The 72,089-nt window shown below is 40.3% G+C and overlaps 1 pseudogene across 1 annotated transcript; it reads left to right on the top strand.

Annotated features, from left to right (window-relative positions):
* The first annotated feature begins 41,897 nt into the window (after nt 1-41,897).
* LOC309964579 (putative monooxygenase p33MONOX) lies at nt 41,898-59,235 on the top strand (annotated as a pseudogene). Its single transcript has 2 exons — nt 41,898-41,971; nt 58,653-59,235. The product of its transcript is annotated as a putative monooxygenase p33MONOX (transcript).
* Nucleotides 59,236-72,089: the final 12,854 nt, after the last annotated feature.

Below are 72,089 nucleotides of genomic sequence, written 5' to 3'. Positions count from 1 at the left end.
ATCACATTCCAATGCCACCGCCCGCTTAAATATTTACAGGGTTGAATGGGAACCAATAAATGTGAAAAGGCTGTCAAGCTCGGCAGTGGTGTTAGTAATTCAGTAGTAACCTACTTGCTGAAGGCCAAAGCCGGAAAAGCCAATTCCTGTGCCAAATGTGAGTTCCAGCAAAGTTCACATTTCTATTCCAGTCCCAAGGCTTGCGTGTGGGGATGTGTTTGTGGGTGGGAGTTCGTCAATTGTTTATTTTTTTTAAGCCCTTTGTGAGGTCTCTTGCCAGTTGCTTTCCAGGTCTGTGCTTGGAATTTTCTGCTACACATTCTCAAGATTTTTAACCAAATCCAGACAGCACAGTCCCATTTTGTTTGGATTTGTTTTCCTTTAAGTAGTTCTCCAACCAGGCTTTGAAGTAAGCACCCAGGATGATAAATGGGAGAAACTCACACCTCTTGGAAGGGCTGTGATTCCACTCTGTCTGCCTGGAGTCTAAGCAAAGCAGCTCTAAATTGATTTACGGAGACAACTGGGGAAATGGGAAAGCATTTCCGTGGAGATGCGGCAAATTAAAGGCTAGAGTAACCAGCTCAGTCTTCTTTGGCTCTTTCTTCTGCCTAAGTACAATATTCTTTTACGGAACAGAAGCTCCTAGCTCTAGGGTGTCCTCCATGGGCCTTAGCTCATTGGAAAATATATTCTCAATTTGAACGGTGGGCACTCTTTAAAGACGTTCCTTTTTGGACATGTTGGCCAGCCATTTGCCTTCCCCGACTGAGGGGCAGGATGGCCTATTGTTTTCCTTCCCAGTTTGTTTTTGAGGAACAGCTGCTTCTCTGGGCATTTGGCTAAGTCTTCTCTAATCCTGAACAAAATCACCAGGAGCCAAGAGCTGGGTAAATTTTAAAAGTAGGTACCTTAAGGCCAAACAGATTGTGCCTCTTCTCCCACAGATGAGTGCTTTCTAAGCAAGATCAGAGAAAAGGTACTTGAACATATCTTGGATTGGTGGTGGTAGGTGGGGGAGTTTCTGAATGCCAGTGAAATGAAACCCATTGGTTTCCAATCCAAGTGAAATCTGAGGTCACAAATGAGTGAGAGCTACAAAGATTGTGTAATTTCCAAAAGCAATCATTGCTACCCAGGTAATTATTAACAGCAACCAAGGCTAGTAATTCTGTCCCTTTTCTCTATTACCTCCTGCTTACCTCACTATGGAGTTCCCTTTGTGTTTCCATGGAAGTGCAGACTGCTTAACATTACATATTCTTTAAAAGCAAGCTTGAGAAACTCATCCTTTGTGTATTGATCTTATTAACTATATTCTGTTGCACTACTTTGATGTCAGGTCAGATGGATCATTTCAAACCTTTGGACCAAGAATTTTATTTCCATGTTCTCGCTGAAATTTATCGTGAAAACATATAGTGGGTATGATTTAAGAGTCAGTCTGTATTCCTGGTGTTGACTTCAGATAGCCTTCTGCTCCAAGGTCATACCTGTCCCTTATCATCTTCTTAAACAAGTTAGTTCAGGTGAACATACCTAGACTAATGTCTGGTACATAGTAGGTATTTCAGTACATGTTTTTACCCCTTTCAGATCTGTAATATGTTCGTTCTTATTAGCAAATAAATGGCTGTTCAAGGGAATATCCAAGGCTAGATAATAGCAACAAACCAGGTCTGTTTGTTTGGCTTGTTTTTAGTAACAGCTAACTAACTTTCCTTACCATCAAGTTCTTGGACTAAGGTCCCAGAAAGGAATTGGTAAGAGAGAAGCAGCAGAAACCTCTTCTTTAGGACTATAACTTAGCTGTCATGACTCTTTTATGTGTGAGAGTGAACACATGGATTAGTGACCACACGGCCGGGGACTTCAGTAACAGGGATTGTGAGAGGGAGAGTTGCAGTCATTGAGCGCCTGGCCTCTGACCTGACACTGACTTGGCTTAAATCCCACCTCTGGCATTTGCAAGCTGTGAGGCCTTGTCTAATGGTTCTGTGCCTCAGTTCCCTCATCTATAAATGATGGCTAATAATGTACTGACCCCAAGAATTTTTACACAGATTGAATAAATTTATATATAAAGTGTGATTAAAATTTGTTGTATGGAACCTAAGTGTCCATCATCAGATGAATGGATAAAGAAAATGTGGCACATATATACAATGGAATATTACTCAGCCATAAAAAGAAACGAAATTGAGCTATTTGTAATGAGGTGGATGGACCTAGAGTCTGTCATACAGAGTGAAGTAAGTCAGAAAGAGAAAGACAAATACCGTATGCTAACACATATATATGGAATTTAAGAAAAAAAAAATGTCATGAAGAACCTAGGGGTAAGACAGGAATAAAGACACAGACCTACTAGAGAATGGACTTGAGGAAATGGGGAGGGGGAAGGGTAAGCTGTGACAAAGTGAGAGAGTGGCATGGACATATATACACTACCAAACGTAAAATAGATAGCTAGTGGGAAGCAGCTGCATAGCACAGGGAGATCAGCTCGGTGCTTTGTGACCACCTAGAGGGGTGGGATAGGGAGGGTGGGAGGGAGGGAGACGCAAGAGGGAAGAGATATGGGAACATATGTATATGTATAACTGATAGACTTTGTTATAAAGCAGAAACTAACACACCATTGTAAAGCAATTATACTCCAATAAAGATGTAAAAAAAATAAATTGTTGTATGGTAAGGATTGTGTATATTTTTTCTATTATTATCATTCAAAATTACCTTCATCTTTGCAGTAAATAGTCGAAGGAGATTTGATAGGTGATACAGAGAAGGAAAGAGTGAGGAAATACAAATGTGCTTACTTTTAGAGAGAGAAAGGAAAGACATTTTTAAAAGACATAAATAATAGTTGGAGAGAGTGTTGGGTGGTATTGACCAGAAAAATACCTTAAATTAGTAATAGTGAAGACGGGAAAGATGTATCAGGTTTAGGTGGTAGATACAGAATAAATTAATCAGGGATTTTAGGGGAGACATTGGGAGGAACAGGCAGGACTTGAGTGTAGGCTGTGTTTATTCTGGGGATCACTAGAGAGAGCTGAGTTTGGATCATGGTTGGAGTTCTACCATGGAGGCAGAGGCTGCTGAGACTGGGGAGAAGGACACGGACTGTTCTATCCCAGCTGCTGATGGGCAGGATGGGAGGTGATACTAGTGCAGAGGGGACCAGTGGCTTCTCAGGCTAATAATAATGTAATGAGAAAAGTGGACAGAAAATAAGTAAATGGCTTTAAGGGGTAGCCCAACACATGGGGGCTGCAATCTGAGCTGGAGTTTGGGAGGCAGTTGGAAAGCAGACAGAGGAAGACAGCGCAAGGGGAATGGACAGCGTTTTCCAAACAGGAGACTAAACTGAACCCACCCGTATGCTTGGAAACTTCTTTGCTACTGCAGTCGGATTCTGTGTGAACCTGTGTGGCCTCATTGCTTCATTTCTTACTTGATGACCTCTTCACCATGGAGAACACTCCAGGGCACGAAAAACCATAGCTCCTCTTGGTACTGCAGCTTTTGTCAATCTAGCTGGATTACTAGCAATTGGGAGAGCTGCCTTAGATTTTATATTGGGGGTGTGTGTGTGTATGTGTCTGTAATATAATTATACACACACACATATATATCCTTCCCACAATTCCTCATAAAGAAGGAAATAAATCAGCACAATTTACTAAATGCTTTTGTTCAAAAATAAATGGATTGTACACAAACACATCTATCTACAGTTCCCTCCCAATCTATGTAACTCCTTAAAAAAAGAAAAATAGTTTATTATTTGTATAAAAATGCGTTACTTATTTTAATGTGAAGATATTCATTTTTCATCTACTACTCTTGTATTTGGATATGTATATACAGATAATATATAAATGCACATATTCATATATTATGTCTGTACACACAGTATGTGGTCTCAAAAGTATATGAGTGTACATAATGGGTCAACTTCTGATCTCCAAGGGGACAAGTAAAAATTAAAAACTAGTGGGAAAGAGTCATGTGGAAAGTACTCTTTCCATATATTCTTATTTAAATGATGTCAAATGTAGTGGAGTCTATGATTTAACAATTTTTACCGGGATTTCCTAAATTTTAAAATAAAGATACAGGCACCATAAGAGGAGAAAGACCACATGCAGTCTCCACCTAGAGATGATCACTTTAATGCTTTAGTGTATACATTAGCCTTGTGCGAATTCCTTTATACACGCATGCAAAAACACAAGCAGACACACACTCGATAGATGATAGGTACACAGATAGATTAGATAATAGTTTTATAAAATTGCAATCACCCAAAGCAAGCTTTTTAACATTTTTAAATTAATGATAATATAAAGATCTTTTCATGCCAAAAAAATAGAAAAGATTATAATTACTAATGTTCATACAGTATTATGAATGTTTAGATTGATATTATTTTGATCCAAATCTATGCCTTTTAAATTAAAATCTGTTATCTTTTCATTAGAACAGTGTTTGTTTCCTTAAGTACACAAGTAGTATATAAAACGCACATTTATTGTGAGAATTACAAGCGGAAGCCCTCTTTTATCTCCCCTGATACCAAATTATCCCCCTTCTCCCTCCCTCTGCAGTCTCGCTGTCACTTTCAAAGAGATCTGCTGCTCACATGTGGGAGTGTATCCTCCCATGCCTTTTTCTAAACATCTATGTGTGCATGTGTGTGTGGATAGTTGGTGGTTTTTGTTATATTTATTCACTTTCAACAAATCAGTCACAGAATTTAAATACATCCTCCAAATTTAGAAACAGTACTTAGAGAAAATATTTCTACAGCTTTAGTTGAGGAGTAAAATAAATCATACACAGTTCGTAGTTTATTTATCTTGAATTATGCATAGGATTAGGTTAAATCTAGAAAATCAGTCACCTCAGATCCTTTTTGGTACTGGATGGATAAGGGTGAATGTAGCAAAAATTACAAGCAAAACATATTCAGGAAATCATTTAGGAGTCGATGTAGAACACCGTTCATTTAACCTCATGAGCTATCTCATAAGTTTCTCTATTATACATCTACATTTATATCCTGAGTAAATATCTTTCTAATCCAAGTCCTAGAATTAGATATTGTATGTATCAATCAATACCGTATCTATTACATTCTCGTTTTTCCTAAAAACTATATCCTAGTGAAAGGATTCGGAGTTATTTGATAATACAATAGAATCAAGCTAAAAATAACATTTTGATCTACAGAAATCTGATATTTCTAAGAAAGGGGATGGATTATATAGTTAAGATAAACAAGGATCTACTTAATATCATTTTGTACATTCCTTTCATAGTTTAGCATGGGCTAAAATCACAGCACTGGCTTAGATTTTCCAGCCTGTGGTACAGATCTACATTAGTAAAACTGTCATGTATACTTTAGAATTCGCTCATTACACTTGTGAACATTTTTAGGTGATCATAGAAATGTCTAAATAGCTAAAGCTGTACTAGCACAGTCTAGTACTGATCCCTTCCCACTCAGAAGATTCATTTAAAATAGAATCTTATGTAATGGGATTGTAAACTAGAATCTTAAGTACTATAATAAAATACAATCTTATATAGTGGGACTTTTTCTACTGCCTTGGAAATGGTGACTGGGGTCTGAAGCTGTAAATAAGAAGAATCAGGAACCCCACATTCCAAAACCTGGGGCTAGGTTCTCAACCAGAACTATTAAGAGATTAGCTCTGCTGTCGCTATCCACTAGCCAATTTTGATATCCATTTGCATCTATATGAGAAGACAAGAAGACAGGGTTGGGGGGTGAAAGAAACACTGGAGTTAGAAATCTTAGGCCTTGGAGTATTTTGTACTGGGTCAACCTAGCTAAGCTTGAGCTATGTTTCCCAGAATCCCCTTCTCAGTATGGTCTGGTTTGGGGTTGGCCACAAGAGAAATTCTTATGGGAATGGGAAGACAGAAGTGAAGCAGCAACTATCTTTACTTTCAGAAGATGAGACACTGTTACAGCTCAAGCATACTGTTGGAACCTGCTCGCTGATTTTCCAGGCATAAGGCAGAAGAGCCCAGCCCACAGCTCTTCTAGTTCTCATGAGATTCCCTCCTTCAGCTGAACTCTGGGGTCAGATGTGTGTTCTGCTCCATGACAAAGGGCGTCAGCTTCTACAGAATTCCCCATCTTTGAAGCTGGAGACTTGGAGGCAGTGAGAGACTGACCCAGATTCCAATTCATCCCTGTGGGTTGCAGCTCATCCTTGCTCTCCCCTACTTTACTTCCTTCTTTCCCTTCTGACTGCCTGACCTGCTGATGTTAGGCTCAGCACCAGATTCAGAAGGTACAGCTGTATATAAACCATATAAACATAAAGAAGGAGCACTCAAGAGAATGATTTAGAGATGGAAGTTTCCCCAGTGAAGGGAAGACCAGCATCTCTCCACCCCAATGCATGCTCGTTTGACTGGGACCCTGAAGACCCTCGTTGGTCCTGTCAGTGGGGTGGAGCAGAGGGTGGAGAGGGAGTAAGTGGGAGAGCTCAGTGCCATCCTCTGGAGTTCGGGGCCTGAGTGAATATGGAGTCTGGAGCCTGCCTCTTTCTCAGAAGTTTTTGATGACAGCAGGATGGCCCGCAGCACTTGAATGTGCTTGAGAAGAAATCAGGCACAAACTCCCACCCGCCTTACCTTTGAGGGTATATAAGAGGATTCCCCAGGGCTCCATGGCAGGAGGCAGAAGCCATGGGGCTACCAAGGTGGCTGCCAAGTGAAGGCTGTCCCATCTGGAGAGGGGATTGGAGGTACGGAACTGTGTCTACAAAAGTAGACACGACTATCCTTCAGCAATGGAGGGATGAAGTGAAGGTGACCATCACCTCCTAAAACCATGTAGAGACTATCCATGTGCAAAGGCCACCAGTGGCAGGCAAAACCAGGCCAAGCCAGAGTAAGACCACAGATGCCCCCGCTATAGATAGGCAGCCAGGAACCCCTGCCCTCTCCTGTTTCCCTTCCCAGAGGATCGAGAGACCCAGAAATGGGTGGGGCTGGGGGAGAGACAGTGTCCCAGAGTCTGACCCAGGAGACTCTGGAAAAGGAATTAAAGCAGAAGCCCACTTGCCCTCACTTCTGCAAGTCTCTTGAAATACAGATCAAGCCTGTGCTGCAGAGAAAAGGCGAGGAGATTTATAAAACTTTTGGGATTAGACTTTCAAACTGGGCTGAACTAATTCCTTTTAAAATAACTACATTTTGGGATATGCCCTAAGGGACTTCTAACAGAACAGTTGAGAACAATGATTAGTGAAAATAAAACCATGTCATGTTAGAATCCCCACTGACTTCAATAAGGTGGATACTTTATAGACACATAAATGGATTTATATACACATACAGATGTTTATGGGTTTATATACACATATATTCACACATGTATATACCCCTCATTTATATGAAGATAACTGAGTTGGAAAGCTTAAGAACCTAGATTAGTTTTAGCAAATATGTGGCACATGTGCCACCCACCTCATCCCAGCCCCTTGCCCAAGGCAGACATTACTAATTGATCACTGCCCTCTTTCACACTGAACCAGGGCTGAAGTACAGAGTCATTTTCAAACCAACATTCCAGGCAGCCACTTCCAAGAGATCAGAGTTGGCATACAAGATGAAAACTGTTTATCATTCCTGTTCAAGAGTCTAGAACACACATCAGGAGCAGGGAGTCTGGTTTTAAGCAGCATGAAAACTATGCCTTTTATTTTCTCAGATCCTATTTATTCTTACCGTGGTCTTAATTCTAGCAAGCCTTATCAGCTGTCATCTGGTTTGTCAGTCCACAACATGAAAGAGTAAGCTAATTAACAGTTGGGATTTTACTGGAGTAAACAGCACTAACAGTAGGAAGCCAGGATACTGACAAAAAAAGGTGACATAATAAGAATAATTTCCATTTACTTTATATTTTTAACTTTGTTCCAAGTGTCTCTCTCTCCTATATATATATAAAATATGCATGCTCTAAGGAAAGTATTACAATTTATTTCCATTTTATAGATGAGAAAAATTTAGGCTCACAGAAACTAAGTGACTTACACAAAAACACACAGCTGGGAGTCAATCAAGGTCTTTAAATCTCCAAAGCACATACTATTTTCTTGACACCACATAGACCCCTCCAAATTGCAGCTTAAATATTTCCAAGAGAATAGTAGGAGCAGGGAGTCCCCTAGACCTCAATGAGACCTAAAGGCATAAATTTTAGAATAGAATAATATATAATGTTTCTGATGACTACACTGTCATTAAGAAAACATTAAATTAATATGCTCTGTAAATGAGGAAGGTAGATAAATATAGAATTTTTAATTTTTGAAATTAAAATACTATAAGATATTAAAGAAAAGGGTCAATTATGTATATATATTGTATTACACTATGTATAGTATATCATGTAGTCCACTGTTAAGCCAGATAAATTGAGTGACTACTCCTCCTTGTAAGTGCATGTACATGGTATGACAGAATATAAGTATGAATTTCCCAAGAGATGCTATTAAAATGCTAGTTACCAGCTGACCTTATGCCTTCTACCCGCAATATTCAGGTCATTTTCTTATGGTCAATACCCTTAAGGTTTTCTGGGGTTTTTTTTTTTTTTTTGAAGCAGGGAATGAGATCCTGGAGTTCCTGATCATTTTGGACTGTTCATCTTTTTCCCATCTCTACTCCACCTTTAGCACCTGGTTCAATCGCTGGTCCTTGGTTTTATAGAATAATTTCACATTCTGCCAACAATGTAAAATTATTTTCTTTGACCCCACCCAATAGAACTTTTTTCTGGGAGAAGCCTCCTTTGATATACTCAAGAAATGCCCCCCTTCTCAATCCTTTAGGACCTTCCCTTTGGCTAGGCAACATGCTGGATGAGTTAATAAAAGAGGTTTTGGAATCCCAGAGACCTGAGTTCAAGTCTTTGATCAACAAGTTCATAAATTTGTGACCTTAGGCAGGATGCTTGACCTCATTTCCTCATCTGTAAAATAGGTACAGCATTAGTGTCTACATCTTGGGCTACTGAGATTAAATGAGCTAACATATGTTAAATCCTTAACATAGTATAAGGCACAGAGCAAGCCCTCAGAACGCGTTTGACTATTATCACTACTCCCTAAGCCCTTCTATTTTTAGGATTGCCAGGTGAACGATTGTCTTTGTCTCAGTTCTTGCCATGGATAATTTCTAGGGCCCAACAATTTGTGCAAAGGGAAGAGGGCCTTCTAATTTGACTTTGCCATCAATTGTGGGTGAAGGGAATAATGATTTATCTTTGAGGTGCTTATCAAATGCATGCAGCTTAAAATTAAAGAGACTGTTCCAGGCACTCTTCTCTCCATGAATTTTATTGTGACGTTCTAATGTTTGACTTTGGATATAGCCCAACTATTTCCATGACAATCAGTATCAAGAGGTGTAGTTTGGGAAACTATCAATATTTCATTGTGCTAACTAACAGACTGGAGCACTAGAGAAGAAAATCTTATTTAGTATCAGATCCTTGAAGTAAAGAGAAAAAAGTGGGGTTTTTTCCCAAAAAAATGATATCGTTTTCAAGTTTGCCTCTTTCAGCAATCTTCTCTTTATAACAACTCAGGTTCAATTACGTAATCCCAAAGGAAGAAAAGAAAACTCACTGTCTTCACAGCACATTGTTGAGCCTGCTTAATAAAAGCAGTGCCTGCTTTGTTTTGTTATAATCCCTCATTCTTTGGGATTTACTGAGACAAGATACTGTATTTTGAAATGAACACATATACAAAGTCAAGTTGATTTCCTTTGGGGATAAATCCCTTATTAAACTCCAGCTCAACAAATTTAAATATAATAATGGCTTTGACTAAATCTGTGTACAGTGAAATCCACTAATGGGGACCACCCCACAGTTCAATAAAACAAAACAAAACAAGAGAGTCTTTTAGGCAGGTGGTCTCATAACGCAAATTCATGATAGCTTGTGTTCAGTTATTAACTCAAGGATTCATGGTAAGATAGAATTAGCACTGTTTTCTTTCTTTTGTAAAGAATGTCACTTCTCTTTTCTCCCTCTCCCCATCGCATACTCTCTGCTGCCCAGTGGTGCACCCAGCTTCCCTGGAAAAGGCCAACCACCACAGTGGCCACGGGCCCAGCTGAGCCTGGGTCGGCAAAAGTGATTTTAGGCTAGCTGCAGGGAAATCTCCAGAGATAGGAGATTAAAGATTTGGGGAGCAAAGGCTGTTATGTATGAGCACAGTCCATGCTTTCTCACCATCCTTTGACTGCTTGGTAGAAAGACCTGGTTTTAAGGGATCTGTATCTATTTTGTACATATTCAGCATTAAATACATGAGAGAATATCAAGGCTTGGAAAATCTCCCTCAGAGCAAAGAAAAGAAAATCATCTCATAATCCTAGCTCTCCAGCCCAGCTACTACTTGCATATATGTATGCTTTCATTCCCAATTTTTAAAATATAAATAGACAAATACATATACACAGTCGTAATCACTGAGAATATACTGTTTTTCATCCTGCTCCTTTCATTAACTATCTCATGTTAATACAGTCTTCATAATCATCATTTCAGTGATGGTGTCATGGGTTGGCAAACTGCTTTTCACCAGTCCAATCTGGCCCATTGCTTGTTTTTGTAAATAAAGTTTTATTGGAACACAGCCATGTCTACCTATGTTTGTATTGCCCATGCCTATTACAAATGGCAAAACTGAGTAGTTGTGACAGAAACCCCATGGCCTGCAAATCCTAAAATATTTACCCTCTAGCCCTTTACATAAGAAGTTCACCAACTCCTGGCATACTTTCCATCAAGTTGAGATCTATAATTTACTTAACCATCCCTGTGTTTCTGAATATTTAGTCTGACTTCTCTTTTCTTGTTGCTGCTACCTCACTGGATATCAGGGTTCTTACATTTTTTTTCTTCCTTAAAAAAGGACTTCCTTAGCCTAAATTCTCTAAAGTAGGATTACTGCATCAAAAGGTATGAATATTTTGATAGTTCATAATCTCTAGTTCAATCCTCATGAAACAAAGCAATTTGTCTTATAACAGTGCATTTCTCTGACAGTAGGATGTTCACCACATGAACAGGTATGGATTTGGATTGACCTGTGGCTATATAGCTAATGGCTGGAATAGAGTCTTAGGGACATCATTCTGCCTGTTCTCACACACATAGTTTTCTAACGTGAGTATGTATTATATGTTCAATTGTTTGGCTAGTTGCCATGTATCATCTGCATTGACCATTCTCCATGCATTTTGGAGGGAATCCTCACTTAGAGATTTGCCACGCAAAATCATCTTACCACTTTGACAAGCATAAACTGAACACCAAAGAAGCAGGTGGGATGACTTCATAATCTGTGAGATCTAGAGCAAAAGGAACGTGGCAGGCCCCTTCTTCAGAAGTTATTGAGAATTTCAAGATGGCAACAGGCTAGCACTGAACCAAGCACAGCCCCCTTCTAAGTACACGGCCCTGTGTGAATGCACACGCATGAAGCCAGCCCTAGAGCTGGGCAGAGGGTGTGTGTGGAGGCCACAACTAATAAAAACCCTGCTAAGTAGAGGAGAGTCAGACCCTATGGTCAAGCCCTCCTGGAACCATCAGACATGGGTAGTGGGTAGGGATGGCAGAAAAATCTGGAAGAAGCATCTGGCCACTCTACATCTAGAAGAGGGAAGGCCAGGCACTTCTGTGGCTTCCTCAGATGCAATCACTCTGAATGCACCAACCTGGAGTCCCCATCACCTACCTGTCCCTTCTACAGTTAAGAGCATGAGCTCTCAGAGTCTGACTGCCTGAGTTCAAGTCCTAACTGACTGCCTGTGAGATCCTGGAGAAGGTACCGTCAGTTTCCTCATCTGAAAAATGGGTTTAATAAGGGTACCTGCCTTGTAGGGTTTGCTTTAATGGTAAGTGCAGGAAAGTTCCCTCTATTTTCATGTCTGATCATGCCCCTGGGTCATTTGTGGATTTTCCTGGTATTATACTATTATCTTTTCAAGGGGATACTAAACTGATCATTTTTACTAGGGGGGGAGAAAAAGTCGACAGACTGTGTAAGCCTTTTTGTAGAAGAAAATGCTAATTTTTTTCCTAACACAGAAGCAACATGTGTTGCACAGAGACGTGGTCCAACTGCCGGTGAGGCAGTGCTGACTTGTCAGTCTGTGTACACACAGAGTTGGGGGAGATACAGGATGATAGTGTTATTGGTCTAAATGTTACTCCTCTGGTGTCAAAGTCTTGTGGTACAAAGCAGAACGCCTGCCTGTGCACTGGAGAGCATGCTACAGAGCAATCCTTCCAGACTGTGTCAGCATTCACAAGTGTGTTCCACTAAACCGGGACTGAGGGTTGCCTCTACATGTTGAGAAGCAGAAGAATTCAACGAACGTTTTGGAAATGCTGGGTTAAACTCCTATAAACACTATTCTCACCTTTAATATGTTAAGGTGTAAAGAGGCTGTATTGTATGCCTTCCATGAAGTACATTTTTCTGGGAACATATCATGGGACCAGTGTTCCAAACTTTTGGGAGATTTTGGTGCTGGATCAAAGTAGGTGTCGCTTTACGAAGGTTCATTTCTTTGGACAAGTGACTATTAGCCGGAGACCTCATGAACAGGACATGTAATATAGAACAGCCAAATCCACGTAACAAGTCTTAAAGACTCAGTAGGAAAATACTTAGCAATCCCTTTTGTGAAGAGGTAGGCAGATCTCAAAGTTGGCAGGTGACATGGAGGGGAGGTGACTGTCCACCAAAACCAACCATTCCCTTCTGAGGTGCCTTTATTCAGAGTTACCCAGTGGGTCTATTTCTGATTTCTATGTGATTTACTGAAAAGAAGGCAGGGCCTTGACAGGCTGGGGACAGTTATCCTTATTCTTGGCAAAGCAGATTGGGGGAGAATGATTTAAGCAACACAGGAAAATTAATTGGCTGCATTGGCTCCTTTCCCTTCCTGCCTGCCCACTCCCATTGAGGGTTTCATCTACAGGGCAGTTCCCCTCTCCCCACGCAGGGCTGGGCTCGGGCTGCAGCTCCTGTGTGACTGCGGCTTGACACGGGGCCACCAAGCACAGCCAGCAGAGGGGAACAGGATTTGGGAAGGGTCAGCCAGTGCTCTCCCCACATGAATATGCAGCATCTCAGGAAGCAGGGTGCACAATCCCTGCCTACCCTCACCCCCATTCACTGAAGGGATCTAAGAGGACAGGATGTCTTGTTTACCAGGAACAAGGTGGACTTCACCATCGGAAACAAAGGGATGACATCCTAGCCTTTGGCTTGTTCTTCTGTGACCTAGGGGATGCAACTACCACCCTTCCATCTGGTTATTTTATTTTATGTTTATTTTTAAAATTTATTTATTTTTGGCTCCTTTGGGTCTTCGTTGCTGCACTCAGGCTTTCTCTAGCTGCGGCGAGCGGGGGCTACTCTTCACTGTGGTGCGCAGGCTTCTCATTGCGGTGGCTTCTCTTGTTTCGGAGCATGGGCTCTAGGCGCGCGGGTTTCCGTAGTTGTGGCTCATGGACTCTAGTGTGCAGGCTCAGTAGTTGTGGCGCACAGGCTTAGTTGCTCCGGGGCATGTGGGATCTTCCTGGACCAGGGATCAAACCCGTGTCCCCTGCATTGGCAGGCGGATTCTTAACCACTGCGCCACCAGGGAAGTCCCTGGTTATGTATTTTAAAAGTGAGGGTGGGACCATTAGATCAATGGATGGTCATCTCTGCTCTTGGATACCAAGATAATATTCATCTTACCATCTACTGGAGTCAGGTAATCCTTCTGAATTTAAAAAATGAATTCCAACTTATGCTCTCCACCTCCGTCCCCCACATCCTTTTACACATAACTTTCCTGCGATTCTGTTTTTCCCATGAAACATTTCTGTGTACAGAGGAGAAAGAGTCTCACATTTTACTATTAATTCTCTCTCTGGCATGTATATTTCCTTTTTTTTGCTTAAGCCCAAAGCAAGCTTCATCCTCTAGTTCAAAATCAGAGCCTTCAAACTGTAAAACACTGACATTGAAGAAACCCAAATGCAAAAGGTGACGGAGATGGAAACCATGGGAGAAGGAATCCATGTCTTCTGTCCGGTTCACCATCTTCCTCTGAGGTCCTGTGGCACTTCCTATGGGTTTCTACATCACGTTGTTTGACTTCTGAGATTTCTATCTTGCTCTTCGGTGAGATGGAGTAGACTCCTTGAGGAGGGAGATGGTGCCTGCTGTATACTGAGAAGCAGCCCAGAAAATGCTCTATAAGCTCCAGCCCAAGGTAAGTTTCCTCCCTATGACAACTACAGGACAGGTCTGGACGCAACCCGCCTGGGCCAAAGCCTGTCTCTCCTACTTACTAGCGCCATCCTAGCTATGCATGGGTAAGTCAGTTAATCCCTCCATTCTTTCAGTTTCCTCATCTATAAAATAGGGAGTTGTGAGTGTAGCATGGCTCTTGGCATACAGGAGCATTGTGTGGATATTAACTATCACTGATATAAGGTGGAATAACATTCACCGAGTGCCAGCCATGTTCATGCACACTTGCTTACAAAAATCTTTTTAAGTAGTAATTATCATCCTCATTTTTTAGCTAGAAAAATAGCCAATCAGAGAAATGTAGTTTTCTTGTCCCAGGTCACACAGTCAGTGATTAGCAGAGTTGGGATTCCAGCCCCCAAGACTACAGTCTCTGCTCCTCTCCATGCTGTCCACAGCTAGCACTCAGGCCATGAGGATCCTGAATTGGAGGACTTCCAGTCTGGCTCTTCTGCCCCCAGCCAAAATCGCCACAAGTAACCATAATAAGGAGGGACGAAACAGGCTCTTCCTAGATGTCACATTCCTAGCTGCGGGCACTGACTGCTCTTTGTGCCTCCTGGGTCTCTCTGATGAACATCCTCTGTGACTCTCGCTCAGGGAACTTTGGGGCAGTGGACAGGAGGTCAGCTCTGTAATTCCATAACTGCTTGCTCACTGACTGCTTTGGGAGAAGCTACAGTGACAGCTGGGATCCTTTCCATGATGAGTAATTGCCCATCATACAAATCTATTTAGACCACTTCCTCCTGGTGCACAACCACTAGTTGATTTAAGATGCAAACCTTTGTATAGCTTATTGCCAGAAGGATGAAATATAGAGCTTACCCAGACTTTTCTTTGCTGAAGCATTTATTGTAAATCATTAGTTTCTGTGAGTTGCTACCCATTTATCAAGCAATTCCTACCCAGCTCCAGGTGCTGAAAGAATTCTCTGTGCTTTTCTAGAAAATGTACCATTTGTCCAAGAATGTAATTATTGTATACTTAAAAAAAAAATCCCAAGCTCATATATTCACATGGAGAAGCTCAGGCCCAAGGATACCCAATTAGCTGGGAACAGTCAATGTGGTTTTCAATGCAGTAACCACAAGTCTTTGGGGATGTTTAGGAACATGGATAACAAACGCCTCATCTACCATTAAGGCTTGCAGCCAGAGAGGGGAGGGGAAGATGCTAACATTCAGAGCATCCCTCTGCTCCAAGCTTTATGCTAAACACTTTATATAACTCCTTTAATTCTTCCAGAAGCCCTAGTGGGTAGGTACTATCATCTTCATTTTATAGACAAGTAAACTGGGGATCATCATCTCACGCCATGAAGCAGTGGAACCACAATCTGTACCCCAAATAATGAACTTGTGCAAGTCTCTCTGCTGGATCACCACACACAGAGAAACTCCCAGCCCCAGCTAGCTGATTCCTGGCTTCTGCTGGTCTGAGTCTTCCGTGGGTGGCTCTCTAACAAATAGGATGGCTGAGGTTCCCCGTCAGCAGGGCTGCCATTGAATGTCAGGGGGGAAAGCTGCTGTGCATAGCAAGCATTTTCATCTCGCCACCAACGAAGATCAAGCACACGAAATCTGAATCCCCCCAGGGGTGGGGGAAGGAGTGAGGTTCCATTTCCCCCTGACCATTCTATCCGGAGCACGCAGCAATATGGGCAGACAATTAGTATGAACGGATTTGAGCAAAACACCAAATCTGATTGATGCTGAAAGCACACCAAGTGGGAGCACACAAAGGGATGGCGAAGAAGAGGGGTGGTCATATGTAGCAGGGCCTGCTTAAAAATTCTAATCCTCATAAGCTTCTGAGGAAGCTGCTCTTTTCACTGGGCAGGTTTTTAATATTTATTGCTGAGGGCAGTTTTAATCCTAATGAAAATAGCATGTCCTCAGGAAAAGAAGTGCTGTAGCTCTAACGAACAAATGTGGCTCTGACTTTAAATGTCTCACAAGGCTCACAGAGGGTAGAGTTTACCTGCAACTGAATCCCTGAAAGGCTTCAGGAAGTACTACTGACAGGAAAAAGTTGAGCTCAAAATGGGTATGTGCCGTCCAGCTCTGGCTGCGTTACCCCCAGAATGGAAGACCCAAGCTCCTTGTCAGAGGAACAGTCCATGTAGCTCACAGGTGAAGACAGATAGACTCAGAATTCTTCTGCCAGGGTTTGAATCTCCGCTCTGCCAACTCTAAGCCTCAGTCTCAGATAATGATGATTATAGATCTTATTGATTTCTTATGGAGATCAACTGACACAATGAATGTAAATCACTGAGCACAGACTCTGGTGTACAGTAAGTGCTAAATAGATGAGAGCTACGTTATCACTTTAATTTTTTATTATCGTTATAGCTTATCCCCAGTGTTACTGGCTTTTTTGCCCAGTAAATGTGGATGCCAGATTATGAAGAGCTAGCAACTAGGAGGTCCTGTTGGAAAGAGTCAGAGAAAATTAATGATCTTCTATTGATTAAATCAGGATTCAAATATGGCTTAAGTTGGGAAGAAAAATAAGAGCTTCACCTTTGCAGTGAGGAACAGTGGAAAATTAACTATTTATACAAATAGTATTTCCATTGGCAGATAAAATGTATTGCTTGAATCCAACCATGTCATCATGTGGGATCTAAGAGCTGAACCTGTGTGGAATTGTGACACCTAGAAGTTTGTATGCCAGTTTTCTAACCATTCAGTAAATTCTCTGACTTTCTCCACCAGTAATAGCGTATCACGGTTGAGAAAACCCTTCTCTCTTTGGATGAGTGTGCACAGCTCTTACTCTGTCCTCTTGTCTGCTCAGGTTCTCAAGTGGGGGAACTCAGCTTCCTCCCTCTAAGGGCTAGCTTAGGAGCTTTAGGAGCATCATGCCCTGAAAGATTATAGTGCCCACACTCCCATAAGAAAGTAAGAATGAAAACGGTATTGAATTGTTAAATAAACCCATCTTTCAAAATGACATAAACCTTAAATGTAGGATGCCATTATGGTGTATTCTTTCTAATTTCTCTATCCTTCTCTCTCTGTGCCCCTGCTTTGCTGATGTCCTAAACTCATGCATAGTCTGACTATTGAGAATCCAACACCAAAATTAGATTATAAAAATTTTAAAAAGAACTAGTAAAGATCCTCTTCTAGACTGAATTCTAGACATTTCTTTCAGTCTTCAGAAAAATACCTCTTTTGTGTTCTTATTCTCAAGAAACACGCCCAGCTAAAGGGCTCAGAATATTGTTTTCTTTTTGGATTTTCACACCGTCTTTTGCCTGTAATATTGGCCTTGTTTCCTAACCAGTTGTCTCCCTCTATTTTGCCTTCCTCCTCTCCACTCCTTTCCCCATGCTGTTGCCACAGAGTACTTTCTAAAATTCAAATGCAGGGACTTCCCTGGCAGTGCAGTGGTTAAGACGTTGCTTTCCAATGCAGGGGGTGCAGGTTCGATACCTGGTCGGGGAGCTAAGATCCCACATGCCTCGCAGTCAAAAAACCAAAACATAAAACAGAAGCAATATTGTAACAAATTCAATAAAGACTTTAAAAAAAATGGTCCACATCAAAAAATCTTAAAAAAAAAATTCAAATCCAATGATGTCACTTCCTAGTTTAATACCTTTCAATGGCTCCTCTTGTCTAGACCTGTGATTCTCAAACCAGGGAAGGGGTCCTTCTCAAACCAGGGAAGGGGTCCTTCTCAAGGTAAGGAGCCTCATGGTGAAAGCAAGAGCACATGATAAACATATTGGATCTTCTGTAATGCCATTGGTGATAAATATAAAACATTTCTATATTAAGAAACACGAATATATTATGGAGTAGAACACAATTTTTCTGGCTATTAAAGATGAAACATGGGGTTCCAGAGGAATTTCACACTTGGAGTTGTTGGCTCCTGACCCAGGACTTATTGAGATATGCAATCACTCTCTTAGGACTTTGAAGTGGAAAAACTGGTGAAGCACTGACCCACAGGATAAAAAAACTACTTGGTGCAAAGCTCTCTGAGATCTGGAGCCTGCTTTTCCTTTCCAGCTTCATAATTTTTTTTAAAACATCTTTATTGGAGTATAATTGCTTTACAATGTTGTGTTAGTTTCTGCTTTATAACAAGGTGAATCACCTATAGATAAACATACATCCCCATATCTTTACCCTCTTGCATCTCCCTCCCACCCTCTCTATCCCACCTCTCTAGGTGGACACAAAGCACAGAGCTGATTTCCCTGTGCTACGCGGCTGCTTCCCACTATCTATTTTACATTAGATAGTGTATATATGTCCATGCCACTCTCTCACTTTGTCCCAGCTTACCCTTCCCCCTCCCCGTATCCTCAAGTCCATTCTCTACATCTGTATCTTTATTCCTGTCCTGCCCCTAGGTTCTTCAGAAGTTTTTTTTTTTTTCTAGATTCCATATATATGTGTTAGCATATGGTATTTGTTTTTCTCTTTCTGACTTACCTCACTCTGTATGACAGTCTCTAGGTCCATCCACCTCACTACAAATAACTCAATTTCGTTTCTTTTTATGGTTGAGTAATATTCCATTGTATATATGTGCCACATCTTCTTTATCCATTCATCTGTAGATGGACATTTAGGTTGCTTCCATGTCCTGGCTATTGTAAATAGTGCTGCAATGAACATTGTGGTACGTGACTCTTTTATTTATTTATTTTTTAAAGTGAGTATTTATTTATTTATTTATTTTTGGCTGTGTTGGGTCTTCGTTTCTGTGCAAGGGCTTTCTTTAGTTGCGGAAAGTGGGGGCCACTCTTCATCACGGTGCGCGGGCCTCTCACTATCGCGGCCTCTCTTGTTGAGGAGCACAGGCTCCAGACGCGCAGGCTCAGTAGCTGTGGCTCATGGGCCTAGTTGATCCATGGCATGTGCGATCTTCCCAGACCAGGGCTCAAACCTGTGTCTTCTGCATTGGCAGGCAGATTCTCAACCACTGTGTCACCAGGGAAGCCCGACTCTTTTTGAATTATGATTTTCTCAAGGTATATGCCCAGTAGTGGTATTGCTGGGTCGTATGGTAGTTCTATTTTTAGCTTTTTAAAGTAACCTCCATACTGTTCTCCATAGTGGCTGTATCAATTTACATTCCCACCAACAGTGCAAGAGGGTTCCCTTTTCTCCACACCCTCTCCAGCATTTATTCTTTGTAGATTTTTTGATGATGGCCATTCTGAGTGGTGTGAGGTGATACCTCACTGTAGTTTTGGTTTGCATTTCTCTAATGATTAGTGATGTTGAGCTTCCTTCATGTGTTTGTTGGCAATCTGTATAAGTTCTTCGGAGAAATGTCTATTTAGGTCTTCTGCCCATTTTTGGATTGGGTTGTTTGTTATTTTGATATTGAGCTGCATGAGCTGCTTGTAAATTTTGGAGATTAATCCTTTGTCAGCTGCTTCGTTTGCAAATATTTTCTCCCATTCTGAGGGCTGTCTTTTTGTCTTGTTTATGGTTTCCTTTGCTGTGCAAAAGCTTTGAAGTTTCATTAGGTCCCATTTGTTTATTTTTGTTTTTATTTCCATTTCTCTAGGAGGGGAATCCAAATCAGAAAAGAAGAAGTAAAACTGTCACTGTTTGCAGATGACATGATACTATACACAGAGAATCCTAAAGATGCTACCAGAAAACTACTAGCGCTAATCAATGAATTTGGTAATGTAGCAAGGTACAAAATTAATGCACAGAAATCCCCTACATTTCTATATACTAATGATGAAAAATCTGAAAGAGAAATTAAGGAAACACTCCCATTTACCACTGCAACAAAAAGAATAAAATATCTAGGAATAAACCCACCTAAGGAGACAAAAGACCTGTATGCAGAAAACTATAAGACACTGCTGAAAGAAATTAAAGATGATACAAACAGATGGAGAGATATACCATGTTCTTGGATTGGAAGAATCAACACTGTGAAAATGACTCTACTACCCAAAGCAATCTACAGATTCAATGCAATCCCTATCAAACTACCAATGGCATTTTTCACAGAACTAGAACAAAAACTTTCACAATTTGTATGGAAACACAAAAGACCCTGAATAGCTGAAGCAATCTTGAGAAAGAAAAACGGAGCTGGAGGAATCAGGTTCCCTGACTTCAGACTATACTACCAAGCTACAGTAATCAAGACCATATGGTACTGGCACAAAAACAGAAATATAGATCAATGGAACAGGATAGAAAGCCCAGAGATAAACCCACGCACATATGGTCACCTTATCTTTGATAAAGGAGGCAAGAATATACAGTGGAGAAAAGACAGCCTCTTCAATAAGTGGTCCTGGGAAAACTGGACAGCTACATGTAAAAGAATGAAATTAGAACACTCCCTAACACCATACACAAAAATAAGCTCAAAATGGATTAAAGACATAAATGTAAGGCCAGACACTATAAAACTCTTAGAGGAAAACATAGGCAGAACACTCTGTGACATAAATCACAGCAAGATCCTTTTTGACCCAGCTTCAATATTTATTTCCCATCCTCACTCTTTCTAACACTCCTCACTTCTTGCAGTTCATGCACAATGTCAGTTACAAGTGTCTCTGTTAATTCCACTCCTTTAACCCCATGTCTCTGAAACAGCTGTCTTTAGGCACCCATCTTCTTAGAAAGTTGTACAGTGATATTCTCATCCAACCTTTCCTTCCCCTCACCCAAAAAACCCAGTCCAGCTGCCTCTTGAGACTGGGATTCAAGAGGTTAGCTCAGCCGTGAGCATGTGCCTATTCATCTCCAAAGTGGGGAGAGGCATAGGCCAGGCTGCCTTGACTACACACATAGTGCCCCATCTCTTGAACGTTAGGAAACAGTGAGCAATTGAAGGCTTGACGCTGTAGCTATTCTGCCTAAGTTGCATGTGGGCTCCCCCACTTCTCGACTGGATGGTCTTTGACTAGTTAAACACTCTGTGCTTCCAATTTCTCATCTGTGAAATGGAGATTATAGCAAGATAATAATTTTGTAAAGAAGGGCCAAGAGGTCAACTGTGTTAAATGCTTCAAAGACTGACACCTAACCGAACAGTAGCTATTATTATCATTAAGCACTCCTTCCACTGGGAGAAAGTTTGCTCAAAATACCCAGTGTCCTGATGGAAAAGATCTTGGTCCCCAGGCATTCTCACATGGCGCCCTCACAGCCTGTATCCTATGGTTCATAGGACAAGCATATTCTGGGAGATAAATTCAGCTCTTTTGTTTTTTCCTTCCGCAGGACCAGGGGCTTTCTGATGTTCATATACACAACCTCCACCCTCCCTTTTCCTTGGGGCATGTGTGTTGAAAACGTGACTGAAGCAGGAACATATTTCTAAGGAAGAGGTATAAGGGAAGAGTTTAATGTTGACTAAGACTACAATTTTTCAACTGAGATACAGTTCACTACCCAGCTTCTTTCTAAGTCCAAAAGATATTCATGGAAGAAGAAAGAAAAAGAAGGGAGCTGATATATTTGCTGCAAGTTCACATGCGGGTCTTCAATCCTGGCTCCCACAATAATCCTGCATGAAGGGGAATAGTTATCCTTATGCGGAGAAAAAACCCTAAATCCCTGAGATATGAGCTCAGACAGGGATTAAATCCTCTCACCATCCCCCAAATTAAAAAATAACGGCATTTGTTCCTACTGAAATTCAATATCCTTGACTTTTTAAGACAGAAGGTGCTATTTTAGTTACTTTTAAGTAACACAATCTGCATTCTCTGGGAACAGACCCCTCAAGACTCACCCCTCTCCCTGCATATTTGAAGAGACCTCTAGAGTGAAGCGTGTCTCTCTCTGCAGAGTGAACCAGTGTAGGGTGGCTGCAGGGCAGGCTAAAGGAAGAAGCTGGAAAGCTGCTGAACCTTGGCACACAGAGCCACACCGTCTGCAGGTCAGAAAATGGCAGCCAGGACCCCGTCCTCACACCTGCTGAGGTCCTCAGAGCTGCCAAGAAGCTGCTCTGCTCCTAACCTGGGCATTCCCTTACAGCTTGCCAACTCCTGCCTGGCTCTCCATCCAAGAATGTTAAGTGAGGCTTTGAACAGAATAAAAGTCCTGGTCATCCCTGCCTCCCAGGCAGGACAAGTTAATCCCCTGCGAATGAGCCAAGATTTAAACAACAACAACAACAACACACCTTGCAGCTGCTGGACCCACAGGTGCCCAACCCATTCAGGCATAAACCATTGGCCATGCTCTAGCCTGGAATTTGTATGACTCAGAGTGGAGAATGAGAGCCCGGTCAAGACTCTGGCCCACAGAATTGTGTTGGTGGTTAATTACCCTGGTCATCTATGCTAAGGTTCTCTTTCCATAGCCTTTGCCAATGGTCACAGTTTGTCATTGCCTTTTAATTTAGCTCTTGGCAGAAGAGGACTCTTGTTTTGAGATCATGAGAAATTGCAGGGTCTTTCCCTGATGGAGAAGGTTGTCTTCACTCCTCCTCTTAAAGTGTCTTTTTCTACTGGAAGCAGAGTGCAGAAGGCTGCTGCAGTAGAAAAGCAGCTCACCTGGAATCAGCCAGATATCAAATCTTGGTTTTGCTCCCAGCTCTGCCACCTGCCAGCTGTGTGAACTTCTGCAATCTACTTGGCCTCTCTTCACCTCAGTTTCCTACCACACAGATGCTGTGGAGATTAATTCCAAATGAACAAGATAATGACGGAAAGGTGCCTGGCAAATGGTGGTGGCTCAGTTACTGTGTCTTTCTTCTCTTCCTGTGTTTAGAACTGATGACTTTCACCATGGGCATTAACGATTGTGCTTTATCGATCACTAAGCGCAAATTCAAGACTCTTTTATTTGTGGTTATGGGGGATATGGTGGTAATATTCTGGAGAGGTTTAACATCTTACTGGGGAGAGAAGACAAAATTAGAGAGTAGTACAGTCTCCCATAAAATGCTTAATTAGTGACTGCACACTCTGGGTTCAGGGCACAAGGAAATCTGTGTGGGCTCTGGTTATCAGGCTCGGCTTCATGGAGGAGGTGATATGGAATGAGGAATTAACTGGCACATTGCCCTAAACATAGAAGCACACTGCCCTATAACGATGAACTGTGCAGAATGATTGTACGTGTTCAGTGTTTGGAACGAATAACTTCTAGTTTACAACCTAAGCAGTTCAGAGGAAGAGTGAATGCCCATGGATGGTAGAGAACAAATTTTAGGAAGGACAAGGACAAAATTCTTAAGAGTTATGGACTTATTTTCATGTGGATTAGAAAAAAATTAACACATGAATTGTGTGAATTTGTATATTCTATATCCTGGCAGAAAGCTAAAGTTTTTTAAGTGTATTGATTTTTTTAAATCCATTAAATAATATTAAAGGTAGTCTGTGGATATGGCAACAATGTGAATGACTGAAGTTTGGGAAACTCTGCTGGAAGTAATAGGATTCATCTCTGGATACCCTGTGGATGAAAAGATATGAACCAGAATCTTCACCTCTCTGCTGCATAAAGCTGCAATCTTAAGCAATTGCTTTCACCTCTTTGTGCCTCATTTATTAAATAGGAATAATTATGATGCTACCATATGGGGTTGAAGGTTAATATCTATAAAGCATTTGTAACACTGCCTGGCACATGTTAAGAGTTCAATTAGAATAAGAAAAAAAAACCAAAGCCCATGGGGGTCATATTTGTTTGGGGGCCCTCACTGACTAAGTGAACCATCTAGTAGGTCTTTAAGTGTTAATCTGCCCCACACTGATGCAAAATGATAGGTCAACAGATTGCACTATGGTTGCCAGGAAGGGATTCCCAGCTCTGTCATTCAAACCCTTGTGGGTTATTTAAGGTCACAAGTCCTTTACTGTATGACCAGAGAAACCACAGACTTGGGCAGCTGGGAGCATATTTCTGCCAATGTACAAATGCTGATGTAATTCTACAAACAAAGGCATGGGTGGTTTTTTCTGTGGACAAGTAAGAGCCCAGTCAACTGAGTTGAATTTACTCTGAACCCTCAAGTCGGCTCCAGTGAAGTACTGGGCTCCTCTGATTCATTCCAGAGGCATATGAAAGAATTAACCGAATCTTGTCTCTGTTTTTTTTTATTCAGTTGATAAACATTTTATTCTGACAATTCCAAAAGCTTGCCAATTTAACTTGGATGGTACACAGTTTGTATAAAAAGGTATTTGGTTCCACCCAGAGGTAGATATATTTTAGCATTCACCTACATTGCATTTCCAACTCATGATACATAGCCACTGGTTTCAGAATTTTAAAAATATATTTAGCAACACACATTAAGTGAGCAAGCACTGTCACTGACACAGAAACGCTGTCAAAGATCTGCTGAATAAAAAATAATGCTCAAAGTTCTACCTCCAGGCCGGCCCTCTTGAGTACCAGACCCATACTGCCAGGACATCCCCCCAGTGCCTAAGGAGCAGTTCTCTTGGTGATTCCCAATGCACAGTAGTGTTTACACATGTTGAGAAGTCCTGTGTCAAACAATCCTATTTAACCCAAGCATGTTTGCTAATGGGTTCCTTTTGAGTGATAACATTAATATTTCTCTTCCCTAGAGGACAGAATAAAAAATGCTGCCCCAGCATAGATGTAGCCAACCATCCACTCATTCATCAAGCTAAAAACCTGGGTGAATTACTCTACTTCTTTTCCCTCATCCAGCTAGTCCCCAAGTCCTACTGCTTCTACCTTGGGGATGTTTCTTGAGTCCCTCCCCACATTCATTCCTGCTACCAAAGCCTTAGCTTAAGTCTCGTTCAGGTCTATTTTGAATGTCCAGGCAAATTTTGAATGTCTTTAGTTCTCCCTGCCTTCAGCCTCTCTCCTCTATAATCCATCGTTCGGAGTTATTTTCCTAAAAATAAATCTCATCATATTACTTTCCCACTTCAAACCTCCCCTGGCTCCCCATTGCCCACATAAAGAAGCCAAAGTGATTATCATAGACATTAATTCTAGGGCAGAATATAGCATGGTAGTTGCAAGCATAGAATCTGAAATCAAATAGCCCTGGATAGAGCTTGGGCAATTTACTTAGTCCTCCTAAGCCTCAGTTTTGTCATCTATAGGATGAGTATAATTATAGTGTAGATTTAACAGGATTGTGGTAAGGATTAAATCAGATAATAGATGTATAATATTCAACACAGCACCTAAAATATTGAAAATGCTTACAATTATACCATTCTTATTAACATTACACAATACTCTGAGTAACTGAGCCCTAGCTCTCCAAACTCATCAATGTACAGCCTTTCCTCACAGTGACCTATGTTCCAGTCACCCCAAACATCTAACCCTTCTCCAACACACCCTTGCCCATCTCCACGATTTTGCACTCCATTCCCTCTCTGCACAGTACTGTTCTCCCCTCCTCCAGTGGATATGTCCTCACGCCAAGACACCTCTCAGCAGGTTGAAAAAAATAAATGTCATAAAGCCCATGTACTTCTCTCTATGGGAAGATATTGAAGCTTTAGTCTGCTTGTTTAGAATTGGGTGGCAATTTAAACCCACTGATTTAAACACACAAGATTATCCAATTTCCTTAAAATGAAAGGCAGTATTCTTCTTAGCTTACAGGGAGATCAGATTAAAAGCAGCAAAGGGAAGGACTCTAAAAGAAAACAGGCTAAGACACAAAAGCTAAGAAACAGGAAGGATCAGGAACAGTGACAGAACACTTAGCATAAAGCACAGCCTAGAAGGACTTCACAGTATTAACATCCACTTTAATGAACACTTATATAAAAGGACTGACTGGGCTAAATGTAATAATTGACATACTTTATGATGACTCCCAAATCATCAGAAATTAGTAATGACAATAACATTTATATCTTTTATTAAGTGCTTACGATATGCTAGCATTAAGTGCTTAAGATATGCACCTCATTGTAGGTGGTATGATCAAACTCCAAGCTCCATTTGCAGAGGAAAAATGAGGCTTAGAGAAATTAAGAGACTCTTCCTAGGTACTCAGTTAGTGAGTGGCAGAGTTCTATTGATTCTATAGCTAGTGATCCCAACCTTTTATAAAATCGTCTCTTTACAAGGTTATTACGTTTGGTAAACTCTGTTTAAACAGGCATGGAATAATATCAATGCATAATATTTACTATGCTGAGTGTGTATGACTTAAATGTATTTTATTAAAATTTTTATCTAGCATTGTTTATATTTTTAAATGCTCGTGTTAGCTGCAGAATTTATAAATAGGACATCTCATATTTCTCTGCTGCTGGATAAATGATGCTTCAAAAAGACAAGAAAGCCAGCTTCCACAAGAAAATGTGATGGCTGTGAGCATCTTTGTGTTGCAAATATCTATGGTGAAAATTAAAGTTTTAAGCAAAATTTTGTTTTATTTTCTCATAGGTTTTTCCCACACACTGGAGTCAAAAGGCCATGTGCGAACTGGAACGAGTGGATTCAGTGTTCTTCTGACCTTGGTTTTGTTTCAGAGAGAGGTAAGTGTAAACTTGTTTCTCTCCTTGGTTCTTCTGCAAAAGCAGAACCACCCCTGTGGGGGACATTGCCTATTCCCTGTCCCTTCAAGCTTGTCCTTAGGGTGTCACCTTTTAAAGCCAGCTCTTGTCTCTCCTCCTATTCAAGCCAGATCCTCCCTCCCTTGTCTAATTCTTAGCCAAGCATAGCAAGGCCAGCTGGTGAGAGCCTTGTAAAAAACAATGGCACCAGACCCTGCTTAATGGAACGCTGCTCGCGCCAGTCAAAGCTTCCTGGATGGGAACAGTTGATTTTGAGTTGTGGCCCATTCTCTAACCCATACTGGAGCACTGTATTCAGTGGGGATTAAAAACCTTGTGAACTGGAGTAAGAAGAGATAGAAAAAAGAGGTCATTGTAGGTCTAGAGGGAATCAATATTGTCTCTTTGAAAAAGCCTATATCTGTTCCCAGACTGACCATCTGGGGCTGTGTGGCTCACAATCGGCTGCAAAGGAAGGAAAGAATTAAACTGGGGCAGAGGGAGAACTTTGTGAGGGCAGGTTTCCAATGTGGCTTGTCTGGGAAGACTAAGGAGGATCCAAGGAGGTTGTAGAGAGAAATAGTTCAAGAAAAGGAGAAAAACCTTAAATTCCTATACGTACCTGTAGTTCATCTGTCCCTCCTTGTACCTCTACCAAATGTTTCCAGTTGTGAATAAAGAACTATTTCTACAGGGCTCACAATTTCTTCCTCAATTCTTGAATGCTACTTTAGCATAATTTTACAAAAGTGTTCTTTGTTTTCAATGAAATTAACATTTCCAATAGATTCCAAACTTGAGGCTTATGGGCATGAACACGGGGTGGGGAGTGGTAAAAACTTAGATGGTGTTGCTGCCTTAGTGCCCCTACAGCAGAGAAAGTGTTTCCTCTACCTGGGAATTCATGGCTTCACTTTTCTTTGGGAGAGAGTGGTAAGTGGGTGAAGACAGAGCAACAAATGTGGCCCAAAGAAATTGAGAATACAGATGTATGATGCTGAAGGATTCTTGGGCTAAAACTGAGTTTGCTCAAAGCAATGACCTTGCTCTGGTTTTAAGATACCAATAAAAACTGCTCCAGGAAACTTTCTGGATTTGGAGAGACTTTTACAAAGATAGATACATTTCCCCAGGAGGCAAACAATCCTGGGAAATGATGCAACTCTTGGTTCTTGAATCTGGGATTCAGCGGTAAAATGGTGCCTGGTAAATGTGGTGTTTAAGCAAGAGTGCTGAGAGCTTGAGTGTTGAAAAATTCTGGTTCTGGGATGGATATGCTTTGTGTCCCTGGATGAACCCTTAATATTATATAATCCTCAGTCTTCACTAATCTATTAAAATGCAAAACTGAATCTACTAAAAGGATCTTGTAATAGTAAGGTAGGAAGTTAGTGATTTCTTGCACATGGATCAATATTTTGATTGAGACGGGAGTTTCATCCATAAGGCTTGTCCACCAGGGTGTCCTAGAGCTCTTCTCCTCCATTATATTCCAGGAGCCAGTGGTCCAGCTGACTGTGAGAGAGAGCTCCACCTGCACTTCCCAGGCACACCCATCCTCATGACCCAACTAAACTCACTGTCTTCACACTTCAAACCTGATCTTCCTCCTTATTCCCATCTACAGCAACGTAGCATCAGCTCTTCCAGGTGAGAAGCTTCAGTACCACCCTTCACTCCTCCCTCTCTCCTGCTCTCCTCCATCCAGTACCACTCTCACGGTCTGCATCGTTTCCTCCTTTGTCACTGTCCGCTTGAATTCAAGCTCATTATCTTTCATCAGGGCCAATGGCAGCTTTTTAAAAAATTGAGTTGAAAATCACGCAACAGAATATGAACCATTTTATTTATTTATTTTGTACTGAGTTGTCTGTTTTGTAATTTTTTTTCAGCTTTACTGAGATATAACTGACCAAATTGTATAAATTTAAGGTGTACGACATGATTAACCCTTTTAAAGTGAACTTAGTACAATTACAATATTGTGGAATCACCACCATTAACCCTGTTCCAAAGAATTTGCATCATCCCAGAAGGAAAACTGTACCCACTAAGCAGTTACTTTCTATTCCTTCCCACTCCCAGCACCCCCCAACAACCAGTCTGCTTTCTGTCTCTATGGATTTACCCATTCTGGGTATTTTGTATAAATGGAATCACACAGTATATAATCTTTTATGTCTGGCTTCTTTCACTTGGTATAATGTTTTCTAGGTTCCTCCACATTGTAGCATGTATCAGTACCTCATTCCTTTCTGTGGCTGAACGATATTACTGTATGTATATATTATTATATTTTGTATGCATATGCCACAATTTGTCTATCCATTCATCTGTTGATGGTTATTTGGGTTATTTCTATCTTTTGGCTGGTGTGAATAGTGCCGCTATGAACATGCATGTACATGTATTTGCTTTGCAATTTGGGGAGTCTATACCTAGGAGTGGAATTGCTTGGTCAAACACTAATTCTATGCTTAACTTTTTAAGAAACTGCCAAACTGCCTTCTACAGCAGCTGAACCATTTTATATGCTCACTAGCAATTACAGAGGTTCCAATGTCTCCATATTTTCACCAATATTGTTACTTTCTGTTTTTTGATTATTGCCATGCTAGTGAGTGTGAAGTGGTATTGATTTGCATTTTTCTAATGGCTAATGATATTAAGCAACTTTTAATGTGACTTTTAACCATTTGTATGTCTTTTATGAAGGAATGCCTGTGCAAGTTCTTTGCCCAATTTTTAATTGGATTGTCAGTCTTTTTGTTACTGAGTTGTAATGGTTCTTTATATATTCTGGATATTAGACTGATTAGATATGTGATTTGCTAAGTATTTGCTAAAAGCTGCTTATTGCTTTTCAAATCCACCATAGTGCTTTTCAGTGTCACCTTCGTGCTGGTATTTCCTTAACCTGAAATGTCCTACTCCCTTGCTTCTCCAGGTATGTGACCAACATTATTTAAAACTTGTTAGAAAATGCAGAATCACATGCTCTGCTTCAGTTACTATCAGCTCTTTCAATTCCAGTGATTTGGATGCAGATTTTATTTGAGAAGCATGGCTTTATTTTCTCCTTTTCTACCAGATCTCTCTTTCTATCGTTTAAAGCCCAACTCCTCTATCAGTTCCTCTGGGACTGGGAAGACTTTATCCCTGAACCCCAACCCAGTAAAACTAATCATTTCCTCCCTCTGCTATTTCCTTTACATACTTCTACTGTGTCTGTTTTCTCTACTAGACTATGAGTTCCTTGAGTAAAGAAATTGAATCAACTTCATTTCTGTGTCTTTTGCAGGCTATCAACCTACCATAGATATTTGATGAATTAGGTGAATAATCATCTACATGAGGGAGATTTTATTGTCACCATATTGCAAATGCAGAAATTGGAGCTCAAGGAGGTTAAAGTGGTGTAGTAGGTGACAGAGTTGAAATTTGAGCCCAGGCCTCCTCATTTCAACACCCATGTTCTCACCTCTATGTCATACAGCCATTTTAAGAATTTCAGACAGTAAAGAGAAATATCTTCTTAGGTATTGCATGTAGGCAAATATCCATCCTAAAGTCAGGTAGTAACTAAGACTAAGGAAAACTAGGCCATTCAAAGAGATTGGTGCTGGAGAATGATGGCATGCCTTGAGAAAGCAAAGAATTATTTTGTGATTTTTAAGGTACATTTGCAAAGATCATTCCTAAAATGTGTTCTCTATGAGAACACACGTCTAAAGTGGCTGCCCTTTAAAAATTCACTCAAAATTACTTATTACCTAAATGAATGAGTAAACGTCTTTTTCTCAACCTGTATGGGTGTTCCAGCTCACACATGTATATGCATGGTGCACATCTTTGAATATCTCTGTATTTGTGACTGTGTGTTCTAAGCTTTTGCTCATGAAAGTTTGGTCTGAGGATCAGCAGCATTGTTATCACCTGAGAAGTGGTAGAAAATGCAGATACTCAGGCCCTACCTCAGACATACTGAACCAGAATCTGCATTTTTAATCAGGTCCCCTGGTGCTTCATATGTCCATGAAAGTTTGAGAAGCACTAATGTAAATCATCCCAGGTATGTCAGGATAGACCTGAACATGACATGATAGCCTAAGCTCAAGATACTGAAAAGCTGCCAGAAAGAGAGATGTTTCAGCTACTTGCAGTACACTGGGATCATTATCTCAGGCCTCGGCTGTTCACACACCTGTAGGCAAAGATCTAATTTACCACTTAGAAAGGAGAGCACACACGTGCCACCACAAGCATATTTAAACCAATGTTGATACTTTATGATCCAGATTGGCCTCAAAGTCTTCCTCTGCCAGGATGTAGTCATCTTTCTTCAGCATGCAGAGAAACTTGCCCCTTTCACTCAGTAGAGCTACTCACCCGCCCATTTCTTCTTCTACCTGTTTTTCTTCTTTCCTTCCTCCCCAGCCACTCATTTAGCAAAACTACTGTTCTCTTCGCTCACTTCAATTCTGGCAGTTCATAGATTATTTTCTCCACTGCCCCATGCCTAAGAATTAGATGTGGAGCTTGTTTTGTTTTGTTTAGAGGGAGTTAAAGAACTGATATTTCTAAAATTGTTAAATATTCTAAAGAAAAAATGTTCTCTTCTTTCCTTAAATTGTCTTGGGAATCATAACATTGGTTGCTTGCACTGACACTACTTCCTTTCTTCATCTACTGCCACCCACCTGTCCTAAGCCTTTTTAAGACTGTAGAAGTTATACTAGGGTCACATTTTCTCCCTCTATTGGAGTGACACAGCCTTCAGCTTAAAAAAAATTGGCACTTGGAGCAAGCTAAAGATAACAACTAGTGGTTATTTCTGAACATCATTTCTCTCTAAAGCGCTCTTCTTAAGGAACTGATAAAGTTCCTTCTATATTCTTTAGCTGGAGATGGCAAATGATCATGTGATGCAGGTGGTGCAATAAAATTATACAGGGTATAATGCAGATATGAAGTTGGAAAGCCAGCTTAGTAAATGACTATTTGATAAACAGAAGCACATATTTGATGCAGGTTGGAAATCTATTTCACAAATTCAAGTTCAGAAATGTCCATTCTCTTATTCTCTGCAGTTAAATTAGATCTACATCTAGCACCCAGCTATCTGTCCTTGCAGGATATTTAAGTTATTAATAAGACTTTCCTAAGGATTGCACAAAGACCTTGGGGTCTTACACAGCAGCACATCATCAGAGAGATCCTTCTGGCCATCATTTACCTACCCACTCTGTATATGTTTTCTTTCTTTAATAGATCTTTATTGGAGTATAATTGCTTCACAATACTTGTTAGTTTCTGTTGTACAACAAAGTGAATCAGCCATATGGATACATATATCCCTATATCACCTCCCTCTTGAGCCTCCCTCCCATCCTCCCTGTCCCATCACTCTAGGTCCTTGCAAAGCACCAAGCTGATCTCCCTGTGCTATGTTGCTGCTTCCCACTAGTTTATTTTACATTCAGTAGTGTATATATGTTGATGCTACTCTCACTTCGCCCCAGCTTCCCCTCCCACCCAATGCCCTCAAGTCCATTCTCTATGTCTACATCTTTATTCCTGCCTTGCAACTAGGTTCATCAGTACCATGGTTTTTTTTTAGCTTCCATATGTATGTGTTAGCATACAGTATTTGTTTTTCTCTTCTGACTTACTTCACTCTGTATGACAGACTCTAGGTCCACCCACCTCACTACAAATAACTCAACTTTGTTTCTTTTTATGGCTGAGAAATATTCCATTGTATACATGTGCCACATCTTCTTTATCTATTCATCTGTCGATGGACATTTAGGTTGTTTCCATGTCCTGGCTATTGTAAATAGAGCTGCAACGAACACTGTGGTACATGACTCTTTTTGAATTATGGTTTTCTCAGGGTATGTACCCAGTAGTGGGATTGCTGGGTCATATGGTAGTTCTATTTTTAGTTTTTTTAAGGAACCTCCATACTGTTTTCCATAGAGGTTGAATCAATTTACATTCCCACCAACAGTGCAGGAGGGTTCCCTTTTCACCACACCCTTTCCAGCATTTATTGTTTCTAGATTTTTTGATAATAGCCATTCTGACTGGTGTGAGGCGATACCTCATTGTAGTTTTGATTTGCATTTCTCTAATAATTGGTGATGTTGAGTATCTTTTCATATGCCTCTTGGCCATCTGTATGTCTTCCCTGGTGAGATGTCTGTTTAGGTCTTCCTCCCATTTTTTAACTGGATTGTTTGTTTTTTTTGATACTGAGCTCCATAAGCTGTTTGTATGTTTTGGAGATTAATCCTTTGTCTGTTGTTTCATTTGCAAATATTTTCTCCCATTCTGAGAGTTGTCTTTTTGTCTTGTTTGTGGTTTCCTTTGCTGTGCAAAAGCTTTTAAGTTTAATTAAGTTCCATTTTTTTTTGTTTGTTTGTTTTTATTTCCGTTACTCTAGGAGGTGGGTCAAAAAAGATCCTGCTGGGCTTCCCTGGTGGCGCAGTGGTTGAGAGTCCGCCTGCCGATGCAGGGGACACGGGTTCGTGCCCCGGTCCGGGAAGATCCCACATGCCACGGAGCGGCTGGGCCCATGAGCCATGGCCGCTGAGCCTGCGCGTCTGGAGCCTGTGCTCCGCAACAGGAGAGGCCACAACAGTGAGAGGCCCGCGTACCGAAAAAAAAAAAGATCCTGCTGTGGTTTATGTCAAAGAGTGTTTTTGCTATGTTTTCCTCTAAGAGTTTTATAGTGTCTGGTCTTACATTTAAGTCTTTAATCCATTTGGAGTTTATTTTTGTGTATGGTGTTAGGTAGTGTTCTAATTTCATTCTTTTACATGTAGCTGTCCAGTTTTCCCAACACCACTTATTGAAGAGGCTGTCTTTTCTCCATTGTATGTTCTTGCTTCCTTGGTTGTAAGTTAGGTGCCCATATGTGAGTGGGTGTGTCTCTGGGCGTTCTATCCTGTACCATTGATCTATATTTCTGTTTTCGTGCCAGTACCATACTGTCTTGATTACTGTAGCTTTGCGGTATAGTTTGAAGTTGGGGAGCCTGATTCCTCCAACTCTGTTTTTCCTTCTCAGGATTGCTTTGGCTATTCAGGGTCTTTTGTGTTTCCATATGAATTGTAAAATTTTTTGTTCTAATTCTGTGAAAAATGCCATTGGTAGTTTGATAGGGATTGCAATGAATCTGTAGACTGCTTTGGGTAGATTGCTTTTTCACAATATTGATTCTTCCAATCCAAGAACATGGTATATTTCTCCATCTGTTTATGTCATCTTTGATTTTTTTCATCAGTGTTTTATAGTTTTCTGCATACAGGTCTTTTGCCTCCCTAGGCAGGTTTACTCCTAGGTATTTTATTCTTTTTGTTGCAATGGTAAATGGGACTGTTGCCTTAATTTCTCTTTCTGATATTTTGTTGTTGGTGTATAGGAATGCCAGAGATTTCTGTGCATTAATTTCATATCCTGCAACTTTACCAAATTCATTGATTAGCTCTAGTAGTTTTCTGGTGGCATCTTTAGGATTTTCTATGTATAGCATCATGTCATCTGCAAACAGTGACAGTTTTACTTCTTCTTTTCCAATTCGTATTTGTTTTATCTCTTTTTCTTCTCTGATTGCTGTGGCTAAGACTTCCTAATCTATGTTGACTAAGAGTGGTGAGGGTGGACATCTTTGTCTTGTTCCTGATCTTAGAGGAAATACTTTCAGTTTTTCACCATTGACTATGATGCTTGCTGTGGGTTTGTCATATATGGCCTTTATTATGTTGAGGTACGTTCCCTCTATGCCCATTTTCTGGAGAGTTTTTATCATAAATGGGTGTTGAATTTTGTCAAAAGCTTTTTCTGCATTTATTGAGATGATCATATGGTTTTATTTCTTAATTTGCTGGTGTGGTGTATCACATTGATTGATTTGCGTATATTGAAGAATACTTGCATCCCTGGGATAAATTCCACTTGATCATGGTGTACGATCCTTTTAATGTGTTGTTGGATTCTGTTTGCTAGTATTTTGTTGAGGATTTTTGCATCTATGCTCATCAGTGATATTGGTCTATAATTTTCTTTTTTTGTGCTATCTTTTTCTGGCTTTGGTATCAGGGTGATGATGGCTTTGTAGAATGAATTTGGGAGTGTTTCTTCCTCTGCAACTTTTTGGAAGAGTTTGAGAAGGATCGGTGATAAGTCTTCTCTAAATGTTTGATAGAATTTGCCTGTGAAGCCATCTGGCCCTGAACTTTTATTTGTTGGAAGATTTTTAATTATGGTTTCAATTTCATTGCTTGTGATAGGTCTGTTTATATTTTCTAATTCTTCCTGGTTCAGTCTTGGAAAATTGTACCTTTCCAAGAATTTTTCCACTTTTTCGTGGCTGTCCATTTTTTTGGCATATAGTTGTTTGTAGTAGTCTCTTATAATCCTTTGTATTTCTGCAGTGTCAGTTGTGATTTCTCCTTCTTCATTTCTACTTTTATTGATTTGCTCCTTCTCCCTTTTTTTCTTGATGAGTCTGGCTAAGGGTTTATCAATTTTTTTTATCTTCTCAAAGTACCAGCTTTTAGTTTTATTGATCTTTGCTATTGTTTTGTTTCTATTTCATTTATTTCTGCTCTGAGCTTTGTGATTTCTTTCCTTCTACTGATTTTGGGTTTTCTTTGTTCTTCTTTCTCTAGTTTTTTAAGTGTAGGGTTAGATTGTTTACTTGAGATTTTTCTTGTTTCTTGAGGTGAAATTGAATTGCTATAAACTTCCCTCTTAGAACTGCTTTTGCTGCAGTTCTAAAGTTTTGGGTCATCGTGTTTTCATTTTCATTTGTTTCTATGTATTTTTTTTATTTCTTCTTTGATTTCTTCCATGATCTCTTGGTTATTTAGTAGCACATTGTTTAGCCTCCATGTATTTGTGTTTTTTATAGTATTTTTTTTCCTGTAATTGATTTCCAATCTCATAGCGTTGTAGTCAGAAAATATGCTTGACACGATTTCAATTTTCTTAAATTTTCTGAGGGTAGATTTGTGACCCAAGATGTGATCTATCCTGGAGAATGTTCCGTGTGTGTGCACTTGAGAAGAAAGTGTAATCTGCCATTTTGGGTGCAATGTTCTATGAATATCAATTAAGTATATCTTGTCTAATGTGTCATTTAAAGCTTGTGTTTCTGATTTATTTTCTGTTTGGATGATCTGTCTATTGGTGTAAGTGGGGTGTTAATGTCCCCCACTATTATTGTGTTACTGTAGATTTCTCCTTTCATGGTTGTTAGCATTTGCCTTATGTATTGAGTTACTCCTATGTTGGGTGCATAAACATTTATAATTGTTATATGTTCTTGGATTGATTCTTTGATCATTATGTAGTGTCCCTCCTTATCTCTTGTAACAGTCTTTATTTTAAAGTCTATTTTATCTGATACGAGTATTGCTCCTCCAGCTTTCTTTTGATTTCCATTTGCATGGAATATCTTTTTCCATCCCTTCACTTTCAGTCTGTATGTGTTTCTAGGTCTGAAGTGGGCCTCTTGTAGACAGCATATATATAGGTCTTGATTTTGTATCCATTCAGCCAGTCTGTGTCTTTTGGTTGGAGCGTTTAATCCATTTACATTCAACGTTATTATCGATATATTTGTTCCTATTACCATTTTCTTAATTGTTTTGGGTTTGTTTTTGTGGGTCTTTTTCTTCTCTGTGTTTTCTGCCTAGAGAAGTTTCTTTAGCATTTGTTGTAAAGCTGGCTTGGTGCTGCTGAATTCCCTTAGCTTTTGTTTGTCTGAAAAGCTTTTGATTTCTACATCAACTCTGATTGAGAGTAATCTTGGTTGTAGGTTTTTCTCTTTCATCGCTTTAAGTATATCCTGCCACTCCCTTCTGGCCTGCAGAGTTTCTGCTGAAAACTCAGTTGATAACCATATGGGGATTCCTTTGTATGTTATTTTTTGTTTTTCCCTTGCTGCTTCTAATATTTTGTCTTTGAATTTAATTTTTGTTAGTTTGATTAATATGTGTCTTGGTGTGTTTTTCCTAGGTTTTATCCTCTATGGGACTCTCTGTGCTTCCTGGACTTGGGTGACTATTTCCTTTCCCATGTTAGGGAAGTTTTCCACTATAATCTCTTCAAATATTTTCTCAGACCCTTTCTTTTTCTCTTCTTCTTCTGGGAACCCTATAATTCGAATGTTGGTACATTTAGTGTTGTCCCAGAGGTCTCTGAGATTGTCTTCAACTCTTTACATTCTTTTTTCTTTACTCTGCTCCTTGGCAGTTATTTCTACCATTTTGTCTTCCAGCTCACTTATTCGTTCTTCTGCCTCAGTTATTCTGTTATCGATTCCTTCTAGAGTATTTTTCATTTCAGTTATTGTGTTAATCATCTTTGTTTGTTTGTTCTTTAGTTCTTCTAGATCTTTGTTAAACATTTCTTGTATTTTCTCAATCCATGCCTCCATTCTATTTCCAAGATTCTGGATCATCTTTACTATCATTACTCTGAATTCTTTTTCAGGTAGATTGCCTACTTCCTTCTTCATTTATTTGGTCTTGTAGGTTTTTACCTTGCTCCTTCATCTGTGACATATATTTTTGTTGTCTCTTTTTTTTTTTTTTATGAGTTGGATTGTGTTCCTGTCTTACTGGTTGTTTGGCCTGAGGCTTCCAACCCTGGAGTTTGTAGGCTGTTGGGTAGAGCTGGGTCTTGGTGCTGAGATGAGGACCTCTGTGAGAGCTCACTCTGATGAATATTCCCTGGGGTCTGAGGTTCTCTGTTAGTCCAGTAGTTTGTACTTGGTGCTCCCACTGCAGGAGCTTTGGCCCAACCCCCAGCTCGTGAACCAAGGTCCTGCAAGCCATGTGGGGTGGTAAAAAAAAGAGAGAACAATAAAAAAATAAAAAATAAAATTAGACTAGGAAACTAAGAGATAGGTTAGAAAGAATATAAAAATAAAAATATAGACAAATCAACAACCATAAGGTACATCAGTACCACAATAGTAAAAAAAGAGGAGGAGGGAATAGAAAAAAAAATAAAGAAAGAAAAAAAAAGGCGGGAAAGGCCTTGGCTGTGGAGGGCAGAGCCTAAGCAAGGGTGAGGTTTGGGTGGTGGGTGGGGCCAATGTTCAGGACCCACAGGGCTGGAAAAGGTCCTGGGGGCTGTGGGGAGTGGGTCTTAGGCTAAAGGAACAGAAGGGGCCTAGGCGTGTCCCCCACCCCTGGTTTCAGAGGGCAAGGGACCTCACCTGGGAGCCCAACAGGCTTCCTGGACTCCAGTGGGCAAGGCAAATGCCCTCGTCTCCTCCTCCTGGAGGGGCCCTCCTGCCTGCCTCTCCTGATCTCCCTGGTGTATATGTTTGAGATACCCATTATCCCTGGCACATGATCCTTTCTGGTCCAATAAAAAAACAGTTATTTGGTGTAGTTGGGAACTCTGTGTCCAGAGCCCATCTGCCCTAGATTGCCTCTTCCTTCTCTGACCTCCAGCTTTTTTTTTTTTTTTATTCTATGTGAAATCTCTCCCTCTTCTCTGTAAATACCCTCAAATGCACTCCTCAGCTAAATCCCTTCATTGGGTTTAGGCTTTTGTAAAAGACAGGAGACATAACTGTCTTCAAATAGCTGCTGCTTCCAACCCTACAAAAATCCCCAAAGCAAGGACATATCAGGGTTCCAGCTACTTGCCTGAAATGCAGGGGAAAAGGAAAGATTTAGTAAATCAAATCCAAGTTATTATTTCAGAATAGTATCCAGACTGCTCTTGTTATAAGGAGCTTGTACCTATCTCTCCATCATCTCTTTCTGACCTTGCTGCAGAGAGGTCATCGTTCTCTTTGGTTTGTGGTCTACAATCATCAGTAAAGCATGGTCCCACTCTTCGTTTTATTTATTTTTCTCCTTTAACCCTGTCTCAACTCACACTCCTCCAAGGCACCCACTAGAATGCATTTAAGTATGCCTTTAATTGCGTGTACCTTGCTGAAATTTCTTTGAACTTTTAAAACACTTTAATATGAGTTCAAACATATGAAAAAGTCACAAGAACACCAGGAGCTGACTTATATACTTTATCCAAATTCACCAACTGTTTATATTTTGCCCATTTATCATTCTTTCTCTCTCCCTCACTCCCAAACACACAGAAAAAATATATAATTTTCCTTACATATTTGAATGTAGATTGGAGATTTACCCCTAAATACTTAAGCATATATATCCTAAGAACAAGGACATTTTCTTACATCATCACGGTACTGTTATCAAAATCAGAAATTTAACATTGCTATAATACTGTTCTATGAACAAAGAAAAAGAAAGAGCATTGCTCACCACCCTGTTCTACATACCCACAGCAATTGCCCCGACAGTGGAACCTGAGAGGAGTTTGGGATGAAAAACAGGATGTGGCGCTCTGTGCTTTGGGTAAACATGCCCTTAGATAGTTAGATGTATATCTTAAGAAGAATTTCAATGACCCCAGATTCTTGCATTTTCCTGTGCATAGAAAAGCACTAAAATTATTAACTTGATTTATCTGTTATTTGTGATTAGCAGTAATCTTTTACCAAGATGTATGCTTGACTGCATGTATTCCCTAGCCAAAAAGATTATATGTAAACTGGCTTCTTTCCTACCTTTTCAGAGCAGTTCCCTCAGAGCCACTGAGAGGCTGTTTCCCAGGCTATAGTCCTCAGCAATTCCCTAAATAAAACAAACTCAAAACGTTTATGTTGTGCATTTTTCTCTAAGTTGACTGTTCTCTAATACGGTTTATGTTCCAACTTCATTCAAATTTCCAATATTTCCCTTTATTTTCAACATTTTCCTCTAGTCCATGATTTAATCCAGGACCACTCTTTACTCTTATCTTGCATTTTTCTTTAGAGTCCTTTAATCTGGAACAGTTTCTTAGTCTTTCTTTTGCCTTCATGACATTGAAGTTTCTGAAGAGTACAGGTCAATATTTTTGTGGAATGTCCCTCAATTTGGGTTTGTCTGATGTTTCTTCAGGGATTAATTCAGGTTATGCATTTTGGGCAGGAACAGTATTGAGTTAATAGTGTCTCTTTCTCAGTGCATCATATTGGGAAGTACATGATATGGGTTGGTCCCAATTTTGGTGATATTAACTTTCATCATTTGGTTAAGATGGTGTATTCAAGTGTTACCAAACCAGGTTTGTTTTGCCCAACTTGCAGCAAGCCAAAATGCTGAGATGCTGAGGTTTGCAGCAAAGAGAGGGTTTATCCACAAGGCAGCCAAGTGAGGAGATGGGAAAACAAGTCTCAGATCCGCCTCCCCAAAGGTAAGGGGCTCCGAGTATTTACAGGATAAAGAATAAAGAAGCAGGGTGGTCTGAGGTATGGGAGCATGGAGAAAGGTGATTGGAAAAAGATGCAGTAATCATCGTTCTGCACAGGCATAATTAAGCTACAAGCCTCTGCATGTTTGAAAATGGAGGCACTTAGCATGATCTGGCAGAGTTTTCAGCCCGCTGACATCAAAAGGCCACCAAAGGGACTGTCACACATGCCCACTTGGAGGGCTGGTGGTATGAAGGCAACCAAAGCACCAGTATGTCTGGAACCATTCAGGGTATATAAATGACTTTACACTTTAGGCTATATACATGGCTCAATGCTTTCTCAAAGCATTAATCACGTGTCTCCATGTATCTTCCTTTCTTTTTTTTTTTGCGGTATGTGGGCCTCTCACTGTTGTGGCCTCTCCCGTTGCGGAGCACAGGCTCCGGACGCGCAGGCTCAGCGGCCATGGCTCACGGGCCCAGCCGCCCCGTGGCATGTGGGATCTTCCCGGACCGGGGCACGAACCTGTAACCCCTGCATCGGCAGGCGGACTCTCAACCACTGCGCCACCAGGGAAGCCCCTATCTTCCTTTTGATTAAAGGATAAATTACTTATTTTCACATGCAAAAAATTTTTTTTAAATCTCCCAACTTTTAAAGAAAAATCCCTGCCAAAATCCACAATTTTCATATCCTCTATGATTTGTTTAATTATATATTTATACCAAGTATAATATCAAAGATCTGGAAGCACGTTCCATAATGGTTAAGAGCTCAGACTCTGCAGAATGTACAACTTTGAATCCTGTCTGGCAATTATTTGCTGTGTAATCTTGGCAAAGTTACTTTGCCTCTCTGTTTCCCAGTCTTCTCAACTGTAAAGTGGGGATGATCAGAATGATACCTCAGGGGGTTGGTGAGAGGAGTATATTAGGTAACACAGTTAAGCACTCAATGAAAGTTTGCTCTTATTGTTATCATTTAGATTTGATGAAATTAAAGCTACTTCTCTTGGATTCTTTGGAAACGAAATTGATGTTCTGATCTAGGGGTTATACTTGCCTTAAAAGTTAGGGAGAGATGAGTATACCACTGACAGAAAAAGGGATGTGTTTTCTAGGTAAACACTGGGTACCAGGCTTTGCCCTCACCATCTTAGTGTTGGGCCCTTCCTTTAAGGTCTATGGAGCCCAAGAAAGTGGGAAGGTGCTCGTGAGATGCATGTTTCTCTTCCACTGTGTTTTCTTACAATTGCTAAGAGGAGGCTGTACCAAAACAGCTTATTCTGGGGAGGCACTGGAACTGAGGGAACAGCAGGTCAAATTTAGAGTTTGAAACTGGGAATGAGACTGGGACTCAGGGCAGAGATCCACAGAGGATTGATTCTGTTGGGAAGAGGCCAGAAGCCAGTGAGGAGGGCAGGACTGAGCAATCTGGTGACTAGAGGAAAGAGGACTGCATAACTGGTAAGAAGAAATGTTGCCACTTAAGACTGTAAGATGCAGATCTCCCCAGAAATGGTAAGGTGGGGAGATAGGAGACCCTGGCTGGCAATCAAAACAAATGTTACTCTTCAACAACATAAACGCCAGGGCAAAGAAGAGGGTCAGGAAACCAGTCATCAGATTAGCTGAGGTCAGGTGTTGAGTACATACTCAACAACTCGTGTGGGGCAGTGTGTAGTTTCCAAGCAGTCTAGAGTGCCAACAAAAAGGACCTGACGACAATGGCCAATCTGTCTTCTGCTTCTGCTCCTAGGTTAAATGCTGAACCCATGGTCTCAACAACAGGTGAGAGCAGGTAAATATTTGTGAGACATTTCACCGCACCCCAGCCCTGTGTGGCTAAGAGTGCAAGTGAAACCAGTTAGGGATAATCAGTGGTTAGAGCCAGACTGAACTGTACTAGATGTTACTCGGCTTCTTTTGAGGGTCTACACGTGTATATCTAAAAATGAAATGAAAATAAATTCTTGGCGTAACAACACACACACCATGAAAAAGTTTAAAACCTAAGTTGACTATGTACCCAAATTAAACAAATATAGCTAATTCTAAGTGTTTCATTATGGTTTAAAGGAAATCTACAGAAATGGGTCTTTTGGGCTTCCAGGTCTTTTGTCAACACTTCATTTATCCGAATGGCTTGGGTCATGCCCAGGTCCCTTTCTCTTTTGATCTGTTGTCTTTTCCTGATCTGTTTCTGTTGCTTCTTTTACCATACCCTATGTGAACACAGTCCTGTGAAGTTTTACTGTCCTTGTAGCTATTCATGTTGCCAGAGCCTACCTTACCTATTGCAATTAGCCACCTGTCCAGCCTTTGTTTATGACTGCAACTGGGCTTTGCTGTCCCTGATGGCACTTTCTCATATGTTCATTGCATTTGTCTTATTTTATTCATCTTCACAAGAAGATGAAATTTTTTATTGCTGTGTCTTTCAGACTGCAGCACAGGGGTCTGAGCATCTTTTATCCAGAGTTGGGCTGGAATCAATAGACAAAAAGCAGAATATTAGAAGCAATGAGCATGTCTTGAAGGAGAACAGTGTTAAAGCCAGAATAAGCCATCAAAAACCAGGTCTCCAACACAGTGAGCAAGGTGAAGAGTTGGAACCCATCTTGGATATAGGGCAATCACAGGAACTGATGTGTGGCTTGACAATGAAAATAACAAAGAAACGGGTCACCTCTTTTGGTTCCCCACCATATGCCAGGTATTTTCCATCCTATGAGGAGGTATTTTTATCATTCCTTTATAGATGAGGAAATGAAGTTCCAAAAATGTTCTATGACTTAGCTAAGATGTGATGGAGCCATACTCAGGTCCATCTGATTCCAAGCTCACTATTCCCCTCCAATTCCACATTACCATGGGTGGACAAGAGGTACAGAGAAGGAGACAAACATGGAAGAATACATGTAGTATAGTTCAGGCACACTTGGAGGATTTTTTTTGCCATACTTCCTTCATGGAAATGCTAAGTACACTTTAAGAAGGAATATCAGAATGCACAGTCAAGATGTCCAAGAAGTGGTTAGATGAGAGAAGTGTCTGTATGAAAGCTGACTAGGAGCCAAGAAGTAAGGGAGCCCAGAACAGCTATGCTACGATCTTGGGACTGGAGGCTGGATATCAAAGACCTTTAAATCAGACCCTTTGTGTCATTTTGGCCTAAATCAATCTTGGTAATCCCGTTTCCCCTTGCCTGGGATGGATAATTCTATTATCCTCCCTTAGGGATGAATGTGTGACCTAGTTTTGCCCAATGAAAACTTAAGATCAGTCTGCTGGAGTGGGGACTTCTGGGAAAGATTTTCCCGCCTGATAAAACTTTGAGAAAATCTTCCTGCTTGGAACACTGTCATATAAGTATGTGACATTCGGCTATGGCAGCCATCTTGTGACCATGAAGGAACCACAGAGAAGCAAAAACATTCTATGAAATTACAATATCTGACCTTGGTATAGCCTTTGTATATTGTTGATAATTTGGAAAGTACTCTTATATACGTCATCTCATTTAATGCTTAAATAATCCTGTGAGCTGGTTATTTTGTGTGCTCTGGAAGGATCTAAAAGCTGTGGATTCAACCAAAGTGACAGCCGGGCGATAGAAATAAAGTTATCCAATATTTCCAGGTGGTTTTCTAACTAATCCTATATGGTTTAGTTTCGGAAATAGTTTCCAATGTTGCCTATAATGAGCCCCTGAAAGAGGCTTTTGACTTCAGACCCATGGGATGTTGCAAGGAAAATCAATTAACAGTTTAAAGCACAGGTTTGTGTCTTGCTCAGAAATGGATATTGGAATGGTTAAAGGCAAAAACAGTTAGGTAAAACTCTAAAAAGTACACAAGCACTTGTTGACACAATTTAGGGACAAATTACTGAGGAAATGCCAAAGGCTCAATGCTGCTTCATAAACTAGTTGGGAGTGCAGACCTTGGGAATCATTTATCATAGAGATTTGATTATCATTCATTTGGAGAAATTTCACCATAGCGTTTCAAGGCAAATTCATAATGGCTTTAAATCACAGGTGCCCATATCTCTACCTTCTAAGTACAAATAATTTCATCCTGTTAAGTCTTAAATTAAAAGAAAAGTACTATTTGATTATATATAATCAAACGCTATAGAGTGGCATTGACCTAAAAACAGTAGCACTTATAAATAAAGCAGAATACGGGGGAAATATATTTATTCAGTGCTTATCATGTACCACGTATCTATTACATAATCTAATTGACTCTCCCAACATCCTTATGAGATAAGACTATCAGTAATCTATGAAAGTGAGTACATCACAGACTCAGTGAAATCACTTTTCAATGTGCAATAGACCAGAATATCATCCTGAATTATTAGACTCTGTGTACGGAAACAAAACATGCAAATCATTCAGTTAATTCAATTTTTACAATTGAGTCAAATGACCTTGTTTCATTCCTTGACCAAAAAACCCTACTTGCTGAGTAACTAATTAAAAAAAAAAAAAAGAAAAAAAAACTTTTAATTATTAAGAGGTTGTACAGCCACAGCATTTGAAAGGATCTCAAACAAGCTGGTTAAATGGATTTGGTTTGGGGGCATCTGATGTAATTATCCTCCTACTTCAGACTTGATGAGAGCAGTTTACATAAGTTACCTTATTAAATTATCCCAAAATCCTATGAGGTATGAATTATTCATATTTTACAAATGAGAAAATAAGTTCAGAAATGTTAGCATGATGCCAAGATTGCAGAGTAAGACAATGGCAAAGGCAGGACCCCAGTCTAATGTGTCTTTTGCTCCAAAGCCCATGTCTATCTACTACTTTTCGTGGTAATCACTACACGACTGTATTTTTAACAGATGATAGGAAGAAATTCCTTTGAATTTTAAACCACAAAATGAACTGCTTCACTAAATGTAGGGTCTGTTAGACAATTTTTCTTAAATGAGAATTTTATGTATTTCCTATTTTTCTCCTTTAGGGAGTCACAGAAGGAGCAAAGGAGAAAGCTTTGCTGTTATTTCCAAGAGATTCTACATGAATCATGCCATGGCTGTGTGTCTACTACATGAACACATGGGTAGCATCATTTTGATAAAGTCCAGCTCTCAAGTCCAATTTCTATGCTCCGGAATGACTCGACTGACCAGCAATAGAAAGGCCCAGTGCCTACCACCCTCCTCTCAGCCTTGCAAAATCAAGCTTAGTGTCATTGTTTACATAGGCAGGTATGGGCAGGCACAGTTCTTAGTCAAGTTGGATGTTAATTTTAATAAAAATAAAGTGAGTTGATGGGCATTGGATTAGGACTTGAGTTTGAGTCTTGCCCTGCCTCTTAATGACTAAAACTGCGGCAAGTTACTCCATTTCTCTGAGCCTCAGTTCTATTATCTAGACATGTTTCTTAAACCATATTTCTTAAATTTCCAATCCATTTGAGGAAGAATACTGATGTAAAATTCATTGAAATTAATTACCAGGAAAATAAAAAGCATAGACATAAAATATACACTCTTTTTAGATGATTAGATTTAACAGTCAAAAAATTACTCTAATTGTTAAAAGTCTCTAGACACCTGCTGTCAGTGTCTCATCTCACTGTGGACTGGAAAGAAAGAGCTCACTGCCTGCCACCCAGTCCAGGAACTGCATTTTGAATAGCACGGATCTTTGAAACTAAGGCTAAAAATATCTTTAATCATTGGAGGGTGGTTGTTAAAATTCAATGCATAATGTATGTGAAATGCTTAGAAAAGTGCCTGGCACTTACAAAACATAAGGAAATTCCACTTTCTTCAATAAAATTAAACCCAGAACCTCTAAGGAAACAGCACCAGGTAGAGAATCTCCCAGGGAAAGTGAGTGAGGTAAGCCCCTGACTGAGGGCACTTGACCTTGTCCCCCAACTTCACCTTCCCATCGAGGTTTTCTTCTTGTTCTTTCTCTTGCTCTCACTCCCAACTCTAGCTCTGTCTATTCTCTTCCTGTTGCCACCATGATATTGGTCTCATGTGGGATGAAATTTGTTCCCATGCAGAGTCAGAAACTACATACAAGGAATATAAACAGCCCAGTTTACAAAGTGTAAAGTTCTGGTCCCAACTCAACTTGTCTATTTGGTTCCATAAGCCCTTTGGCATAGAGGTTCTTGAGCCAGATTTGTGACCACCCAGCTCTATTCTTCATTCTTTTTTTTTTTTTTTTTTTGCGGTACGTGGGCCTCTCACTGTTGTGGCCTCTCCCGTTGCGGAGCACAGGCTCCGGACGCACAGGCTCAGCGGATGGCTCACGGGCCCAGCCGCTCCGTGGCATGTGGGATCTTCCCGGACCGGGGCACGAACCCGTGTCCCCTGCATCGGCAGGCGGACTCTCAACCACTGCGCCACCAGGGAAGCCCTATTCTTTCATTCTTATTTGTCTCTGGCAAGTCACTTAAGAGCTCTGGGCTTCAGTTTCCTCCTGTATAAAATAGGGGAAAAAGTAATACCTATCTGATAGGATTGTTATGAAGATTAAATGAGCTAATATATATCAAGGGCTGAGTATAGCACCTGGGACATAATAAGCAACCTGCTCAGTAAGAGTCAGCTGCCATCATCATCATCATCATCATCATGGTCACATGGAAACACCTGGGTCCATCAATTCTCACCTCCTGGTCAATACCTGCACAGCTAAAGTCATTCTGAATGGACCGTAGAGAAACACCCTCCTAGCCAAAAGCTCCTGCCTAGGAGAGATCCTATCATAACACCCACCTGACTATGATCCTTGATCTTAATTTCCACCTGGAGAGAGACTCCTTTTCCCTGAGCAAATGGTGCAAAAATGATCTCATCTTTTAAGTGAGACCCCTTCCGCTACTTACCTGGATGTGGCTCATTCACACGTGGCTACAGTCAACCTTAACACAAGTCCCTACTGTCACTTGCACATAACATGCAACACAATTACAATGTGTTTTGATATCCAGAAACCATTTCGTCACTGCAGGTTTTCTATCGATTATCTTGTGCCACAATAATACTACATAACAAACCACCGCAAACCACACAATAAACATTTATTACTCATGCATCTGGGAGGTGTGCTCAGAAGCTTTGCTGATCTTGGCTCAGCTAAGCAGTTCTTTTGGTCTTGGACTTGCTTATATGTTCACGGATTGCCTGGGTGTTGACTAATCTAGATTGTCTCAGCTGCGGTGACTGGCATGGCTTCACTCTGTTCCGTGTGTCTCTCATCCTCCATCAGGCTAACACAGACATGTTCTCATGGCGATGGCAGGGTACAAGAACAAGTGGAAACTCAAGCACCTTTCGGGTTTCTGCTTGCATCACATTTGTTAACATTCCATCGGCCAAAGCAAGTCACAAGGCTGAGCTCAGAATAGGAGTGGGACAGCAAGTGTTGTAAAGTTACATGGCAACAGGCATGGGTAGTGTGCTCATTAAATGTTAATTCTGACTTCTATTTCCTTATATTCCTATCCAATTAGATCAGGAAAACCACTTGCCGACTCATATTACCAAATCAGGACCTTATGTCAAGCCAAGACTTTATTGAATATACACTCTAGGATTTGGTTTATTTGTTTGTTTTAGTGGAATCTATACGGTACTTTTCCTTTTCTTTCTTTTCCCCACTAGGAAGAAAAGTAGCAAAAGAAAACAGATTCATTTTTAATAATGGATATCTGAACATTTCATGTCATAATCCCCAGGATGACTTATAACTCCTACTGGGACCAGTCTCCATCCCGTGGTATTATGTTAGTCTCAACAAATGAATTTAACACACAAGGAATAATACTCAAATAGCTACTTATTAGAGCTGAATGCTTTTCTCATAAAACTTGCAAAATACAAAATGAGCTTTCCTACTGAAGGTAGACTCTAGGGAGATTTCCTATGTTAGGAATTTGATATTTTCCTCTCAAATAAAAAAAATACTGCATTTTTCCTTTCTGAGAGTGTTTCCTAACTAAGTGGAGAAATTACTATTCCATTTCTTGAGGGGGAAAATGATTTTCATATGCACGAAACTTCCCAGGTAACATCTTGGTCAAAGGGAAATATGAAGTCACTCCTCCAGTCAATGACTTTGTGGGAGGGTTCCTGGAACGCATCAGTGATTTCAGAAAGGGTCCCCTTCCACTTTAAGATCAAAATCAGAACTTCCTCTGCCCCCCTGCACAAGGAGCTACTTGAGCATATACATGATTGTGCACGGAGGGAGGGTGAGGCAATGAGAGAGGGTAAGGTCCTTGTCCAAACTCTAGTTTGCAGGTGCTTTTGGTCCCTTTGTTATATACAAGGTCAGCTGGATAATTCACCATAAAGACGTGTGAAGGAAGTCACCAGCAGTGTGTAATGGTGGGGTCACGGTGTGGCATACAGCCCCTCCTAGTTCTCCCCATATTTATGCCACTGACCTCATACTTCTGTACAAAACCTGGACTCTGGGGTCAGACAGCAAAGGGTTAGTATTTTAACTAGGCCCTTTATAAGCTCTTTGACAATGAAAATTTGAAACGATTTCCATGAGTTTGAGGCTACTCATATGTAAAATAATAATTTTTTCTTATACCTACAGTGATACCTGACATACAGAAAGTCACTAAATACCAATTTCCTATATCCCCACTTCATCTCCCACCATCCTCCCACCACCACCACCACCAGCACTCCATCTTCTAACTTTCTCCCCTGCCCCTTCTTGGTCCTTTATTCTCACCTCAGCCTCAAGTCTCACAGCCACTGCTTACCCCAGAGAGAGAGAGAGCCAGAGACAGACTAAAAGTAGCTAAATCTTGTTTGCAGAAATGTTCAGCTTCAAATTCATTTCTGCAGAAAAGCAGTAATGCACTTGAAGAGAAGAGATGCCAGAAAAAAAAAGAGGGAGCATGGGGTTTGGTCCTGAGGAGAAGGGGAAATGTGGAATGTTTATAGTGTTTCACTGGCATGAGACCCAGGCTTTCAGGGAGAGAGGGAGACTGAAATTACTTTGATTTTCATGGAAATTATCATTTGACTTTGATCTTGACAGAATGTCACTGAGTCAAATTCTGAAATTTAGGTTTGGAGGGAGAGATTTGGGGGAGGGAGTGCAGGCTGCGAGAAAGAATAGATGAAAAAAAGTAGATTTCATTCTGGGAAAAGTAGTTGTGTGTGTGTGTGTGTGTGTGTGTGTGTGTGTGTGTGTGCATGCGCGTGTGTGTTGAGAGCAATGGGGGTGGCAGATGCAGAAACAGGGAATTCCCTTTTCTCCCCTGCCTTAAGAAATTCAGGTTTAAAACAGAGGTCGTAGAGAAGCTGAAAGAAGACTGTTCTTAATTCTCTCAGTTCCATGCTAGTTATAAACATTGGAGAGAAAATGGGATTGCAGACTGTCTGGTAACACAGGCACTGTAAACCTTTTATTATCATATTTTTGGCTTCTGGGGTATGATTTTAACACCATCTTTTAAGATGTTGCTCACTTAAAGCAATTGTGTTTAATTTTAAATTAAGTAAAAAACCTAACGGAAGTATTCTTCCCTTCAATTAATTTTCCATTTAAGCATATGATTTCCTTGCTGAAGAAACTCATGCCCTGAAAGTAATGCATAGATTAAGTATTTTCACACTTAAAGAGATCTATTAATTATGCAAAATAATATTAAAATAAAAAGCAGTGCATTGTAGAGACAGGTATTCCTGCAAATATTCTGGTCCTGGCTGGTCACAACTGGCTGTGTGATCCTGGCTTAAGTTGTTAACTTCTGAGCCATAACTCCTTCATATGGAATATGTAAGTGTAAAGGTCCTTTTAGCTCTAAAAACTTTATCACAGTTAGTCTTAAGGTGAATACAACACCTTAAGGTTAATATGAAATAAGTCCACCCACTTCTTAGATTCTGCAGATCTTAATTCTATAAGCAAATTAACTTCTCCAAACTCCAATTTCCTCATCTATAAAATGGAAATTATAATAGTGTCTATCCTATTAGGCTTGTTGTGAGGTTTGCATGAGAAAATGTTTGCAAAGAGCTTAGCATAATGACTGGCACTTAGGAAGTGCTCCAAGAATGTAGGTTTAAAAAGAAAAGAACAAGAGAAGCCGCTGTGCTTCAGAGTCAAATCGTTCTCTGTGATTCTATTTTGGGCACTGTGGGCTCCCCAGTGTTTAGATGAACAATGTTAAAGAAGAGTTAGCAAAAGGTTATGGTGATGATGATAACTGCACCTAACCAGGTGCTATTCAAAATGCTTTTATCTGTGTTAACACATTTAATCCTCATACCAACCCTATGAGACATAAAATTACTATTTTATAGATGAGGAATATGAGACACAGAGAGGTTAAGTGACTTGCCCAATGCCACACTAGTAAAGATCATCCTCTACTTTCTTTAGTGCGGCTGGAAACTGACACTGACCCTGAGGTATCTGAAAACAACAACAAAAACAGAAAATTAATTCTTTGTTAGCCTCTTTGGTTTTTTAAGGATGCTCATAAAGTTAGATAATTAAATGATGCATAATCCTGAATCATCCCCAAAAGTTCCCCGCCTGTATCTAGCAGTTTCTTCCCACCTGGTGCTAATGAACATGCAAAAGAAGATCAACATTTGTCTAATGACGTTAACTAATGCTGCCCCCTGCATGGTGATTATGAGTGGAGCTGTGCTGTGGCTTCAGCAAGCAGGTGGTGGGAGTTCTTAATGAAGATTGCATACAGATTATAGCATTCTGGTATATTTTAGGATGAAATTCACCAAGGGTTCAAAACCTTTTCCAATTTGCTCACTCATCTCACCGCTAATAGGAGGGCTTGATGTAAGGAACTAGAAGCATGGGAAGAACTAAATATAAATCACATTAGAGCTACCCCCACAGTAGAGAAACCACTCAGAATGCTAATGAATAAAGCTTCTGTGATGCTCTTCATGAAAGGAACTGACAGGAAGCAACATATGGACTCAGAAGACCAATTCTGACTAAAGAGCACTGGCATAGATGAGACTTTCTACTGGGGAATGAGAAGTCTGCTAAGAATTAAGAACTATATACACCTATGTGTAAGAGAACAAGTGAACTTGAAGGATTGGATGTGGTTAAGAGAGAGAAAGGAAACGGTGAATTGCTTTCTATACTGAGAGGAGAAATTTATTCATGCTAATGCTGGGAGGTGAACTATTGAAAAACGGTTCAATAACAGTGAACAACTTATGATTTATTCCCGGGAAACAGAATGGAGAGAAAAAAAATTCTCATTCTCCTTTGCTTTGTACACTTCATAAGGTCATGCTAAATGAACGTGTTCATTTTTTTCACCTATAGTTGCAGTAAGTATATTCAAATATAATTAAATGTATATTTGCTAAACATGAAAACAAGACAAGTAGAAAAGCTCAAAAACCTACCTCATCATTTTCTGAACAATTTTCCACGGTTAAGAAGGAAAATTTGCTTTGTAGTAATTGTAAAAGCCATAAGACTTTTGTTTGTAGTCATTTCTGTTCATTTATAATTTCTTCTACTAATTCAATTGCTTGAGAGGAAAGAATTTGTATTCAAAATCCCAAATTCTCAGCAATTGCATTCAGACACTACCATTTTGTTAGTCAGCGTATCCACTTTTTTGTTTGGATTTCAAAGTTTGTTTTTAACCATAGACCAATATTTTCCTGTGTTTATTTTTCCCTATAAACATTCAACTTGTATTTCTCATTTCCCAAAAGGACAATGAGTTCAATGGTGACATGTTTATTAGTAAGGATGGGCTTAGCTGTGTGCAAATTAAGCCCAACTGCCCTAGAAGAATATTGAAAGTATCTCAGGGTTGACTGTATTATTTTTTCTGTTTATGATTTGAATTTCTTTTAATGACAAATACTAATTTCTGGTAGTTTGATCTTATCTAAGAGACATCAGTGGCTCTAAGTATGCTGAAGTGCTCTTTGTATTCATACTTACTCATCATTGAACAAGGCTGCCTTTTCATTGGAAGCAAAAAGATTTAATTTATACACCATTATTATATGCTCACATATATTATTATGGGCATGCACACACAGGGGTCCAAATCTATCCTTAATTATTCATGCTAGCAGAGACAATACAGAGCTATACACAATCCAAAACCCTTAAATATTTTAGTTTAGAATGTCCTGTTTGACTTTCATTTGGAGATGGAAAATTTACCAAAGTGATATATGAAATAAGTATTGATATTAGGCACCTGCTGTACAGAGAATTCTAAGTACCAGGGGACATTACAGGGTATAAAAGGAATACCTGGCAAGTGATTTGCTGAGAAATCAATCAAAAGGAGGGATAAACTACACAGTTGTGATGCTCTCTAGAGAGAGCAGGACAATAATGGATCAACTCATACGAAGTAATTGCCAGACTAAAATTCTGGTGATGAGGCAGTGAAATACAGAGCAAGCTTCTTGGGTTAGATTCATCTTTACTCCAAAGTTGAAGGGCATAATGGCTATAGTTTTCAAGAATGGAAAAGCATTTCAGATCCCCAGAAAATTACAGAGAAGAAGGGCCAAGTGAAGTCACTGCTTTCTGGCTCCAGGATAGGTTGTGTTAAGTGACTTGTCCGGCATACAGTGTGTCAACGGCAGAAGAGAGCTTAAAATTCCTGTTCTCTGAACCCTCACTCAGTGAAGGGATAGGGTCCTGGTCTTCTGTAATTGGATTAAATTCAATTTATCCACAGAACAGTTTTAATAGCTACTATGACTATGGCCACATAAGATACAGCAGGTTAAATCAGTTTCGTCAATTCCATTGACTTGAGTAACTGGGGTTTAAAACTACAGACACACACCAAGCCAGCCAATGTTCCAGTCACATTAAAAACTCATTCCTTATCACATATGCCTCACATGTTTTTTCAGAGCTGCCATACAGCTAGAATGCACTAGTATAATAGTACCAGTTGTTAAAATATTAAAACATTTCTGTTCCAATTGGTAAATAGCCACATCTCTGATAGATCCTCCAAATGCCTTAACCACAAGAGCCACCCAGACTTCTCAGATAGTCTCCATAATCCAGTAATTGAAGGGGACACAATCAGGGCCCTTGAGGACCCTGCTTCATTCTGATTGGTCAGTGCTGGAGCCAGAGTTTGTTCTGATTGGTCAGTAGCAATGGCATGCCAGTGGTTAAGTATTACTCCTACTGTTCCCTTCCATGTTTTTGTTCATGCTATTCCCTCTGCTTCGAATGCTTTTTTTCATTTCACCTGTTCATATTTTCTCTCATGTCTGTCACAGGGAACTGGACTACACAATTGTGGGAGGTGGTAGAGCAGTATCTGTAAGGCTCTTGTCTCCATATCTGAGGCTGGAGCTCCAAGCAGTCAGGAAGGCTGGCATCCCAGAAACAAAGAAGGGCTGAAACCTTGTCTGGTCTTGCTTTTCACTTTGGTGATGAAAGTGTCCTTTAGAAGCAAAAGCTCTTTATCACAGAGCTAAGCATACACACTGAACCCAGAAGTCAGAAAAGCTGAAGGAAGGCGCAAGGGAAGGTAGAGAAATTGCAGGCCTGGCTGCTGCTTCACACTAACAAGGTGAGTTAGCAGATTAGCATCAACATGTGTGCACCACAAACTGGCTGCTGCTTCCCTTCTGCCTGCGGCAAGAATCTCCTTCGTGGCCCACTCTAAACAGAAATGTAGAAGAAAAGGAATTCTGGGAAATGTAGTCAGCCTAGACAAGGTGACTCATTACAAAGCCATCACACCTTAGTATGAAGGCTTAAGTGCCATCCCCTCCCTGTTTCATCCCTCTCTCATCTGGCCAGGCTGGAAGTTCTCATTTCCTCCCCTGAGTTCCCAAAGCCCTCAAAACAAAACCACATGGTGGCATTTAGCATGCAGCTCGCCTTTTAATTTTTAGTCTGCTTATTTCCACCACTGGACTGTAATCTCCTTCAAGTTAGGATCTGAAGGTCATTACACTGCCTGACACATGGTGAACAATTCATAAAAGTTCATGGAATGAACGAGGGAATTGTTGAATGAATAATGAACTGCCTGATGGAACACAGAGATGCTGTGAAGTGGGATTCAAGGGTAGTGTAGTCACTATTACTATAAAACAAATCATCTCCAAAGCTTAGCAACTTGAAAAAACAGTTATTATTTCACAGGTTCTGAGAGTCCTGAATCTGGGAGCACCTGTGTGAATCGTTCTGGCTCAGGGTCTCCGGTGAAGTCACAAACTATTGGCTGGGGCTGTAGTCTTTGAAGGGGCTGCAGGATCAGCTTCCAACCTCACTTACGTGAGTATTGGTGGGAGGCTTCACCTCTTCATCACATGCACCTTTCCATGGGGCACAACATGGCAGCTGGCTTCTCCCAGAGCAAGGAATCCAGAAGAGAGGGAGGCAATACCACACTGCTTCCTATGACCTAATCTCTGAGTCGTACACTGTTTTCCACCTTATCCTCTTAGTTAGAAGTGAGTCACTAGGTCCAGCCCAACAGGAGGAGGGGATTACACAGAGCATGAATCCCATGAGGCTGCCTCACAGGTGGGAAGGAGTAAGGCTTTGGGCAGGGGCCATGCCACAGAGTTCCTTAACCGACCTCAGAAGAATTCAACTCACTTCCCACTACTTAGTGTGTACAGTCATGTTCTTTTCTCTCTTTTTCTTTAATTCTTTTTTTTTGGTGTGTGAAGTCTGCTCACTGAAAATAAGCCTTTAATGTCAAGCCAAAGATTGGATTTTGTAGAAATACTTAAGAAGAACAAGGAGAGGGAATCCAATTTGGAACTAACCTTTCTTTACTAGAATGATTTCCACTGCTGCAGCCAAGTTTGTTTTGGCCTCTAGAAAATACTGGTGAACAAAGTTAACAGCAATTCCAATTTCACACATACACATACACATACACATGTGCACATGCACACACACAATCCTGAGTTTGTATCATCAGAATAGATATTGTAACCTAGTCTGGGGAGTTCAGGCTAGCCTTAAGTGGTTGGACAGTAATAATAGATATATTTGTTCAACAGCTAATATAGCCAATAATAGTTTATTGAGCACATACTAAGCACCAGGTGCTGTGCTAAGGGTTTTCCATGTGTTATCACATTTAATTCTTAAACAAGCCTATGGGGTAGGTACTACTATTTCTCCCATTTTTTACAGATGAGTAAACTGAAGCTTAGAGGAATTACATAACTTAGAGAGAAGCTTAAAGAAATTACTTACGTAAACTCACACAGCTAGCTGGTGCCAGGACGAGCACTCTACATTCTTAAATGCATCAGTACATGGCTGTCACCGTCCTTCTGGGAGACAAGCTACGTGCTAGGGTGGACGCCTATATTCATTGCTCATTCTTCTCTATAACCCTTTGAAGTAGGTATCATTATCCCCCTTTTACGGATGAGAAACAAAAGCTCAAAAGAAGATGTTGCTTGCTCTAGTCCGCACAGTTAATATAATAGCAGCCCAGGATTCAATCCCCACAACTGTCTGAATCAAAGGTCCATGCTCCTTCTACCACCTCTATTGTTTTCTAGCTCAGGGGTTTTCAAACTGCAGATCATAACCTATTAGTGTATAGTGAAGTCAAGTAAGTGTGTCCCAACCAGCATGTAAAACACTGGAGTAGAACAGAGTGTAAGAGAAGGGAAGGAAAGAGAAGAAAAGTGAACAGAAAAAATTAGTATGCATTGCACATAGTGATGGTAAGCACTGCTTAAAGTTTTACTTCAGTTATGTATATAGGTATGTGTGATTGTGTGTGTGTGCACATGCACATGTGTGTGTATGTGTTAGAATTTAAAATGCATTTCTTACTTTGGTTGCCATCAGAAGCATTTGAAAGCCTCTGCCCTAGCCATTCCATCTGTTCTTAAGGTCACTGCCAACAGTGCTCAGGTATTAATGATACCTTACCTTCATCGTACACACTTTCTTCTGGCTCTAACCACTTAGACAAATGTGGTTATAAAGATCCAATTCCTAGTACCCTTTCTACTAAAATAATTACAGAAACCCATATGCAACTTACTAGCTGTGTGACTTTTGCCAAGTTACTTACCCTGTCTAAAGGCAGCCTCCCTGAATTTTACTTTCTCCATGTTTAAAGTACCATAATTATGTGCTCACTTATGCTGCAAGGATTGACTGAGATCATGTGAACGTCTCAAGCACACATGTGCCCAACACAACCATTAAATAAGTACCAGCTATTATTAAATTATCTACAGACGGTCCCTGACAACTTACAATGGTTCGACTTTATGATGATGGGAAAGCAACATGCATTCAGTAGAAACTATACTTGGAACTTTCAAGTTTAATCTTTTCCCCAGGGTAGCGATATGCAGTACAATACTCTTGTGATGCTGGGCAGTGGCAGTGCCACAGCTCCCAATCAGCTACGCCATCACGAGGATGAACAACCCAAACACAACCATTCTGTACCCATACAACCATTCTGGTTTTCACTTTCAGTACAGTATCCAGTAAATTACATGAGACATTCAACACTTTATTAATAGGCTTTGTGAGAGATGATTTTGCCCAACTGAAGGCTAATATAAGTGTTCTGAGCAGGTTTAAGGTAGGCTAGGCTAAGCTCTGATGTTCGGTAGGTTAGGTGTATTAAGTGAATTTTCGGGGATTTAATGGTATTTTCAACTTACGATGAGTTTCTTGGGACGTAATCCCATTGTAAGTGGAGAAAGACCTGTACGGAGACTGGAGGAGTCTTAATTGAGAGTCTCACGTTCAAGGAAATAAAAGAATGAGGAGGGAAATGTGCTCTTTTCTAGCTTTGAACCCTCCAACCCCATGAAAACTTAAATTAACCTAAGTAGGTCTGCAATCTTTTGGTTTATTTATCAAATACTTATTGAATGCCTACTATGTGCCAGAGACTGGACTAATCTACAATGACATAGTAAGAGTTTTTAGGGTGAGGCCCAAGTTTATAGATGCTTCCTAAAGTTGGGGTTTATTAGAAGAGCAGAGTGACAAATCACCCTGGCACCTTATTTTATGATTTTGGACAAGAGTGACCATTGCTTAACTCTTACACATAAGCTCTATCAAATGGACTTCAGTGATAATAGCCTCATTTTGTTTTCAAGCCATGTCCACCTGGCATCCAACATTGAATCTGAGGTCCTCACTTTCCATTTTTATAGCTTGGTTCCTTCTCTCCACACGCCACAATTGGGAGGATTGATTTTCTTTGTACATTGTCTTTTCTTCTCTCCAATTCCCAGGTCCCTCTTTTTCTTTTCTACCCCTGCCGTCCATCACTGACTCTCCTGTGTTCTGCCAATTACCTCTAGCCCTGAGCTAAGGGACCCACCTCTTTTTCCTATACACATTTCTAATGAGAGGTGGATTAGCAAGAATCAAAGTGTGGTTCTTAGGAGGAAAAGCCACAGTATCCCAGGACAATGGTTTCTAATTCTTTGCCACACATCTTTGCTTTGGGGGGCAGGGAGCTTGCCAAAGGAAAATTGCCTCTCCGTACCTAAGGTGTGTGCGTACAACTTAACACTCCTTCCCAAAGGGTCAGGTCCAAAAGCAGGGCCTCAGAAATGTTGGTTGACTTTAATTGAACATAAAAATGATGACATTTTAGCCTGGATTTACTATTAAAATCATAAGCAGTTATTTTTACATTTGTGTGCCCCTTAAAACTTAAAAAAATATTTTCACACACATTCTTTTACTTCACACACTTACACTGTCTCAAAAAACCAATGAGAAAAAGGACTGTTTGATGTAATAAGAACCCTGTGAAGTAGAGAGAGCAGGTATTTTATTCTCATTTTCTAAGACAAGGAAACTGAGATACTGTGCTTTACCCAATGTCACTTAGCTCTTCAAGAGCAAAGTTAATGGCGGAGTCTGAGCCTCGTGGCAGCCAGCACTTGTCGATCAGTGCCCGAGGCCTGAACACGTTTTGTGGCCAGCACACCATGGCTTGGTTCCAACTGCACCACATCCAACAGACATGGGTCTTTGAAGCCTTCTAGCTCTGGAGCTCAGGCCATAGGCAGCCCCATAGTGGCAGAGAAACAGAACCTCTGGATAAACTCTTCCAGGGAAGCTTTGCTAATTTGGGTGGCTGGACAATGTCCCTCATGAATATTTGTCAGCATGATTGTCACATTATTTCACTGTGGTCGTAGGGACTCAGCTCCAGAATTCTACAGTTAAAGCACCTGGATCCCAGTCTTTCAATGGCTTTGAGAGAACTCCAAAGGCCTGCCCTTGAGCCTAGTGGGCCTCTAGGCAAGATGTCCCTCCCCACCAGGATGTACTGTCAGTCATTCAGCCATGACAATGCCCTCAAGGGCCCTACACCATGTTACCTCTTCCTTCAGTTATGCGCAGCATCCCCTGGAAGCCAGTGATTCCAGACACAAGTAGCAGAACCTTGCCAAAGTAGACTAAGGAGACGCCAGTATGCACACCACCTGCCATGACCCTATAGCACTGACAATGTGGACAAGTGGCAAAGGCTAGAACTACCCATGTTATCATGAATTCTCTGATCACAAAGCAGACCCAGGAGACCATTCACTGTTTTGAACAACATGCAGGGCTGAGAGGTGCCGGCTGCACACCCCACAAGGGCTTTCCCACCGAGGGAGATCAAGTACATTCAAGTGGTAAAAGCATGCCACAAACTAAAGCTACACAGTGGAGAGACAACAAAAAAAAGAGAGAGAGCCTGCATCGACCCAGCCCACCCTAGCAGCACCCCTCACTCTTTCTCTAAGCGGAGACCCAGAGGCTGTTACACTACTGTTCTTCCACAGCTTTACCTGGCCCAAGCCCAGTGCCATGGATTCTGTAAGTGGGTATAAGGAGAGAAACTCAGATAAATGGAGCTTCTCTGAGCCAAGACCACTCCAGAAGTCTGACTCAAGTTTTGCCACCAGGCCTACAAAGAAGCCCAGAAGCCCTCTCCAATAGAGCTGATCCAGATCGAGGCCATCTGAATGGCTGAGGATCCAGCAACATTCAAGCCACCCAAGATGGACACCCCAGTGATAGAAGGGAAGAAAAAATGACTGCAGATCCATAATCTCAAACTTGAATGTGCTCATGCCTACTGAGTTCTAGAGCTCTTTCTATTCCAGGGACTCTGGGTAGAGGGTGTCTTGTTCCCTTTTACCTTACCATAGGAAAGGTTTTGTATTTTGGGGTTTAAGTTGTTAAACTGAAGGTAGAGCTGGAGATATAATTGGCTTTTGAGAAACACTAGTGCAAAGCTTGTCTTTATTGTATGGAAGAAGCCATTCTGTACTGCTTTAATTTACAGTCAGACTAAATCATTAACCAGTGATGTATGAGAGAACTCATTACCTATTTTTATATCATTCACCCTAAACAAACACTTTGATTATTGCTTATTAGGTAAATATTTGTGTTGTTCCAAAACCCAGGCTCCTCAGTTCCATTACCACTGGCAATGTCCCTAAAAAGCATTGGCAAATAGTGGAGTAGAGATATTGACTGACTAGTTTAGACAACTTTGGCCCTCTTGACCCTGTGCTGGTACTGTGTGCTCTGGTCTTGTCAGTTAGGGGCACCTAAGATCTGATTGAGATCTGGGTACAATTAAAAATCAGACTTGGCAGGCATTTCTTTGCTGAAACTGGACTCTTTCTGCCCTTTTAGTCAACCTAATGGATCCCTTTTCCATCAGCCAGTTTTATTGTAGTACCTCTTGGGACAGTGCTGTTAGAAGGATGCTTTTTTGTGTGTGTCACACAGAGCAAGCACTTGTCTTACATATTCTTTTTTGCACTTTAAAATGAGATTAATTTAATTCCAATTTGGTTAAAAACCTTGTAAGGGAGAAGATTCAGTGTACTGGTTTGGAATGGATAAAAGGATGCTAAACTTTTTAAAAGTAAAGAAGATGGTAACTACAGTCAGATTATAGTTTTGAGGTTCATGTGAAATTAGTGTCACCCTACTTTGGTTTCCTTGTTTGGCCCAGGGGATTGAAACTCTTTTTTTTCTGGATGATGGAGGAAATTAAGATTTTTCTATATGAAGGCATTTTTTTTCCCAAAATGAGCCTCATACATTTTATACATATATATATACACCTTACTAAGGAAAGGAAATAAGAAAACTGCTTTCTGTTTCTCACTGTATCTCACTGTTAAGACTATGTCCTTGTTAAGACTCCCTGTCTTAAATGCCTATAGTTTGTTGAATAGCATCTTGCCCTCATAAGCAACTGACCTTTTCATAGAGAGACCCTAGAGTCTAAAATTCAGAAAAATTAATTTATGTATTCTGTTATGCTTGTATCTCTTACTTGTTCTGATAATAAAATCCTTACTATTTTCTCAAAAGAAAAGGGGAGAGAAACTGAGACTTTCTTCTCATATTTCAGCTCTTTATTTATTCATTCTACCACGTTTTCTACAAGCTAACAATATTTATTGTTGAAACTTCACATCACTCCAATACGATTATCATCTTCGTATAACAGATGAACTTTTTATCTTTAAATCTAAGACACCATTAACTATAAAGACATATAATATATCGCTCCACAGAAAACAATGCAGTCAATTAAACTATGCTTAATCATGGGACAAATCCTTATTTCAGAGATAACAAAATGTGGAGCTGTATGTGTCTTAGAATTGGTGAAAGGGAATAACTGAGTTACTTACACTTCAGTTTGCTAATTTATAATATGTAATAGTTAACTTATGGAATTGTTGTGTTACTAGTTCCAAGTTTTGCTTCTTATAGACGTGGGCTAAAGAACTTCTCTGACAAAAAGGCAACAGCTCAGCATCTCATATGAAGAGGTAGAAGAGGTTTCCTCACTGAATGAGGATTCCCAGAGATGGACATTATGTCCAAAATAGGACTCTGTCGCATTGCTTCCTCCAGAGGAGGGGTTGGAAAGCCCAGGGAAATATTTCAATATTCTTAGAATCAGAAACAGACATAATAAGAGAGAATGAGGAAATCTGGTAGAAAATGCTGTTTTATTGGCTAATACATGCACAGTCCTGCTGAAGTTGCAAAATCAATTTCCAATCCTTCCTAGGGGGACATACACGTCCCTTTGTCTTGCATAGCCCATGTTTATGCCTGTTTTCCCAACATTACTAAAATTTTTATCAAATGGAAAAGGACTTAGAGGAGTCAAGACAATTTTGTGAAAGAACAAGTTTGGAGGATATACACAGCTTAACTTCCAGATTTATCATAAAGCTACAAAATACTGTGACATTGGTTTAAGAATATATAAATCTGTAATCCAAAAATAAACACTTTATTTACAGTCAATTGACTGTTGATCAGGAAGTCAATGTGATTCAATGGAAAAGGATACTTTTTACAAATTGTGCTGGACACTGAGTATCTGTAAGGGAAAAATGTGAACCTTGATCCTTACCTCACACGTTATACAAAAACTAACTCAAACTGTGTCACAGACCTAAATACAAGAACTAAAACTATAAAGATTCTAGAGGAAAATTTAGGGGGAAAATCTTTATGACATTCGGCTAAGCAAAGAATTCTCATATAGGACACACAAAAAACCCAAGTCATAAGAAAAAAAATTGTTAAGTTGGACTTGATAAAATTCAAAAATATTTCCCCATCAAAAGACACAATCAAGAAAATGAAAAGTCACAAATTTGAAAAAAAATCCAGAATATATAAAGAACAATGACACCTTAAGAAAAACCACACAATTTTAAAGAAATGAGTGGAAGATTTAGACACTTCCCCAAAAGTTGTATGAATGAGTTCCCATTATGGTCAAGCGTCTCCATGAGGAAGTGATACTTCCTGGTGATAATTATCAAATGCCTCACGGAGGGGGCCTTTGCCTGCTCTTCAGCAATGGCTGAGCCTGGTCAGGAACTTAGCTGGAGACCCACCAGCCCAGCTCCACACTTAGCAGAGTCTTCTGACTTTGCTGTAGAATACAGATTTCCTATGGTCACAAAGTCTCTCCACTATGCAAAAACCTTGTTGGCCCTACATGGATATTGTAATAACCACAACTTCATAGGCCCCAGGAGGTTTCAGTATTTTTCACTTCCTCTTTTTACGGTGTTTAAATTTTCCAAACTAGTGATCAAAAAACACAACCTGGGGCTTCCCTGGTGGCGCAGTGGTTGGGAGTCCGCCTGCCGATGCAGGGGACGCGGGTTCGTGCCCCGGTCCAGGAAGATCCCACATGCCGCGGAGCGGCTGGGCCCGTGAGCCATGGCCGCTGAGCCTGCACGTCCGGAGCCTGTGCTCCACAACGGGAGAGGCCGCAACAGTGAGAGGCCCACGTACCGCAAAAAAAAAAACCAAAACACAACCTGAACCACAACCTGATAATGAGACCCAAACTTGATAGATAATTGCCATCTCCATGCCCTCCCATCTGATCCACTAATATATAGTCTTCATGAAGGTAGAATTTTTGCCAGGTTTCTTCACTGAAGCATGCCCAGCACCTAGAAAAATGACTGACACATAGGAGGTGCTCAGTAAATATTTGTTGAATGTAAATAAATTTTCTTGTAAGATCATCTTGAAAGAGCCAAGATATGTGGTTGTTTCAATTATAAGAATTGACACAATTTCTACCCTTCTCCAAATCTTCACACAGATCCATTATTTTAACAGTAGATGAATTTAAGATATTGTTTTGACATCTTTATCAGGGACCAGATGTTTAAACAAGACAGAAGTTAACTTTTTGTAATAATAGTAAGTCTTTATATAGCTTTACACCAACCTATTTACATTATCAACTGATGTCATCTTTACAATAACCTTATGAGGAAGGTATTAATACCCCCAATTTACAGATGAGAAATGTGAGTCACAGAAAGTTTTAGTAATTTTCCCCAAGTGGCACAGCTAATTAAGTCACAGATTTGGATTTGAACTCAGGAACTGTCTCCAGAATCTATGCTTTTAACCACTATATACCCATGCTTCTCAACTTTTAATGTGTATACAAATTGTCAGGAGATTTTTTTTTTAAGTGATTATAATTCAGCAGGCCTGAGGTGGAGCCCAAGATTCTGCATTTCTAATAAGCTCCTAGGTGCTGCTGACAATCTGAGGACCACATTTTGATTAGCAAGGCACTACACTGAACCACCTCTCTCGAGAATATCCAAGGAAGCAGGCAGTCTAGAGATATGGGCTGGTTCTGTACCATGAGGTGGTCTAAGGATGCAGGTGCCTTCTTTCTATTCACCATCCACTAGGGATTGCCCTCATCTACATGGTCAAAAATGAACCCCTACCACCATAGCCACATTCCAGTCTTTGGAAAGAGAGAAAGAGAAAGCGGAGAGCAAGCAGCTTCCTTTTAAGGGCATGACCAGAAGTTACATATCACTTCTACACACTGTTCATTAGCCAGACTTGATCATGAGGTCACACCAAAGCTGCAAGGAAGGTGGGGAAATGTAGTCTCCAACTGGACCAATGCACAGCTAAAACTCAGGTGGTTCTATTATTGAAATAAAGTTTCATAATGAATTAATGTAGATTGGTGAGACAACTTACAGTCTCTGCCACAGTAGATTTAAAAGCCTGTGATTTTCATCACATCTTGTTATCTCTTTCTTCTTAGTGTGAGCCAATACAGTATATCTCCTTCCCCCCCCCCCATCTTCTGCTGACCTGCACAGGAGTTCCTTTGGGTCTAGAAAAACCCATTTTACGACTAAGTAATCTTCCTTAATTTGATTCCTCCAAAGCTCTGATTAAATGGAAACAGGGAGTCCATTCTTGCACACCCTAAAAATAGTACCTTACGATGAATAAATAATAAGCATTTTAAACATCTGAGTCCCCCCTCCCCATCTTTCTTTAGCCACATTTCATTAGTGGCCCATCACCTCTCAACCTCTACCTGATCCTCAGGAAACACAATGAAGCTGGAAATATTGTCCTTGAATTGATTTTGATTAATTTTTCCTCTTTCTCTAACTAGAAATCTTGAGGAGCAGCTTTTTGGTTTCTTATCTCTGTTATAGCCAGAGTGGTCCCTGAAGAAAATACAGTGAAAGTAATTCATTCTAAGTCATAAGTCAATGTGATTTGAATCAAGTTTAGGCAAAGACTGGGAGGCTGCCCTCATTTTTATTGGAACGTCTTAGCCTAAACCTAGCAACTCAGAGACATTTGGATTAGGCAGCTCACACAATGCACTCATCCTGCCAGCAGTCACGGATGAGTTGGCTGGAAGTAAAGAATGCAGTGAGGATCTGTGGTAGCTTAATACATCCAGTCACTTGTGCAGGTTATAAGAAAGGGCTTACGAGTCCTGCATATCACTCGGGAACCTGGATCTTTTTTAAGGAATTTTATCTTCACAGTTGGGAAATATATTTGAGACTACCGTTCTTTTTACAAGCTTTTGAATTAAGCACAAAAGCTGAAGATACCCAAAGAAGAAAAAGAGAAGCAAGTTGGGGTGAGGCAGAAATTATTGTTTATAGATCACAGTCTATAAACTCTGGGTTTCTGAACAGGTCATTCTGCAAAATCTACCAAACAGAACATTCTGAAATAAACTGAACTAATCCCTTTTGTGGCAGTCAAAATGTGGCCTTGCTTTTAGTTGGACCTGATAGTTATTACTAACAACTGGTTTCAAAAGATGGCACCTGTCTGTATATTGACAGAGGTTTTAGCTACTGAATGGGCTTCAGCAGACAGCACAGCCAATCCATTTGTTTTAGCCTTCTCAATAATCAGTGAGTATCACTGCAGGCTCAGTTGGTCTGGCTGATTGATTGTAAAGACAGCCAAAATGAACAGCTCGACCATCTCACAATCTGATTTCTCCGCCATGTATTGACCCAATCCAAGTTACATATGTTACAGTATTTGCAAAGCTGTCACTGTTATAAAACCCTTACTGGGTACTCACAATCGACAGGGGCTTTATGAGAACCCATTAAAATTGGAATCCAACTCACCCTGGCCTGTTTGAGCTGTGAAAATTCTTCTATATGGGAGCATGGAAGTGGTTTATTAGCTATCTACATATTCACACAAATATAGCAGTAACAACAATGACAAAACAGATAGCTCTTTCAGAGAATTGCCTTGGATGCAATTAACTGAGCAGTAACTGGGAATGAAAGCAGATAGAGAGTAACCTTTGGGTGTATGTGTGTGTCTTGTTTGTTTTTGTTGCTTTTAATCTGCCTTTATTTTACAAATCTCAGGATGTGTGGAGTGGAGACCAAACTCCTGGGCCCTTTCTTATCCAAGAAGAGGAGGTGCTGGCATCTGCTGGTAGAGGTGGGGACTGTTCCTTAGCAGGAGTTGTCTCATTAACTCAGGAGATGCGCTGGTCTGTCTGGAAACTGTCTGCATTTCAGACCCCCTGGCTGATTTACGGTTAAAAGCAAAATGGGTTGTTTGAAATCGTGGAGCCAGCGGTTTGCTTTCATTCATCTTTAAAGCCTTCGGTTGAATTCAGGATAGATCAGAGAGATCTCTCATTGCACTAAATAAACTTCTAACGATACTGATTGAGCTCCTCGGATGGGACACTATGGGAATGCAGGAAACTCGAGGCCCATTAAATCACTGAGCGCACTTAGTTGAAATTATGATACTCTGATCATCCGTGGCTAAATGAAGAGCAGAGGTTTAATGAGTTTACCAGGTTAAAAATGAGCCTGTGTCAAGCAGGAATCAGACTCATTAATTAGGACTCTACTTAAACTACTGAGTAGTTTTACTTAGCACAGTACTCAAGAAGGGGGAGGCAGGAGAGGCTTGGTGATGGGGATGGCCACCTTTGCTTGTGACCAATTATGAACCACTAAATGAGGGTTAAGAAGGTGCAAGGGGTAGAGAGAAGAGCATTTTAACCAGTTTTATCCACTGACCACAATAAACCTGAAAATTCAAAATCCCTGCAGTTTTACTTTTGAAACTGATTGTCACTCAGAGTGACAATTTTCTCCACTCTACGTGGAGAGGACAGGAGGTTCTCAGACCTCGAACAATCCCTGAACTCCCAGGCTGCTTCTAAAGCGTCAACCAGTGTGAAATGGGAACTTGTCAGGCTCCTTTGGAAAAAGACTGACTTTCTTACTGTCCAAGTCCTCAAGGGACATATGGACAAAACCAGTCTGTTCCTACAGTAATGGGAAGACACCTCCATTCCAATTAGCAGCAATCAGTTGAGCACTGGGAACTCAAGGTGAGGGCTTTGGAGAAATACCGGCTGCCTCTTTCTGTGAGATCTTTGAGCCTCCATCTTATCCTCTTTGAGCCTCCATTTCTTCATCTGCACAATAAGGGTAATAACAACACATAACTCAAAAGGGTCTTGTGGGGATCCCTAACAATCATCTGTGCAGCTTGCTTAGTTAGTGTCTGGCATTCTGAACATTCTACAAACTAAGGTGACTCCTGTGGTCCACAGTCGACAACAAGGCAAAAATTGCTCCTTTTCACTTCTTGTTTCAACTGTGTGAAGCAATGAACATGGAAAAGAAAAAAGGAAACATAGATGTAAAATGCTTGGGGGAGTTTAGTCTGGTGAACAGCTGAAGGCACTGAGTGACTGTTCTTACATGAAGGGAGTCCATTTCTACAGACTTGCTGCTCTCTGGCTCGCTCTCTCTCTCTCTTTCTCCCTCCACACCTCTCATCCTCCCGTATCCCTCCACCCTTTTTGTTAGTACTGAAAGAGCCTGGTCCTGCCAGCATTTTCTTATAAAGCAAAGGCATTTTGTCCTTGATTCAAAGAAATTGCAAATGAAATTGTCATAGCCGAGTCTGCAATTTAATGTCTTTTATGCTTGTCTGTGACAACTCAGTGCTGTGTTCAACATGCTAATCTTCTGATTTGGGTGTCCTGATTTTTTAATTCAAAGAAAAGCAGCTGAGTTAGATGTGTATGATTTGACTGATCAGGGCTCTCTGCATGCACGAAAAGAACGTGTGTGAAGAAAGACCAGTTCATCCATACTGAGGGGATATGCTAGGGTGGATCAAACAGGAATTGGACAACCTTTTTCTCCAAATGGAAATCTGACCAAATGACTCTTTAAGTCAGCAACTCGGAATGGTCTTTTTTTCTTCCTTCTGTAACTATCAAATATATATAATACATATCATATATATATCAAATATACAATCACATATATATCAAATATGTATATACAGTTATATCACACACACACACCTATGAGCAGATGAGGACCAACTATAAGTGAAAAAAGGTCTCTAGCTTCCAACTCACCTCCTTCCTCTTGACATCTACAAGTGTATTATACTGCAGTGAACATTATGCCTCACGGTCTAATAGAAACAAAGGGACACTGAAACAAAAGGGACACTTCAGAAAGGCACTGGCCCATATAGGATGTTGCAGAAGCCTAATACTGGTAGAAAGTTGCATTTTTATCTTGAAATACAGTCTTGTTAATGAGAAGAGAATCATATTATGAACTAAACGTTCTTTCAGATATTTATTAAGCCTTATTTTTAAGTTGTGCCTGTTCTGATAGCTCCAATTCATTCCTTCTCCTTTTCCCCCCTTCCTTTAAATAGTCTAATGTTTAAGTTCCTAAGAAAATGTGGTGTGAAAATTAAGCTCCCTGAAAGGGACTTTTTAAAAGATCATTTTTGTATTCCCAATTTCTAGCTCAGTGTCTTACACCAAGTAGAACCTCATAGTTTTGATGAATGAAGGTTTAAGTTGCAGAAGCTTTCAAATATCAGTGAATAAAATAGGCTAAATAACTTAAAAAGAATTTTTTTAGTAACAGGGAGCAGTATCTTTCTTACTTGAGAAACTGAGAAAACTGAAACATTGGAAATAATACCATTCTGTATCTTAGGTCAAACAAAAAAAAAGTATATAATATAAATATACACAAATATATACATCCAAGCGAATTATCTGCAAAATGTCCTTCCACTTAACAATTTCAGAGCAGAGGCACAAATGAACTCTCGAGGCTTCTTTCAGTAAGATGCTTGCTAGCAGCTAATAGTGTGTTTTGAGCAGTTGCAGGGCTCAAAAGCACTGTATAAACTCTAAAACAATAAAGAAATAGCTTGAATTGTAGCTAAAAAAAAAAAAAGAACTAATGAAAAGGGACATAAGAGATATAATGGAAATAAATAGTTCTTCTTCCAACTTCCCTCCAGGGAGCAGGTTATGAAAGATAGCTGGAATAGTAACTGTGGAATAAAATTCTTCCAGGGTAGAAAGTAATTAGGGGTGAGTACATGAAAGCCCAGGTTTAATTGTTCTTTTTAATACAGTGAAAGAGGGCATTCATCATACAACTCTGAGTGTTGCATTAATGGAGCCTACCCCCAACAGAATATTATAAATTAATATTTTTATATGTCCTGTAATTAGTTTGTGAGTAGCACATTTGTAGTGTATTGTACTGGGGGAATGTTAGAAGCATTAATCAGGTAAATATCATCATTGCTTAAATACAGTTGTGTATTCTCAATTTTAAGCAATTTTTTTTTATATTTTAATATTCCAAGACACTCATGAAGATGACCAATAATTTCTTAAGCTTCTGAAAGGACCTATTTCTAGTTCTAATTCACTCTCTGACACTGATTTCTAAGATTTCTCTAGAAAGCTTATTTGGGGCCATTTTTGGATCCAACCAGTGGACAAGATAGTGAATTTTATTTACAACTTCACATTTCTGTTGGCTCATCAGTGCCTGGAGGTACAGTGTAAACATCCAGGACACCGCTGCCCGATTATGGCTTCACTTTCTCTTGTCTAAATTCTTCTCTGGAGCAAGTAGGGATTTTGTGACACAGATGTGTCTTCCTGGGCACAGTGCCATATGGACATAAATGGTGGCCTTAGGGCACTTTAGGCAATCTGGTTATAAATATCTTCTTATTCCTAAATACTCGACTGATAAGGTGATTGTGTCAGCTAGGTGAAATTAAAAACGAAATATGCTGTTGAACCATGTTAAGCTGTCCTTTTCTTTCCCCTAAGAAATTCCCATATGCTTTTGCAGTTGATACAAACATTCCCACAGCCTGGATTGTGACTCAAGATGCAGTTTCCTTTCAAATTCATCCTAGTAGCTTGGAAATCGCCTGGCTGTAATCCTGAATCAGCTACTGACTCTTCACGTGACCCTGGGCAAATTATGTTAACCTCTCTGAACCTCACTTTGCTCATCTATAAAATGGCAGTGGTAATAGTATCTGTATCTTTGAGACTTGCTGGAAGGATCATGAGTTAACATTTGTGATGTATTCAGAAGAACTTGGCCACACATAAAGGCAATATCAAGCTTACTGCTATTTTCCCCCCAACTCTGCTACTGAAAGTTATCAAACAAGATATTTACTCCTAGTGAATTTTAGTTTCGCAGATAGTTGATAGAATGAGATAAAATATGTGTAAGGCTTGGAAAACTATTCAGGGCTATGTGAGGGCTTGCAAAATGCCAAAGTAAAGAATTAGACTAGTAAATAAAACAAAGTAAGATTTTTTTTAAGCTGCTAAAATAATTATTCTGTTTTTAAATCCTACATTTTCATATTTATCTTTCAAGAGAAATCCTTATTGTATACACGAACATGCATATGTGTGCGTATACATACACACAGCCTCCAACAAAGGGTCCCTCATGGAATTAAACTTCTAGTAATGACTCCTTGTCAGTACTTTCTTGTGTTGATCATGTGTTTTATGGAACAGAGACAGAATTTTGCAGCAGGTATATTCATCCAGTATCTTGTTATATACAATAACCTTAGTAACATTTATTAAAACAAATTTATCATATGCTTATAGTAAGTGTGGAATTATAAATGCCATGTGATGGGCAATTTAGCCCAGATGTGTTCAGAATAGGTGAAGTCATCCCTCCTTTCCACAACACAACTCTTTGTTTTATACACACATATACAGACATACACTCCCAATCCTCTACAAAATCTGGTAAATAAACCTGGTGGCTTTCTAAAGCAGGTGTTGTTGGTGGGTTTTTTTTGGGTGGTGGGGGGGACTGGGTAGCTTGAATATATGATGTTTCCATCCTAAAGCAGGCCTTGAGAAGGATGGTGAAACAAGTTAAGACCAGACAAAACGGAGGCTTTAAGGGGCTGTGCCATCAAGCTTGGAGTCAGCTCATCAACACGAAAGATGCTGATGAATCAGAAAATCAGAGAAGAAGGCTTCAAGTTTCAGTCTCCAGAGACAGGTTGGCCTCAGAGATTTATTTTCAGATCTCTTTTTATTTGTCTCCACTGCATGGTAAAACTTGGGTGGGCAAAATTCTCCCCATTCCAGGGACCCTGTATAGACTGCTGTAGGATTTTATGGGACTGATACTCTGTTCTTTTTTAGAGGGCCATTTATGCCCAGTGTCTTTCCTCCTCTTAGCCAGTGTACATCAGACTCTAAATCTTCCTCCCCCATCTTTGAAAATTTATGGCAGCTTTCAGCCAGGCTTGGCTTAAAGCCATTGACCTCTGTGGCCTGCGTTATTGACCAGAACACAGCATCTTCTGCCCACATAATATATGTCTCTTTATCTTCCTGAAAGGAAAGGAAATGACTCTTGGAATAGCCAGGAACACAATAAAAGTGAGAGAGGCTTTCCCGTTTTTTTGTCCGTGGCTTTTGGCTTTTCAAAAAGCCACACTGGGATTCATATATGTGCCAGGCAGTACTTTGAACAGAGCATTGACAGGGCACCCTTGGGAGCAGGTATTGTAGGAAAGAAGCCCTGTCCCAAGTAAAATCACCATTTTTTAAGTTCTCACACCTTGAGCATAAGTGGAATGAACAGCCTTAAGGCAGCAATGCCTCAGAACTGAATACATAGACACACTGACACAGGAAACCCATGGAGACACTCATGAAAAACACAGCAGGATTCACAGCTCCCGCCATGCCCTGGGAGGTGGAGGGTCACCGTGGCACACAAGGTGGGAGCTGGGAGCGCCATGAGCGCTCATCTAGCCCAAGCTCCTAAATTCCCAAGTGAGGAAATCAAGGACCAGCAAGAAGATACAACTTATCCAAGGTCACAGAGCAAAGAGGTGTTAGCAACGGACTCCACTAGCGTATGAAGCACTGTATGACCTTGTCCTGAAAAGTACCCTCCCTCCACCCTGAGTGTTAATTCTCCACAAAATAAAGATGCAGAATGCCGTGTAGTAGCAAGGCTTGTACATAACAGTCAGCAAAAGCCTCTTGCCTTCCCCTTTGAGGTATTATTTCCCAAATCCAAATCCCGTACTCAGAAATCCTCAGCTGCCCACAACAGGATACCAGATGCTTCTCACTGTCACCTTCAGACAAGAGTTGAGAGCAGCCAGAGAAAAACCCTAAAGGAAAACGATGCAGAAAGGGGCACTTACAGCTTTGCAGCCTTGGACAAGTTTCTTACCCTCTAACCCTTCACTTCTGTGGGTACAATAGGAATGGGAGCGCCACCCCTCCCAGGGTTGTTGTGAGAAGTCATAGCTGGCAGAAGTGCTCAGTCTATTTAAGTGCTATTGTTACAGCCTGGGGTTGAGAAAAACTGTGTTGGAGGCATATGCTGCTGCAAAACACTCAACACGAGCTGGAGCATTTTATCTGAGTGACCCAGGACTTTCTGGAGAAGGGCTTTGGCAGAAGTCATGACTTTTAGCATAGCTGTAATTCACTAAGAGCTGGCTGCCTACGTTCCACCTCCAGCATTAGTCCTCAGGTTTAAAGGGCAGAAAACCTAGGTGGTGCCATAGCCTTGCAAAATACCAGGAATATGTTGATATAGTCAGTTCTGTTACATAAACTAGAATCCAGAAACAAGATTACTAGCAGAAGACATTTACTATCTATTTATCTCTATGATCTACCATAAGCAGTCATGTCCATTTAAAAAAAAGTTAACGG

The sequence above is a fragment of the Leucopleurus acutus genome, assembly GCF_964270905.1.
Source record: "Leucopleurus acutus genome assembly, chromosome: 7".
NCBI classification, from domain to species: domain Eukaryota; kingdom Metazoa; phylum Chordata; class Mammalia; order Artiodactyla; family Delphinidae; genus Leucopleurus; species Leucopleurus acutus.
The sequence above is the reverse complement of the archived record's forward strand: the minus strand, read 5'-3'. Positions and strand labels throughout refer to the sequence as shown.